This window comes from Lygodium microphyllum, chromosome 10, assembly GCF_053477565.2.
Source record: "Lygodium microphyllum isolate KBCC chromosome 10, Lygodium_microphyllum_v1.1.10, whole genome shotgun sequence".
NCBI classification, from domain to species: Eukaryota; Viridiplantae; Streptophyta; class Polypodiopsida; order Schizaeales; family Lygodiaceae; genus Lygodium; species Lygodium microphyllum.
The window spans coordinates 61,372,478-61,444,566 of NC_141144.1; the positions used below are offsets into that span (position 1 = coordinate 61,372,478).

The 72,089-nt window shown below is 39.4% G+C and overlaps 1 protein-coding gene across 2 annotated transcripts; it reads left to right on the forward strand.

Moving 5' to 3' along the window:
• The first annotated feature begins 26,262 nt into the window (after positions 1–26,262).
• Positions 26,263–50,294, forward strand: LOC148030069 (uncharacterized). Of its 2 annotated transcripts, none has more exons than XM_087686347.1 (3): positions 26,263–26,764; positions 27,758–27,897; positions 48,761–50,288. In XM_087686347.1, the coding sequence occupies exons 1-3, from the start codon at positions 26,636–26,638 to the stop codon at positions 49,551–49,553; spliced, it is 1,062 nt and encodes a 353-aa protein (XP_087542473.1). In that variant the 5' UTR covers positions 26,263–26,635; the 3' UTR covers positions 49,554–50,288. The 2 variants fall into 2 exon arrangements, with proteins under 2 accessions (XP_087542473.1, XP_087542474.1); XM_087686348.1 differs by lacking the exon at positions 26,263–26,764 and adding an exon at positions 26,858–27,322 and having other exon boundaries at positions 48,761–50,294.
• Positions 50,295–72,089: the final 21,795 nt, after the last annotated feature.

The following is a 72,089-nucleotide window of genomic DNA, read 5'->3' on the forward strand; positions in this document are numbered from 1 at the left end:
TACAAACCCCTTTGCTATAGGAACAAAACACGTATATATATAAATTTCATACAAGATAAAGTAGTCCTCATAAATCCAAAATATCATATATAAGCGCAATATCATCCCTCTAAAACATCACAAAACCTTTCCTTAATCTTTAGCAACATACATCCAAGAAGACCATGTAATTGTCATAGATTCTTTAACATGGTAGTCCTATCCTAAGCTTGGTTATAGCTTTTTTCCACCATAATTTTCATATTAAAACTCTAAATAGTGTCATTTAGATACTTAAATCAAAGTGAACAAACTTGATTGACAAGTCAACATGGGCAAAATTACAAAAATCCTCTGAGAATACTCTTAAATGCTTCTTTTCTATAAACACATCACTTTTTCATATTTTTTGGATTGGATGGCATACTGTCAAGATTGTGGGAGAGAAGGAAGGAGTCTCGCTTGAAGCTTTCTTGCTTGCACAATGGGGGAAGACACACAAGGGTGGAGGCTGAAAAACAGTTTTCCTCTTCTTAGTTGTGTAAGCCAAAAAGAACTCTCTTACAAAGAAATAGAAGAACCCTGTATATATGGGTCTCAAACCAAACTCAACTAACTAAGGTGGCATACTAACTGAGCCACAAACTAGAGTAGATAAGGATAGCTATCGTGTAGCTATTATTCAGGGGCGGTGTACCAACCGCGTCTGCAACTAACACGTCGGTGACATAAATGCACAACGGTCACCCTGGCGTATCACGAGTGGAGCTCGATATGTCAACACTCCCCCTCGAGCTCAATCCCAATTCCTGCACACCAAGCAGGTCTCTGAACTTGCGCAGCTTCTCTGCACCCAATGCCTTCGTAAATATGTCAGCTACCTGATCTTCTGTGCTGACATAAACTAGATCAATAAGACCTAGTAAAACCCTCTCTTGCACATAGTGATAATGCACCTCAATGTGCTTTGTTCTAGCATGATAGACTGGGTTATTTGCCAAGTGTATACTACTCATGTTGTCACAATAAATGACAACTGGCCCATCTGTAGACTGATGCATATCATAAAGTAGCTTATGCAACCAAGCTACCTCACATGCAGCCATTGCTGCACCCCTGTACTCAGCCTCTGTGCTCGACAAGGCAACTGTAGGCTGTTTCTTGCTGCTCCAAGTGACTGCAGCACTCCCAAAAGAGAACACATATCCACTGGTAGATCGTCTATCAGAAATACTACCAGCCCAATCAGCATCGGTGTATCCATGCAGCTGTATCTGAACCCCAGTCTCATAAAATAGTCCATACTGCAATGTGGACTTCACATACCTAAGTATGCGTCTAGCCGCATCCAAATGTGGTTTCCTTGGAGCCTGCATAAACTGACTTACCAATCCAACAGCATAGCTCAAATCTGGCCTGGTAATAGTCATATAAATCAAGCTTCCTACTATGCATCTGTACATAGTAGGGTCTTCTAGAAGCTCACCTGCATCTGCGCTCAGCTTCACATTCTGCTCCAAAGGAACTGAAATAGGCTTACAGCCTGTCATCCCATATTTGGACAGCATGTCCAATCCATACTGCCTCTGCAAGAGCTGTATCCCACTTGGTGACCTAATCACCTCAATGCCCAAGAAATAACGCAGCTCTCCCAAATCCTTCATCTCAAACTTCTGCTTCAATAGCATTTTCACATGAAGGATATCTTCATCACTGTCACCTGTCATAATCAAATCATCAACATAAATGACAAGTAGCATAATACCTTTCTCTGTTTTTCTCACATAAAGTGAGAAATCTGCCTTGGAAATCTGAAAGCCAATAGTGACAAGATACTGTCCTATCTTGTCAGACCATGCTCTAGGTGCTTGCTTCAAGCCATACAAAGCTTTCTTCAACTTGCAAACAAACTCGGGATGAACAGCATGCACATAACCTGGTGGCTGCTCCATATAGACCTCTTCTTGCAAATCACCATGCAAGAAGGCATTCTTTACATCCATCTGATGTAAAGACCATCCCTTTGATGCAGCCATAGCAATGACTGCTCTTACGGTTGCCATCTTTGCAACCGGACTAAATGTTTCTTCATAGTCAATGCCATATGTTTGTGCATACCCCTTGACTACTAATCTTGCCTTGTATCTGTTCACAGAACCATCAGCATTGTGCTTCACCTTATAAACCCACTTACAGCCAATTGCATTCTTACCTTTAGGCAAAGGTACTAACTCCCATGTAGCATTTGCTTCCAAGGCATCCATTTCTTCATCCATGGCTTTCTCCCATTTTTCTTTTCCCATGGCTTGCTCAAAAGATGTGGGTTCTGGTTCCTGTATCACTTTGACCATATATGCATAGTGAATGGCTGTAAATCCATCATATTTCAGCCTATCCACAGGATACCTAGCTCTTGTAGACCTGCGCAAAGTAGGTTCACTCCCAGGTGCTCTCAAAACATCCCTGGTCTTCCTTACTCCAGGTGTAACAATAGAAGGAATACCCAACTCATCATCAATGCTCTGTTCTGAGCCACTGGATTCACCATCCACATAAGAGTGACCTGCATTCACATCAAACATGGGCTGATCAACCTTCTCTTTTCCTTTTCGTGATACCTGCATACCACTATCTGCATTGCTTTGAGAAGATTCTCCTGATCTCAATCTGCCTGTCCATGGCGAAGAATGTGAACCACTGCTAGAGGACGCTCCAGGTCCACTAATATTTTGTGACTGCTGCTGTGAATTCTGTGTAGCATTACCATTTTGTGCATCTTCATCATCAATCACATTTACTGGTCTATACCAGCTACTCATCTCATCAAAAACAACATCTCTGCTCACTGTAAACTTACGAGTAGAAGGGTTATAGCATCTATACCCTTTTTGCTGCAGAGAGTAACCAATAAAGATGCACTTCTCAGCTTTTGGATCCAACTTGGATTTTCAAATGAGAAATATCTGGTTTCCTACCAGTATACCTCTCCTCTGGAGTCATTCCATGTATTGCTGCAGTGGGAGTCCTGTTCATTATGTAGACTGCTGTAGCAACTGCTTCAGCCCAATAAAAATCTGGCAAGTCTTTTTCATTGAGCATGGCACGAGATACCTCTCCAATATGCCTGTTTTTCCTTTCTGCAATTCCATTTTGTTGTGGGGTATAACTGCATGAATATTGTTGCTTTATGCCATGCTCCTGCAAGAACTTTGCAAACTCATTTGAGAGGTACTCTCCCCCTCCATCTGACCTTAGGCATTTTATCTGCAAGCCTGTTTCTTTTTCAACCATAGCTTTAAGAGTTTTGAAATGCCCAAAAACTTCACTTTTCTTTTTCATAAAATACACCCAAACTTTTCTGCTATAGTCATCAATAAAACTGACAAAATAATGACAGCCTCCAAGAGATGCAGCTTTAGTTGTCCACACATCAGAGTGAATTAATTCCAATGGCTTCTCACTCTCTTGAACATGTCTAGGAAATGGTTTCCTTGCCTGTTTTCCAAACTGACAGGCTTCACATACCTTATGCATTTCTGCAACCTTGAATTTGGGCAATCCTGCAACAATATTTTGGGCCTGCATTGATTTAAGTCGCTGTACATTAACATGACCAATGCGTTTATGCCAGATATCAATATCTGCAACTACACCGGTCCCATGTGCAAACATTGCTGCACTCAATTCAGACATGTCTGCATCCAATGTAAACATTCTGCCCTTCTTCTTTCCTTTTGCTATCAAGCGACCTTTATTTTTCATATCCTCAACAAAGCATCCATGAGGATTAAATCTGACCTGCAAGCCCTGTTCAACCATTTGACCCACTGAAACCAGATTCTTGGTAATATTCGGGACATGAAATACATCGGACAGGTATTTCTTTTTCCCACCCTGCATAGACAAGGGAATTTTTCCAATCTGCACAATAGGATGTGCAGTATCATCACCAGTCTCCACAAATCCTGGTTTTTCCATTTTCCTTGCATCCTCCATCCATTCTGCATGACCTGTCATGTGGTTTGATGCACCTGAGTCAACATACCATACATCATTGCTTTCTTCTGCACTTGTCATAGAATTGTTCATGTGCTGCACCATGAACAAATGCTCATTTCTGTCATCACCCTGTCTACTAGAAGATGCATAATTCCCTTGTTGCAGTTTTCCATTCATGATGTCATTCTGCTTTTTATAGCAGTCTTTAGCCATATGACCCATTTTACCACAATAGTAGCATTCAACATTACTGTTTGCATTTTGGCCTCTTTGCCATCCACCACGACCTCTTTGGCTCCCCCTGCCTCTAGAGTTACCACGTCCTCCTCCATAGGACTGGTTTTCTTGAGTTTGCTGCATATTCTGATTTCTGCCACGGCCTCCAAATCGGCCTCCTCTACCTCTGCCTCTACCTCTTCCAGCATTTGAGTAGAAGACAGCTTCTTTTGAAGTTCCTCCTGAAGAAGATGCACCACCATTTCTCTGTTCCTCAGAAATTAGAAGAGCAATCAACTCCTCAAAATCAGGAAATCTTTCACGAACTGAAATGGATGTCCGAAACTGTGCATAATCCTTTCCTAGACCATTCAAGGTCACGGAAACTAAATCATCATCTTCCACTGGCGACCCAATGGAAGCAAGTGCATCTGCAATCTTCTTCACCTTCATGTGGTAGTCGTTGATGCTCATACTTTCTCTTTGCACATTATGCAACTCTTGCTTGAGCTGCATTTTCCTGGCTTGCGTATTTGTGCTATACATTTTTGACAAAGTATCCCATGCCTCCTTTGGCGTACTTGCATCCTGAATATGCACAATCATAGAGTCTGAAATACTGATAGACAGCCAATACATAACTTTCCTGGCTCTCTCATGCCATGTTTTAAATGCCTGCATTTGTTGTTGATTGGGAACATCAGGAAGAACTGGTTCTTCTTCATTTCCTGCAACAAATTCCCAATATCCTTTTCCCATAAGGAAATTCGTCATTCTAAACTTCCATGCCTGGAAGTTGTTCTTGTCAAGCTTTTCAGTGACAATCTGTGAAAGAGAATCAGACGCCATTACAGAATACTGCAAGAAATTCTGTCACTGCAAAAAACACAGCTTCACCCTCACAAGGGCAAATCTGCAAAACTGGCGAAAGTGGTATTTGACCACACAGTCACTTCCTAGTGACGATTTTGCATAAACAGGAACCAAGGATGATTCTGAAACTCCCAATGTCTCTGCGCACAAGCATACGATGCAATTTCTACAGTAACTTTTCACCGACCTGTAGAACAGTGGTCGCACAGCATAAAACTGAGCCTTTTCTTGAGTGCGTGCAGAAAACTTCCGTCTGCAAATCAGGCCCCGAAATGGCCTCAAATCAAAAAAACAAGGTCGCCGAGGGCTAAAGCCCTCACCCGCAGCATATACTGCCCTCTTGCTTCACCGCGAAGGGCGTCTCAACCTGAGACAATGCACTCCTGCAATTTCCGGCTGTGCTACCTGCAGAGATCTGCTCCCAAAACAGAAAATGAAAGCAACACTGCTCCTCTTACCAGACCACCACGAGCTTGGCTTGCTTTCTTGAGCTCCTTACCACGAACAAGGCTCTGATACCATGTCAAGATTGTGGGAGAGAAGGAAGGAGTCTCGCTTGAAGCTTTCTTGCTTGCACAATGGGGGAAGACACACAAGGGTGGAGGCTGAAAAACAGTTTTCCTCTTCTTAGTTGTGTAAGCCAAAAAGAACTCTCTTACAAAGAAATAGAAGAACCCTGTATATATGGGTCTCAAACCAAACTCAACTAACTAAGGTGGCATACTAACTGAGCCACAAACTAGAGTAGATAAGGATAGCTATCGTGTAGCTATTATTCAGGGGCGGTGTACCAACCGCGTCTGCAACTAACACGTCGGTGACATAAATGCACAACGGTCACCCTGGCGTATCACGAGTGGAGCTCGATATGTCAACACATACCACTTAGGATAAGTCATTTCATGTATTTAAATCCACCCAAATATCTCATTGAGTCATTAAAAGTTAATGTTGGGTACTCAAACTATCTCAAAGAGCAGTTATGTTTCTAGAAAACCTTGTAAATACTCTTGCCATGTATCTTTGTATAAATAGTTTTTCATATGTTTTTCCTTCACTAAACCTATAACCACATGACATCCACACCCTCTAAACTTGCACACCCTCTAGCACGTGCCACATATCTTTATTCTTCCACATGTTCAAGGTCTTCTTTTTCATCCACAAAATCATCCTCTTCATCTTCTCCAATGTTGTCCTATGTGTTTTCAACTTCATGATCCAATTCTTCATATGTGTCAAATTTCCTTCTCTTGAATAATTTGATCCATTTTCTAGTTATGGGTATCTTCAACGCAATCCCACCCAACTCAAAAAGAGATTATGTGGTATTGTCATAAGCATGCAACACAATATACAAACCAAGTGGCTATACTAAGATGTAGCTGAAATGTAAAAGCCTTGCCATACCTAGATAACATCTCCTCAAAGCATTGCTTCTCTATAGGCAAAAGAAACTCATCACAACCAATTTTCAACTCTTTGAGTGTTTTTGGAATAAATTTATGACCATATTCTTTGGATCCCTCAATTTTGGCTATCAAGAAGCCAACTCGGTTGTTTTCTCACTATATGGGGACAATGGCACTGCAATCAATTTTTATTTCTTATCTAAAATCAAATATGGACAAAATATTTGAAACTTTATTTGAGCTAAATGCCACTATTCTTGAGGTGTTGAGAGCGAAAGCTAATATGCCTCCCTACAATGGTTCAAGGATATTAAAGCTAAAGCTTATCTCTCTGAGCTTAGCTTGCACTTGATCTAAGGATGGAGTGACATAAGTGTCACATACTTATTTAGATAAGATTCAATTTGGAATTATGTCAACTTCTTGCTAATAGCTTTAACTAGAACAGAAGATGTTAAATAACACTCGTTGTATTTCCCATTATTAAGAGATCTTTCCTACACCAAATGCCATGCCACAATATTATGATGCCACAAAGAGGGTATTGCATAGGTTAGGCTTGGATTACAACTCAATCCATGCTTGTTCCACAATTATTGTGTCCTACTCAAGAATGAGCTTCAAGACATGGATAAGTACCCACAATGTGGTGCCAATCAATATTGTAAGAACTTCTAAGGAGACACAATGGTTGTGAGTGTGCTTTGAAAATTTCTACTTCTACCATGCTTCTAACACATGTTCAAGTGTAAAATCGTGGAACTCCAAGATTCATTCCACAAATGGTGTGCTATACATACTTATTGATGGCAATGCATGTAAGCATTTTAAGAGTATATGGCCAAAGCTAAGAAAAAGTGAAGAAACTTACACTTGGGTTTTACATGGATGGGGTAAATCCTTTTGCTTAATCACATATAGTGCAAGATTGGTGGACTTGGAGACTTACAATATCCTCCATGGCTCTCCAAAAATAAGGTCATCCACTTGTTAGCCTACCCTTGCCTAGAAAATACAAATTTTAGAATATGTATATTTATTTGTAACCTCTTGTTGATGAAAACAAGGTCTTATTGCCTAAAATTGAGGTTAAGACATGGACAAGTGTGCAGGTAGGAGAGTTACTCAAATCAAGGAGATTTTGATGTGGACAATCCATGAATTTCCTAAGTATGAAGAGTGATCATGTACAAATGCATTTCATACAAGGTTTATGGATTGAGTCTGATTTGTTCATGCTAGCATGTGTAATAAGTCAGATTTCTTGTACAATCTTGTGACAAAGTGGTTACCAAGGTTCTTAGTTTACAAGCCAATATTCAAGACACACAATTCAAAGTCTTTGAAGAGATTATATATTAAGGTCATTAGATCTTCCTTCAAGAGGGACACAACTTGGAAGAAGGCTTCTCAGGTGGACCACCAAAACACATGACTATAGCCACTTGGAGACTCTTTGGTCACAATGTAATGACACTTTGCAAAATGGTATGAAAAGGTTCTCCAACTTCTACAACCTACCAAATTGGTAACATCTCTTGAAAAATCACCTTCTTGACCCAATGCACATCTTAAAGAATGTGGGGACTCTCTTATGGGAGCACCTTAGTTTCTTTGATGGTATTAATTTTTGCATGCAAGGACCTCATTGAGGACAATGTCATGGGCCCATATAAGCCATAGGTTCAAGATGATGGGACAATGATGTTACACAAAGCCATGGCAAATAGAAGATAATGGATGAAACCCTCCCCAATGAGATTAATCAATTTTGTACTACACCAACTAACAATGGAGAAGTGGCTTTAGGGATGCCCATAGACATCGGCATGTGCAATATTTAGATGAGCTAGAAGCATCACCGAAATTCATTATGCTTTGATGGTTGCATGATGCATTAACAAGGATAAGGTAAGAGAGAAGGGTTACAACTAAAGAGGAGTGGAAACCTGAAGTGGGTGTAATCAAAAGGTGAGGTGTAATGACCCCTTGTTGCTACTAAACTAAAAATGCCGATGCATTTAGTACAAGACATTTACATCCTTGTGGCGTTGCAATCAACATTTCCACATAGAGCATGTGGATGACAGGTACCAAGCTTTTAGTTGTGGAGTAATGGAAAATTTTTGAATAAGAGAGTCATCGTAGGGCTATAGATCCAAATGTGGTTGTCTCCTTAATGGATTGTTTTAGCAAGGTATAGGATATTTTGAGGATAGATTTATCATGTTTATGATTCAAGGTGATCATGGAGGACCCACATGCAATTGTTTGAAGAAACATGTCTTACTTTGTAGAGGTTGACTCCAATAGGCTGTGGACAAACATAACACTTCCATGGTTCTTGAGCACTGAGAGCAAGTATGGATGTTAGTACAACTTGAGTGTCTACTCTTCATGAGACTTTGCTAAACACCACTTACACTTATCAAGTTATTTTTCACTCCAATCCTTTGGATGAAAGATGGTTGTACATCATTCAAGATGCTCCTCACATACATAAGATCTATTAGCACAATCAACTTGAGGAAGATTGTGATGGGTTTTGAAAAGTATACAAAGATTCCAATGACTCCAAATTGTTGGATGAGCTTAACATAGTCAACAGAGAAGATGAGTAGGTTAAATGGAGCCTAGAGATGAAGGGCCTCTCAAAAAGAGGACTTTGACCTTTGTCTGAGTAGGAACTAAATAGGGAGCTTCACCTAGATCTAGAAGTCTATGTTGATATTTACTTCTATATGTGCTGATATTTGTTGATATTTAAGTATTTCTCTCTCAAAATATTTGCATTGAATTCTAGCTTGTAAAATCACCTTGTTTTTGTTTTCATTCAATAATTTGAGAAGTATTGTGATGAGTCTACGAAGAGAAAGAGACAAAGAAAGAAAAAGAGATTATATTAGATTGATGGATAGATAGAGAAAGAAAGAGACAGAGTGAGAGAGGGAAAGAGAAATCTACAACATGTGTCAAATTGTCAAGTAGCAGCTACACTTGGATCATGAAAGATGAGAAGATTGATGAGTTATTTTTAGGACTGTCATCTATCACAAGAGTTTTTTGCATCAAACGAGTAGGTGCATCCCTCTCCCCTCATATATCACATTCAAAGTCAAAATGGTTGACACAATCATCAAGACATATTCACTTGTCTCATTAGTGGCAAAGTCATGGTTGGGTGGTAGTGTGCTATGGGAGTAGCAATGACATATCTCCTCCACCTTGTCTAGTTTCCCACTCTTCTGCACCTTGCTCTCCATCCTCAGGGTCACCTCAGCTAGCCTATAGCTTGGCACCTCATCCCCATGGGTGGAGGGTTTGGACAATAAACAAGGAGAGTCCTTTACATGACCTAGTTTATATCCATGCCCCTTAGATCCACAACATAACCAATACAATGATACTAGCACCTAGTAGTTCCCTAGTTCAAACACATATTGTACCCAGGATTTTGTTCACATCAAGGCACCTACACTATAGAGAGAGTGTCTCAACGTCCACCTTATGTTATGGGCCCTACGAGTATGGTCAATCTCCTCTAGAGTCCAAAATCCTTAGATTTACCTGATTCCATAAGTCCTACATAGACCAACCCCTTGTAGAGCTAGCACAAACCATCCCTACCGAGTCTGCATAAACAAACACTTCTATTAGTCCACATAGGTCCCATGTTACTTGTACTCTATTATCCACTCATACTTGATGGATAGGGACATAGGTAAGATAGTAATGAACAATCAAGGGAAGGATGTAATACTATGCATGCATCAATTGGTTGGCTAGGTGTGAAAGCAATTGTGGCTAGTGAAGTGGAAATAGTAAGACAGGAAAGTGAAGGGTTAATATGTCATTAGGACCCCAGACAAGGAGTAACCACAAACCATACAAGATGTGCAAGTTTTAAAGGACTATATGAAAGAAAGAATTGAAGTGCACCTATTACGTCACTACTTAATGAGATAGGAGCATGTAGGGCCAAGGCAAGCAAGCCATTATGATTGAGTAGAACTAGCTAAAGAGGGAGATGAGGAGACACCAGATAAGTGGAAATAATAGATGTCACATGAGTGTGAGTGGGGGCAAGTTGAATGTCACAATTACAAAGCAGTCAATTAGGGTCCTTTATGGCCAACTTCATAAGTGTAGTGTAGTATATTATATGTTGTTTTGCTTTTGATTTATTGATTACTCCATAAGTAAGTTACAATGATTTAATCCCACAAAGAGCACATTGAATAAGGGCCCAATCGCTGCAGAGAATAATTGATATGGGAAGGAGATATATGTTAATCACACTTGTAGGGAAGTTATGGGCTTGTGGGAGTGAAGTATATCATTATATAATTCTCATATACTTTTAATAGATTAAGATTTGTTAATAATTAGAAGCTATGAATATGACTTGCTTTGTATGTTTGTTATGACGTAGGATGTAGCTAGGGAGCCATTATTGAAGCATAAAATTTTAGATTAGGAACTCATGTTGGCTACCTATATGACAACATTGTCTCTTTAGCATGGTGTGCTTGGCATTTTTGTACTTCTTGCATTGGTACAATTAAGGCCTAAGACACTCTAGTCAATATATCTAGATAGGAGGTAGAATTTAAGTGTCATGGGACATTAATACCATGGATCTCCCAAGATGTACCTATAAAGAGAGAGCACAATGAAGGATTAGAGATGATGACACAATCTAATTCTTTCCATCCTATTGATTCGATAATATGTTTTGTGATTTCCTATTCTGAAATGAGTAGTGGATTTGATTGTGTATATTTTCTTATTTGCTAATCAATGTCTTTGTTTAGGCTAGTTAGTTCAAGCCTTGCATATCAAGTTTACTATTCAAGTTAGCACATGTGACATGTGCTTTGATACTACATTCAATTTCCATGCCAAGTACACTTGGTGATCATGCATGCTTCTTTGCAACATAGTGCAAGATTAATGACATTTCTTGGATTTGGGCATAGTGTTGTTTGTTCTAGGCAATAAATGTAGATGGCTATGGATGTTATCTCTATGGCAAAAGGTACCGAGTGTGATGTGCATGTCAAGGAATTCGATTTGCTACAATTTGATGGCCTGTTACAAATTCAAGGTGGTTTTCAATATTCTTGCAATTTGTACATTTTTGCAAATGGAGGTAATTTCCAATAGATCTTGGAGTTTCTTTTCTGTGTGGATCTTGGATGTTTCAAAAAAAACCTCACAATGTCACATATAATTGTCATGTAAGAAAACATAACTCTCATGTTTTTTTTTTTTGAGTGCTTGAATAGTAACAATGTCTTGTAGGACAAAATGTTTAGGTAGCATCCAAAGAGTTCAAGTAGCAATTCAGGTAAATTAGTTGTCACATAGCCAAGGACAAGTAGCAATTTAGGCAATTTCTTGTAATCCAACAATTCAAATAATTTTTCATAATGAACATAGTTCGTGTAATTTCATTAAAAAAACAATTGTTAAAAGCAATTATTATATTTAGGGAGCTTTCAAGCAATTTTGTGCATTTAAGTTGCAAAGTGTGGTTTTTCATGCTTTAACTTTTATTGAATGGCTAATGAGAAGAATAAGAATTATGGCATATGTTATGAGTCTAGGATAGCGCAAAAGATTATTCCTATGTTCATGAACCTTGTGAAAGAGGCAAGTCTTGCAAATATTTTTGCATGGTTTATTTGTGTAAAGAGCTTGATGGCATTTCGAAAGAAGATAATCAAAGAATGGATCAATTTCCAAAATGGATAAATCATGGGATAAATTGGTCTCCTCTGAGCAGTTATTGGATGGAGCTTGTAAACGACATGTTGTTTGGGATGGTGAAGATTTTTGGACTTGCTCAAGCTTGAAGGACACAAAAAGGTTTGAAATAGTGATTGCTAGCTTGACAAACAAGTATGAAGATGAGTTGGATTCTACTTCTAGTTCAAGTGGAGAAGATAAAGATGTGCATTGGTGCTTTCCTACTATCAATTCACCAATGATTGAGGCTATGGGGGTGATAGAGGAAGAGAGGATAGAAAGCCAACATTCCTCAAGTGCTCTTAACCCAACAAAGGAACTTACTGATGGGAGAGTTGAACTTCACACACCTTGCATTGACAAATTCAATGTATCTTCTAATAAGTAATCATACTTGACCTCCAATCAACCTTAATCAAGAAGAAAGCAATTAAGAAGAGATAGGCAAGAAAGTTGATTAGTTAGGTGATCAACTAGATAAGATATGAATACAATGAGAAAATGTTTTAACACATACAAGTTTGAGAATCACGGTTATATGAATGAGAATATTATTGTGGATGAATTCCTTTGTTTTGTTATTGATTTCGGAAAGGGGACTTGTGCTTCAACTCCCATTTGGATTGAACTTGCATCTTTGTCTATCCAACTTTCCATATCCTTACAATCTTCTTATGATGATTTCATTTTCCTTTTTTATTGTATATCAAGTTGGATTTCAATGAAGAGGCTTTGGAAGATCATGAACTCTTGATACCCATAGTGAAAGATGAAACACCACTAGCTATGTTTTTTCAAGAAACTCGTGTTTTTAGCATACCAATGAGAATGTAGATTATTGGACTATTTAGCTTGAAGTAATTCAACAAGTTTAAGATGTTATAAACATTCATATTTGTTTTCTAGATGGGGATTTTCTAGGACAACAATTTTTTGGATATTAGATTATTAGTTTCTAACAATGTCCAAATTTGTAGAAGTTGGTTCAAAGTTAGGAATTGAAAAGGAATAAATTAGTTTAGATGGTTTTCCTAAAGATCCAATGTATGGGAATGCACTGCACTACTCTGATATCAAGTAAAACATTGCATTACCAAATATTTATGAAATATAATTCAAGAGAATTTGCAAAAGAAAACAATGCAAAATTGCATTTACATGTGCATGATAATCTTGCACAACTTCAATCTACATCGCAAAAATAATGTCTTGACATAGAACATGAGAAAATTTAACTTTGTCAAGAGCATTGCTGACCTCGAGCAAGTGAGAAACTTACAAATCCCTTGCATCCCTAGCTTGAGAAACTTCCCTTTGCAACAATACTTTATCTTCATGATGTTGATTAATTACAATTGAAGCTTCAATTGCTACAATTTTTACTGCATTCCCTTTTCAACCTTAGAAGAAAGCCAATGAATCATCTCAATTGGACATTGAGACTGATGGGACATACCACATTTGCAGATGTTGGAGCATCATCAACATAGGTTTTTATTGATATTTCCACTTAATGTCAGTGGAGCAATGGTTTACTTAGTTTGTCATGGTTCTATGTCTTTATTATCTATGATATTTTATGGATATCATTGTATGTAATGGGTTTCCATCCCTTGCAAGTTACCTTGAAATGACTGAATTGTATCTAACTTTGTATCAAGGGGTATGTGGATTCAAGCTAGGCTATCGAGAAGCCATCCATCAAGCTATGCTAGATTTTAAGGCCTAAAACATCCTTAGTCAATGTATCTAGGCGGGAAGTAGCCTTTACATTGTCATGGTATATTATTACCCATTGGATCTCCCAAGCTATAATTAGGAAAAGAGATCATAATGAAGGAATAGAGATCATGGCATAGTGTGACTATGTCCATTCTATTGATTCTATATTTTATTATATGATGCTCTTTTATGAAACGACAAACATATCTGATTATGTTTATTTGAATATTATCAATTAATATCTTTATTTAACTTAGTTAGTTCGATACTCACATATTAGGTTTACTGTTTTGACTAATGCCACAACAACAAAACATTGGTATAGACACACACTATAGATGCACTTTTACATGCATGTCTATAAGTGTCTCTAATAGCACATTTAAATAAATGTCTAGTCAGAAACTTTGGTGCCCTATTGTAGATGTGCAAACATGGATATGATTTTCAAATCTGCCAATAATTCGTTTCATTTTTTAAGATGTCCTACTAAGAGAAAGAAGGGTGGAAGAAGAGCTCAATGGATGGGACACAAGAGCTATCATGTGAAGAGACAATTTTCATTATTAGTATCATTATTCTTCTCAGGAGTTGCCACATTTTCTCTTTGTTCTTCGTCTTAAGAATAAACTATATTTTCCATTTATTCTTTTTCCCAAGAATAATATGCATTTTCTTATTCTTATTCTTTGAAAAAAATAATTCACGTAAGATTTATATTACTAGCAACTATTTACATAAAAAAGGACAGACATGCATAAGCCAAAAACTTAGGCATTCTTGGAAAGCTTGAGATAGGCCACTTTGAAAATGAGTCCCCCTCTTCCTAATACTCTTGAGCAAGGCTAATACTTCTTCTTTGCATAGAGAGACTACACTACTCCTAGGGATAACACCCTCTTTTTTCATAATAACCCTATTCCTATTGCACCAAATGTGTTTCAAAATGACTATTTTGATTATGTCCCAAATCTTGAAAGTTTCTTCATCCATACAACCCTTGTAATCTAACAAGGTAGATCTCATTTCATACTCTTGCAAATCAATTTGGCTTCTCAGCAATGCCAAAAAAGGTGGTTGGATGTCTTCATGTGCATGGCACAAAACCTACAAGTTGTGTTGCATCCAGTGTACTTAATAACCTTGTCCTTAGTGGGTAGCTTTCTAGCCACCACCTTTGATAGATGCAAATTTAATCTTCTACTAGGTGTGGCTTTCCATGCTCTGATCAGACACGTGTGCCACACCCTGATTGTAGTTTGTAGGCATTTTGCCTTCCATTCTCTAGCCACTTTGCCTACAAACTCACTTCAGTGCTTGCTGAAGTCCCTACCCCTATTGAGTTTGCATGTTAGTTTGCCCTTGCGTTTAACTAGGCATTGGAGGGCTCTAACAAGACCAACCTTAGTATGCTTTAGCCACTTTTCATCTATATTCTATAGAATCTCTTTTAGCAATACCGATTCTTGGTCTTCCAACCCAAACTTATCCTTTGGCCTTTTCAACCCCTACCACCTTAAGGTTGTTGTTGTCCCCCAGAGGTCTATCCATTTCAACAAACCCTTCGCTACTACACTCTTGCAAAGTTTCAAATTGGAGGATATTGGGGCTTTCTTGCCCAGAAATGCAAAGGGGGAGGTCCAAAGGGACTGTTGCAATGCTAAATCCCCCTTCTTAGGGTTACCTCCTCCCCATTGTAGCTCCTTGAGTCTACTTCTCCATATTGTTACCAGTCTCCTTATAGTAGTATGTCCCTTAATCTAAATTTGGGAGTCAATATCTCACCTTCCCAATTGATTTCCTCCCAATGGCAACCTTCCACATGTGCTTGATTCATGGCCGATTTGGTAATCAAGGCCGAAGGTTCTTCTGAATCTAATTTGGAGAGCAATTCACAGGTGTGCCTTTTAGCCTTCTCATGAGTAAGCTCCAATCCCATTCCATCGTCTGCTATATCTATTGTGATCATCATCTAGGATATGTTATGCCACCTCTACATCCCCCCATAGCTCCATAGGTAGGTGTGCAAGATCTTCTCCACCTTCTTCACTGGGACCTTGCAAAGGGGGTCACTACAGCAACAAACATAATTGCAGACAATAGTATATTATCTAATGCCACTAGCTTGCCACCAAAGCTTATGGGAACATGGGTTATCTTTCTAGTTTTTGTTGGACCTTGGTAATTATCCATTGCAATTTGGCTAATGTAGATGAGCCTAGACTCATCACCAGAGCCCCAAATGTCCTCAACCTAATGCACCTTATGAGTCAGCTCCTTTTTTGTAGAGGATATGGCCCCATCCTTGAGACCATGGTTGCATGCAAAATGGCTTGTTTGATGGCAAGTATAACATGAATTCAGGAAGCGGCTAAAGTTGACCTCGATGCATAACTCTAGGACTCGAGGGTCAAAGACTTTGAGGAAATCTGATGCTTCTTTCTTGGAATTCCAAAGGATGTAAGTTTTGTTTTCCACCTTGAGCTTGCCATCTTAGGAGCTAGGAATATAGAGAACTATGCCCAATATCTCTACTAGCACCGCAGCTTCCTTGTCCAACTAGTTTGGCATGCCTAGGAAGGTAGCCCAAATTGGACATTCATGGAGGAGAGAGTCATTAGGGCTGAAGTCAAGGGTGGCATATACATAACCGCCTATGAAGCCGACTGTAGATGCAACAGTTCAATCTCTCTCTTGCTTGGAACTAACAATAGCAAAGTAAAAACCATGCCAACAAACTTATATTGGCTAATCATAGCCCTATTGTGGCACATTTGGATGAATGATTTGTAGAAACTCCTCCTTAGTAGGGATTGGCATCCCAAGGAGTAGAAGTAGAGTTCATAGGATGAGAAATTAGCATACCTCTATTTGATTTGTTGCAATGCAACTAGTGTCTTGAGTATGTTGGCATTATTCTTTGCAACTTCTTGCTTTCTTTGCTCTCATTGAACAACTTGAGCCCTTCATTGACATCCTTTTCCACCTTGATTGTATCAACCTTGCCCTGCTTTGTGGTGATGAGATAGTCAAGCTCCATCATTTCTTCATTGATCGGACACTACCTTCTTAGCTCATCTACATTTGCATCACCTACATGGCACTTCTCCCTCCTTCTTCTTCTCGAGAACAAGCCAAATTTTTTGTCTTATTCTTTATAGTTTAAGAGAGGAGCAAGTGAAGGACCATTGAGTGTGCTATGCAAGCAAGATTGAAGAAGACACGAGGTGCTCTCAAAAAAATAAGGAAAAATATACATTTTATTTGTATTATCATTATTATTCTCCTTCTCATCATTCTCAAAAACAAGCAAAGCTATTCTTTTCTTCTTTGTCATAGTTCAAGAGAGGGGCAAGTGAAGGACTATTGGATGATATGAGAAAGCAAGATTGAAGAAGAAGAATATATTTTCCTTTCCCCTCTTTTTCTTACTAAATTTGGCTTTCTTAAAAAGTATGGTTGTGCACTTTTTTTCACTTCTTGCTTCATATATTGCTATTTGCTATTTTTAAAAATTGTATAAACACCCTATTTAAAGTATTACTTGCGGAAAAATATGTTTAACTAATAGTCAAACATGATGTTAGATGCACCTATAAACACTTCTAACAATAAAATGTATAGATAGAAACAATGTGACAATTAATTCACATAGATAGGTATTTTGTATAGCTTGAAACAAAGTGATTGGTTGCTTATATAAGCAAACAAGCTAGGTGCTTAAAATAATTTTGGACCCTATGTATAAATTAGATGTCTTGTTTTATACATAGATAAATCAGCATATACTTGTAACATTTTGTTGTGGAAGTAGTTGTCATTTATGGTGGTACTGTGTGTATGCTCAATAGGCCTCTATAAGGATAGGTGGAGGGCATCACACAAACTAGCAACTTTAATAAGAGTAGGTTACCTTAACACCACACACTATGCAAACTTCATCACAAGGAGATCCTCATGATCCTCCATGACAATGCCCTTCTTGGAAAGCAAGCCCCACATGCACCAACGAGGCATGTGTATTCAAATGCATCTTCTATAACACATGTTATTTGTATGTATCCTAGATTATAAACTGTGTAAGTAGAGGATGTGCTTATCTATTATTCAAATGTAGCCTCTCTCTTTTTTGTAATCAAACCCAAATTTGGCTTACAAATCTATGTGCATTTACACTTACTAATGAAAATCTACAAGTATATAATTTAATAACAATATTTAGGATAAGATTCTTTTTGTTATACAATCTTATAATGGTATATTTTCATATTTCATTGTTAGTGGGTGAGTTGTAAATATTTGGAGGACTGATCAAAATCAAGGAGCTATTGGTATTATAGCTCAAAGGGAGCTTCAATTATGCAACAAATAAGTCCTTCATTTTTTAAATATTAGAAAATGGTGCATCTATTAGTGCATTTATTTGCACATCCACACTATAGCTTTGACACATGTATAAACATGAGTCTTTAGATGTGCTTTTAAACATGATTATAGATGCACCCATGAGTTTTTTATTAGTTAAAAAATGCATCTATTTGCATGTTAGCCAGCCTATTTCTTTGTAGGGTGCATGTAACATGTGCTTTGGTGTAGTATTCAATTCATGTGCAAGTACATGTACAAACATTTCATGTAGTATGAACTTTTGAAGCAAGACAAGTGTCTTGCTTATTACAATGTAAAATACATCCCATTTCTTGTATTATGTACGTTATTAATTGATCCAATGTATCTTGAGGCCACACCCATGTTAGATGAGTGGCAACATGTGTCTAGAGGGGGTAGTTCCATGCCCTTGCATAAAAAATTTCATTTGCAGACACATTGCTATGAAAGTCAAAATTCTACTAATAAACAATCAACCAAACTCTTAGAAATTTACCAATTTTTAGAATTGCTACATGAGTTGCTAGTAGCAACACATGCGGTGACACAAATACCTATGTGTTTCTTGTAGCAATACTAACAATGACACATTTCTCAATGGTCAGAGTTGAATAATTTGGCTCATGCCTATGTGTATTGATGTCATGATAGTTGTTGGTATTTGCCCTATAGTAGTGCTATGAAAGAAGCACACAATAGCATCATCATTCTACCTATCTTGTTGCTACTCTCTCTTATGTCTCTTTTTGAAAGAGAGCATGAGAAGATGAAGAAATCAAACACCTCAAGACAATAAGTTCACCCTAGCCATTGATACTTTGAAGAGAATAAATAATGTAGAGACTTTTGATCATCTATAAAATATGGAATTCCACAAACATGACCATCTTAGCAAGTCAATTGTGTGAGAAAAGAAATCAATGATGCCACCTTGTCTATAGTAGATTTATTTTGTGGGCAATGCTGTGTTTACCACATATAATCATTGTGGACCCAATGAGATCAAAATGTCGGAATCATCAACATCTTCAAAAGTCAAACCAAGCCAAACATTCTCACCATATAATCATTGTGGACCCAATGAGATCATGATGTAGGAATCATCTACATCTTCAAAAGTCAAAACCAAGCCAAACATTCTCACCATATAGCAATAATAAGCACTAGAGCAATTAACCAAAGCTCCATGGATGATGGCATTTCCTATTTGAATTTACAACATTTGATAATGTAGCCATATGAACAAATCATAGTGCCAATAAGAGAAGCATTGAGGTAGTCACCTTGACTTCAAAAACTCAACCCATCGTATGGATTATGTTACTAGAACAAGGGGAAGAGAAGATATAGACAAGGAGGTAAGAGTCACAACATTAGCAAAAATAAGTGTTTCCCTAATGGTAACAACAAGAAAATAGAATAGAAACCTTGAGTCAACATGCAAAGGCAAAAGGTAGTTATTTCAAAATGTGTTAACAATGGAAAACTTGTAATACACAAAATGTCAACAACAAGAATGACTCAAGCACAGCTAAGGATAGATAAGGAAGAAGGGCATGGTACCCCCTCTCAAGTGCCACAAACATAAAATGAAAAAATTGCAACCACCAAAATCAAACATGAGTACTTTTTCTTGGTCAATATTAACATGCAGCCATGTTGTCAAGGGTGGATCAAGATTTTTGATGGTGACATTCAACCAACATGCTAATTGTGTCACTAACAAAGGTTTGTAACCACCAAAACATCACATGGCACACAACAACTATGTTATCCATTTCCAAAGCTCATGTAAAGATATAGGTGATAGGTCACAAGCCTTCCATAGGAACTTGGAATGGGTGTTCAAATTTGTCAAAAGTTTGCGCTTCCCTTACAAAGAGCCTAGATCTAGCAAGGGTACCTATCCTCGAAGTAGGGTCCTTACACTGGCATGAACACAAATTGGGTTGAAAAACTCATGGAAAATGCAACCATTGATATATTACTTCTATATAAGGCAATATGCCTACTAAGATTGTGTCATTAACAAAAGCTACATGTCTAATAACATGTTAAAGTAATATAATGCAAAAATGAAGGAAGGTAAAACTCCTCCAAAACTCTAGGGAGTGACTTCACCATTAAAAAAAACAAAGAGTGGCCAAGAAAGTGTTGACTATTTATAACATGTACATGTATCATGTGCAAAAATATCATCTAACACATTCTTCTTGTTTTTCTTTTGCAAGATGAGGGCCTTTAAGAGAATTAAACAATGTATAATTAAATGTCTCAAAACCATAGCTATGAATAACATTGGTCCCATGGATGTTAATTGAATGAGGGTGTCTTTTATTATTCACCATTAACTTTGTTATTTGATGATTGATGTTGAGGACGGCTTGACCATTGTATAAATTTCACAAGGTTGTGTCATAGGAGGGCTAGGTGTAATTCTTGTTTGAGAATAGTCATCAAATATAATATTTGATGGGCTTAGAGATACACTTATCAATTTTATGTAGGTGTGGCAGCATGAACTTGAAATATGAGTATGTGAACATTGGACAATGTTGTAGTCAAAATTCCCCCTTCCTTGCTAAATACATGGGTTTCACACACTTAAATCTACTCAATGAAGAATAGTTCACCATTTGGCAACACTTGGAGTTCTTAAAGTTTTCTAAAACCTTTAAAGTTACAACCAAAATTATGAGAGAGAGAGAGAGAGAGAGAGAGAGAGAGAGAGAGAGAGAGAGAGAGAGAGAGAGAGAGAGAGAGAGAGAGAGAGAGAGAGAGAGAGAGAGAGAGAGAGAGAGAGAGAGAGAGAGAGAGAGAGAGAGAGAGAGAGAGAGAGAGAGAGAGAGAGAGAGAGAGAGAGAGAGAGAGAGAGAGAGAGAGAGAGAGAGAGAGAGAGAGTGAGTGAGTGAGTGAGTGAGTGAGTGTGTGTGTGTGTGTTGGGTGAGTGGTTGGATGGTGGCTTTTTATTTGGGGGGTTATTATACTTTCATCATTCTCTTTATGGATAACCACACGATAAGAAAGCCTAGTTTACACTTTATATTGTTCGACTTGAGTTGATTTCATGGAAATCTTTGTAAGGAATAGCAAGTGAAGGATAAATTATTATACGAGTGCTAATTCATAACCTTTTCATTTAGCTTGAGGGATATGAGCAATATACTTTTACTATAATTAATCATTGGGAAAAGAATATTGTTTAAAAAAATTGAAAAGAAAATGTAGGCTAGTTCTTTGTTTCACAAATAAAAGCTCTACAAATTTTGTTTGAATCTATTATAAGTGCCCAAAATCCTCTAAAAACAGTTACAAAAGCACTTTTCCTTTCATAATGCCATGTTTTACATCATTCATCGCAAAGCACGAAAGTCCAATTGATTTTCACAAGTGAACACTCTCTATTGGTTGGACCTTTAAATGTTGCTTTCTTGAATCGTTAAAAAAAGGCTATGGAAACTTTCCCAAATGTAGGTTGGTATACAATTGGAATGAAATTGAGTGGTTGTTCTGGACCTTTGGAGTCCACACAATATGGCAATAAGACATAGAATAACATCCAATAAGCTCAATTTAGAAACACAATATGGCAATCCATTCAAAGGAATGAAAAATGTAGAGTTGGGAAGTAGTTAATTCTTAGATAAATCCCCTTTTAGAATAATTGGAATCTTTGCTGCTTGCTTGCAAATACAAAATGCTCTCAATCATTTACCAGTCATGCTTTTTCTTTCAACCACTTGAAAGAGAGATGCTCCCAGTCATGAAATGACTACGTGAATCCATTCATTGTTTATTTAGAATGAATGCTTCAATTTTGCTATTAGAAGCTCCGACATTGTTTATCCCAATAAAATCGAATGTGCTTTGGTACAAACACTCATTGTTTACTTTTTATATGCACATGTTGCTTCCTCTACAAATTTTTTGTTTACTTTTGATTCTCACATGTTGCTTCATCTACAAAAAAGATCAAGTATTGTCTCGAGAGATTAAACTTCACGCCTAATTTTTATATGCAAAAGGACAACATTAATGCTCACATGCCATCTTCTCAATGATTTTTGTTACAATGAGAACTTCTTCCACATTCCCTTTAAATCATAGTTAGTCATTTGTGCAACAAAATATGAACAATTCATTCCAAACCACCCATTAAATAGACTCTAATAAGTGTGACATGTAAGCAATGAGTGAATGAAGAGTGCAACAATTTAAGAGGGAAAAAGGCACATCAATTTTTGCTAGCCTATTCTCTCTACTAGTGTGAATACATATGCAAGGGTGTGACATGTAAGCAATGAGTGAATGAAGAGTGCAATAATTTAAGAGGGAAAAAGGCACGTCAATTTTTGCTAGCATATTCTCTCTACTAGTGTGAATGCATATGCAAGGGTTTGATGAAAGTAAGTGAGCTCTATACAGTAGATGTTCACAACTTAACTTCCTTTACAGATCCTCAAGAATACGAAGGAGTTTGAACCGTGGAAAATATTGCTTTTGATAGTATGGCGATAATGGGCCATGGATTTCTAAGAGCCTTTTGTGATTATACTTCTAAGGCTCTATAAAGATATTATGATGATACTTGATGTGGTAACATTTGGATATTGGAAGGAAGAATTCCTGATGGTCGAGAGGCTTATTGCACATGCTTAAATCTTGTCTTTCAAAAGAGCCTTATATGCCCTTTTAGTCCTAACACCTTGTTGTTCCTACACAATGTCTTTAGACATGAACATCTTACTACTATCTTATTTTGGTTGTAGGTTTGGAAAGCCTTGAATCTCTAGATGGCTTCCCAAACAACCTACCCCTTTTCCAAATCCCCCTTTTATATATTTAACCCCCCTCCCCTCCGCTCTCTTTCACTTATAATCTCTCCTTTTCTCTTCCCCCTCCCTTTTTAAAATTAAAAGCCTTCCCCCCCCCCCCCCCTCTCTCTCTCTCTCTCTCTCTCTCTCTCATTAAAACCCTGTCACCTCTCTCTCACATAGAATCTCTCCCTTTCTCTTCCCCTTCCCTTTTTAATTAAATTCCTCCCTCCGCCTCCCTCCTTCTCTCTCATGTGTAGGGCCTAGGTTTTCTCTTTCTCTCTCCTTTAATTAAATCAAAAGTTTCACTCACTCTCCATTAGATTAAATTTTTAATTTAATTAAATATTTTTAAAAGTTATTTAATTTAAAAGGTTTTTGAACATAGTTTTTCACACACTTTGAAAGGGAGATAGAAGAAGAAGAAAGAAAAGACAAAGAGAGGGGGAGGAAAGAGAAAAATATTTTTAAAATTAAACATTTTTTGATATAGATTTTAACTTAGAGAGAGAAATAGTGAGGAAATATATAATTTGAAAGAGAGAGAAAATAGGGGGAGAGAAAAGGGAAGAGAGGAAAGAGAAAAATAGAGAGAGAGAAAAGAGAGCAACATTGAAAAACTTGAAAGAGAAAGAGAGAGGAAAATAAAAATAAGGAGAGAGAGAGAGAGAGAGAGAGAGAGAGAGAGAGAGAGAGAGAGCGCAAAAATGAAGAGGAGAGAGGGAGAATAGAGAGAGAAAATTATGGAGAGAGAAAACATAGATAATTATATAGAGAGAAAATGTAAAATTTAAGGGATAAAGAGAGAGAAGAAAAGAAAAAAGGAAAAGAGAGGAGAGAGGGAGAGAAGAAAAGGGGGGAGAGAGACAAAGAGAAGAAAATGAGAGAGAGTAAAGAAGGAGGAGAAGAGAGAACTACAAAGAGAGAATATAAAATATAAAAGAAAGAGAAAAAAATTTTAAAGAGAGAATGAAGAGAGAGAGAGAAGAAGAAAAAAAGGAAAAAAGAGGAGAGAGAGAGAGAGAGAGGGCGGGAATGTGGAGAGAGATTCATAGAGTGAGGAAATATAAAATTTAAAAAGAGAGAATAAAAAATAGAGGAGAGAGAGAAGGAAAAGAGAGGAGTGAGAGAGAGGGAGAAAAGAAAAGCTCAAAGAGAAGAAAAGGAGAGAGAGAGAGAGAGAGAGAGAGAGAGAGAGAGAGAGAAGAACAAGAAGAGAGAATATAAACATATAGAGAGAATAATAGAGAGGAGAGAAATAGAAAATAAAAAATTTAAAAAGAGAATGAAGAGAGAGGAGGAAGAAAAAAAAGGAAAAAAGAGGAGAGGGAGAGAGAAGGAAAAGGGAGGAGAGAGGGGGGATAATGAGAGAGAGAGAGAGAGAGAGAGAGAGAGAGAGAGAGAGAGGGTGAAAAAAAATAGAAACAAATAGGGAAAAGAGGAGAAATGGATTGTTAAGTGAAGTTGCTATGTGATAGCATGGCAACTTCACTTGCCACTTTGGGGCAATGAAGCTGCCGCGAAGTGGCCTAGTATTCCATGCACGTGAAGCATGCGTAGAACACTAGTATATTTTATTATGCTTTGGGGCATGTGGGCTTAGGGCTTGAACTCATGCACCCATATAACTCAACCCACACTCAAAACCCTACACCATGACCTTGTTGGTTCCTATGCAACATCTTTGTATAAGTACCTATTTATTTAGATAACCCCATGGTCATTTTGATCAAGTTGATCAAATGATGAGGGTGCAAACTGGAAGGTGGAGAAAGTCAAGATTTTAGAGGATCCTCAATTTGGTCATTTCATGCACATTAATATAGGGACATGCTATTTTGTAGCTGCTTCTACTTTACCCTAAAGTTGTTGCAAGTGAAGCCATGCTATCTACCATCAATATATTTTTGCAATGGAAAAAACAATTTGGATCCAATTGGACTAAATAAAAGAAGAAAGTATGATAAAGTTGGATTACTAGATAGAGAAACCATTCAATTGAGAAAGCCATTTGACAACACAAAGACCACACTTAGTTGGAGTGTATACATAAAAAATACTTACATATGCATCACATGTTTCCAAAATAGTGTGCAACCATAAGATTTTAGAATCGCAGAGGTAAAAATATGATTCGTCAACAATATTGAGATAAATAACAATGCTACAAGTTACACACATAACTTGCTATGGGAGCAGGGAAATAAAAGTTCTAGTCATCTCCTTTTAAATACATCTACAAAATAAATGGAATAGGGGATTAACAAATGGGTCACACTCAAATTATAGAGATGAATAATAATGTTTAGGAACTCCATCGAGTATTCACAATAATTGTTTAGAGACGAGAGGCTAGGTTAACATGGAAACTAATGTTGAGGGGACACAAGAAATACTTATTTGAGGATTAGTAGATCAAAATGTAACATTGGTACATGCTGAGCCTATTAGACTTAAAGCTCTACAATTGGTTTCTTGCATCCAAAGAAGCCATTGTTGTTTGTAGGGAACATAAATTTAAGCATATTAATAGCAAGCCTTGGGGTTTCACAAGGATGGTAGCCTTTTTCGTAAAATTTAGGTGTGCTTCTATATCTTGTTTCGCTTTGAGGACACCTCTTTTCTACTAGGAGACCAACCAGACAATGTCTTAACTTTCCATACATAATATCACATGGTGTCGACAAATATTTAAGGTCATGCAAGTCTCAAAGGAATAGGTGGATTGATCATGATAGTAGGGGGACATGATGTTATTTTGCCATTACTTACTATTGATGTAAATTAGATGCTTCTACCCAAATCAATTATGATGACATTGCTTCTTTATTGCAAACAAAACCTTAACCAACTACATGTTCTACAAGGAAACATTGAAAGAAGGAATGAATTAAATAAGCTGCTGCATCCTATCCTAATGGGGGTGAATTGCGACTAAACCCAAGGTTCCACAGTGTGACCATGCAACGCTGCATGTGTAAAGAGTCCTAGAAAAAATTGCAAAACCGCGTGACCCACATCATTGACTTGTGCCTCGCTTCACCTACCACTCGTATGAATGTGCCCTTGCACTGAATCAATCAAGCTTCTCTCTCTCTCTCTCTCTCTCTCTCTCTCTCTCATATTCTTGTTAAATGCAAAGTTCCCATTTTCCTGATCGATTCCCCCAAATTCAATACTACCATGAGATCTGACCAGTTGGGCTGTCAGCCCCTCTGACAAAAGGCACCTTAGACAGAGAAGTGCTCGCCTCACAGAAGAGCAGCGGAAACTCTGATAGCAAGGGCTGTCCATTGGATCTCAGGGGAAGGAAGAGCTTGCCTCTCACAGAGCTATCGGGAACCCAATAGCAAGGGCTGTCCATTGGATCCAAGGGGAGATTTGGGTTCCCGACATTTGGTTGCTTATTGCTTTTGATTCCACCGGTTTACGTTTATCAATATGGCTCTGTAGCTTAAACCCATCCCTTATTTGCCCAGTATGGTCAGGGAAAGGCCGCCCCTGGGCATCACCACCTCGCAGGCAGATTTTGCCGCAGAAGGGTTCATCCTGCACCATGTGTCTAAGCTTGATACTCTGGCTGGAGTTGCCATCAAATATGGGGTGGAGGTCCGTTTTCTGATCAGTTCTTTTGGCATATACAGCTGGAACATGCTGTTCAGTAGGTAGTAGTGATCATGAGTATATCCTGAATCCAACGCTGAGTTATTATCGCATTTCATTTTTATCGAGTAGTATCTTCAATGGGAAAGGGGATTGCGTAATCAACTAACCATACCATTTCTTTTGGCTTATAGCTGCAAAATTCTGTTTAATGTGTATAAGCTGTTAAGTTCTTTTGGCATATAGCTGGAAATATGCTGTTCAATATGTAGTAGTGATCTTGATTGTATCCTTGATTCAATGCTGAGCTATTAGCCCATTTCAAGTATGTGTAGTAAGACCTTCAATGGGGAAGGGAGATGTGTAATCACCTAACTATACCATTATAGCTGGAAGATTCTGTTTTTAATGCGTATATCCAGTACCATTACAGTTGCATAGAGCTACTAACAATTTCAATGTGAAGAGAAATGGTGATATCACCCTTAATCAAGATTCAACATGGAATTTCTAACCCATTCAACAATCTAATTTGCCTGATGCAAGAAGATCTACATTCGTAAGGTATAGTTGCATTGCCGAAGCATTTCACACATGAGTCAATGTTTTCTGGGAGATAGTTTGTGGCATATAGCTGAAATGTGTGTGAATGTATAGGAGTGTTACTATGCAATGTTACCATGTGCCCTTGATTGTGCCTGTGTTCTTAAATGCACATTGATTTTATTTCATTTTGGAGGGAACTGTTTTTCCATCCGCAGTAGTTTCCCATCAATTTGATGTTCTTGGTGCAAGAAAAATAGGGAGACAAAAAAACCTGTATGCATTCACTGAAAATTTTCAAGAGAGCATGCTTATCAGCGAAGTCTTGCGAATCTCAGCACCAAAAGAAAGTTTTCTCTCTCATATGTTTTATTTTTTTAAGTTTTAAATTTCACGTGTTTTATTTTTTAGTATTCTATTTCATGTGTTTTATCTTTTCTTTCTCACTCTGACTAGGTTGCGGATGTAAAACGAGCCAATGGATTGGTTACAGATTTTCAAATGTTTGCCCATAACACAATCAGGATTCCTTGTCACTCAAGGCCTCTGCCTTCAACTTCATCAGCTGATTTGGACACTCTGCGGTACAATAGCAAGTATGATTCTTCCTTGCAACATAAGAAAAATGTGGTTTGTTGATTGGAGGTGGAAAATTTTGCAGATGCATCTTTGTTTTATTTTTACCAAAAGTTAACAGCCTCTCAAGTTATTGGGCTTCTTTTCTTTAGAAACTTAGTAATGTGGGAATGTAAGTTTTGTATCATAGAGAAAAAGTGGGAAGGTCTGTGTAACTCCTTGCGAACCCTCATATACTTTCTATAATGGGCTATCGTCATTGTTCTGTAATTAGACTGGGAACACAGTGCTTAGCATTCTAAGGAGGTGATGAAAAGCATCCTAAGATTTTGTCAACAGCCACAAGATTCAGTTTAAAGCAAGAATTTGCTAGATCGAAAACATAAAGTGAAAATTGAGGGGCTGTGTTATTTTGTCAACAGCCACAAGATTCAGTTTAAAGCAAGGGTTTGCTAGATCAAAAACAAAAAGTGAAAATTGAGGGGCTGTGTTAACCAAATATACTGTTCTTGGCATACAAACATATATAGTGCAATAAATGGGATGCCCAATCTAGTATCCAAGTCAATCTCCTAAAGCTTGCTGGTAAGGCTACAATTTTCCTATAGGGCTCACTAAAAGTATTGGCTTCAGTATCTTTATTCTCTACGACCAAGTTAAAAATCAACTTTTGTGTGATTTGTTTGTAAGCTCCGATTCCCTATTTGAGCCAACCACTCATGCACTAGAAACCAGGTATTGGTGTTTGGATGCAACTGGAGGAACACAGCCTCTTATCAAGCAATGTCTGTCAATTTGAGGACATTTTCCTGCTATGAACCAAAGCAGCCAGCCTTAAAAAGTACCAACTATCTTGTTAGTGTCAGAAGTGGGTGCAGCAATGGAAGCATGAGAATCTGCTGTAAGAGGCTGCATAACACAAGAAAGAAGAGAGAGACTGCAAAATAAATATAAACACTGTAAAAGAACTCAATGAAATTAGGTGGATAAACTTGACATTCAAAGTACAAGTTAGGGCCTTATCTAGACCAAACTATATACCCATACACTTGGCCCTCATTTACTATAGGTAGGTTTAAGGGTCATTCACTTCAATGTTGTTCTTGAACCTAGATTGTCAGTTACATAAGGTGAAAAAGTGTACCAATGATGCATAGTCCTTGGTTTGATTTACCATCTCCATTGCATATGGCTTGTGTATGTCAATAATATGCACCACTTCTTTCAAGGTTGACAAGAGAAGTAGAAGACAACAATGCTCCATATTACTATCTTGTAACATGTTATGAAGTAGGGTAGAGGAGTTGTGTGAGACATTTAGCATTGTATCAGGTTAATCAAGGAAGGAAGAAAGCAAGAAGTAACATAATGAGGTACTAGTCTCAAGGTCGGCCTCAATTGACTAGAGCAGTTAACAGCCCCGAAGGTTGCTGCTCTAGGGCAGTTACCTACCCCAAGGACAACTAATCAGAGCAATTTAATAGCCTGCCAAGGAAGGAAGCAGCCAACTGCCACACAAGGTGTTAATGCAACCAATATAGGTGAAAGGTGAGAAGGATTGAGCAAGAGAGCTCAGAGGTGAGAGCTATGGCGGATGGAGTAAGAGCAAGAAAGAGAGAGACTTCAAATGTGGGAACTCCAATAGTTACAATGTGTGACCGGCCTTTTCTTTATTCGAATGTCGCCGAAAGAATAAAGAATGAAGTGATAGTGATGGGTGCCCGCCGCTTGCAGTGTGCAGGTGTGGGTATTGTTAGTGTAGTAATACACAGGCGGCTAGGCAGAGGCGCCTTTACCCCCAACAATCTCCCACTTAAAGGCGAAACTGTCTCAGTGAGGAGTGAGAAGAAAAAAGAAAAAAATATAGTACAACATGTATATAGATACAAGAGGATGAGGAAAGAGGTCATCTCATCCAACGCCCATCAATTTCCTAAGGAAGGCAAAGCGCTTTGTAGAGAGGCTTTTCGTGAGAAAGTCTGTAAGATTCTGGCCAGTTGAGATCTTGACAAGGTCAACAAACTTGCCCTCAATGATCCCATGAATAAAGTGATACCTCATCTCAATGTGTTTTGTTATCGCATGGAAGATCGGATTCTTGGCTAACTGGATAGCACTCAAAATCTGAATGCAGTGTAGAGATAGTATCTGCAATACCAAGGTGAGCAACCAAACGACCCAATCAAATGGCCTCCTTGCAAGCCTTAGTGGCTGCAATATACTCGGTCTCTGTAGTAGAAAGGGCCGTGCATTTCTGCACCTTGGACATTCATGAAACAACACCTCCAGCAAAAGTGAACACATAGCCAGAGGTGGATTTCCTACTATCTGCATGTCTTGCATAGTCAGAGTTAGTGTATCCCACGACTCTTGTATCCTGGCTGCCATAACATATGCACATATTAGCAATGCCCTTCAGGTACCTCATGATACCCTTCATGGCATCCTAATGCCTCTTGCCAATTGTAGCCGTATAACGTGCCACAACACCAACTGCAAAAGCAATATTTTGATGGGTGCTATCATTGCATACATAAGATTGCCCACTGCGGATGCATAGGGAATCTTGGCCATCTCGGCCCTCTACTCATTTGTCTGCGGACAATCGGCTTGTGATACCTTCACATGAGAAGTCAATGGACAACCAATAGGCTTTACATCTTGTATATGGAAGCACTCAAGGACTTTATGAATGTACTCTCTCTGTGATAGATGGAGTAGTCCTTGATGCTATCACACATAATGTGCATACCAAGAATATGAGAGGCCTATCCCAGTTCTTTAATCTCAAAGCTCTTCTTGAGCTGGGGCTTAAGAGCATCTAGCTCATCATGAGCTTTTGCTGCCAAAAGCATATCATCCACATAGAGTACCAAAATCAATAAAAATCCATTACGGGCTTTCTTCGTGTACAAGCACGGATCCATAGCACTACGATTGTAGCCTTGTGATTGCATAAATGCATTGAACTTATGATACCATTCCCTAGGTGCCTACTTCAAGCCATAAAGACTTTTCTCAATCTGCACACTAGGTGTTCCCTGCCAGGCTTTGCAAAGCCCTTAGGTTGCTCCATGTAAATCTCATCATATAAGTCCCCGTGGAAGAAAGCTGTTTTGACATTCTATTGATATAAGTCCAAGTCAAGCTGTGTAGCCAAAGCCAAGACTAAGCGTTGGGTGGTCATCTTAACCACAGGAGAGAAGATCTCATTAAAGTCAACACTATGGTCCTGCTTAAAATCCTTTGCTACCAATTTGGCCTGGGGTGTCCAAGGGTACTTTTCAACTTGTACACCCACTTGCAAGGCAAAGTCCTCTTGCCACTAGGTAAGGAAACCAAATCCCACGTACGATTTTTATACAACAAGTTAATCTCAGATTGCATAGCCCTCTCCCGGGATTGACTGTCACCCCTGCGCATAGCCTCATCATAGGTGAGAGGCTTTCCTGCATCTGTAACCAAGATATAATTTATGGAGGGCTCATAGCAGTCAGGAGGTTGTCTATCTCTAGTAAAACGCCTCAATGCAGACTGTAATGCCTGTCCAATATCCTGTCTAACATCCTGTGTAACACCTTGTTTAACATTCTGTCTTACATCCTACCATAAGGATTAGCTAGTGCAGGTTGTCTCGCTAGCTGTGTGGGAGCAGGGGACTCCTCTTGAAAGATAACCTTGCGTATCTCAACAACTTTCTCAGGTTGCATATGCATTTTGTCCTCATGGAACACAAGATCATGGCTGCGAATCACTTTCCATGCTTGCGGATCCCAAAGACAATATTCCATCTTACTTGCATCTCCATAGCCAAGGAAAATGTATTTCACACTTTTAGGATCCAGCTTATTGTGTTTATCCTTGGGTACACGGCAAAAGGCCTCACATCCAAAGACATGCAAATGAGCAAATGAAGGAGGCTTTCTTGTCCATACCTCCTCTGCAACTTGAAAGTCAATACCATTGTAGGGTGACTTGTTAATGAGATGCATGGCAGTAGAGATTGCCTTAGCCCAAAAATGCTGTGGTAAGCCTGCTTGGCTAAGCATATTGCGGACCCTCTCCTAGATAGTCCTATTCATATGCTCAACCATACCATTCTGGGGAGGGGTGTAAGGGGCGGTCAACTGATGCTTAATATCCCACTCTTCACAAAATTGCTCAAAGACACTTGAGACGTACTCACCCCTGTTATTGGTCCTTGGGTATTTCTCCAGACCGATTCTCTGCTAAAGCAAGCCAATGTTGAAAGACGGCCAAGACATCAAATTTCTACTTTATGGGATAAGTCCAAACCTTACGTGAATAATTGTTAATAAATGTGACAAAGTACTTCACATCCCCTAATGATTGATAGGGCATGGATCCACATACATCTGAATGCACAAGAGCCAAAGGCTCACCCGTGCGTGGAATACCAGGCTTTTTATGCGAATTTCTAGTCTGTCTGCTATATAAACAATGATCACACGACTCAAAATGCGAGTAGTTAAAAGGCGAAAGATATTGCAAAGCACTAAGCATTTTCATTCCCTTAAGTGACATATGCCTGAGACTAGCATACCAGAGAGATACATGTGGGATAGAATCCACTGACAAAACATGGTCAATAGTACAAGATACAACCAAGGGGTAGAGGCTGCCAGACTCGGCACCTCTTGCAAGAACAAGCTTTCCACGAGTTATCTTCCATATAGAATTATCAAAGCATATATGATAATCTGCATCATCAAGCTGCCCAACAGACATAAGGCTTTTAGTTAGTGCGAATACATGACGTACATTATGTAGAATAAAAGTGCTACCAGAGGGAAATTGTAGAGTGACATCACCAATGCCAACAATAGCAAGAGACCGATCGTCACCTAAGTGCACAGTACCAAATACACTGCGATCGGTATGAAACCACTCACGGTAGGGGGTCACATGAAAAGACGCATCCAAATTGAAGAGCCTGCGCATGAATAGACTGAGCCTCAGTCAGCTGAGAGGCATCACATGAAGAGGCTCCTAAGATGTAGTCATTATCACACTTCTCAGGCTACATGTCATTTATCTCCTCAATCTTTTTGCTGGACTTTGCAGGTATAATGTTGCGATCATTAGATTTCTCCTGCACTTTTTCTTTTTCCTTTTCTTTGCGCTTGTCATGGTGCATCTTATGGCACTGTAGTTGTATATGTCTTGCTTTCCCACAGTAATGGCATGTAAGATTAGACTTACGTCCACGGGACTTGCTGCGTCCACGTGACTTTTAGACCGGGACTTTTGAGAGTCTTTCCCATGACGATCTTTATCTTTCTTGCCACTTCTGTCACCTCTAATGGATAAAGCATGTAAACTGTGGGAAGCATCATTGTTTTTCCTGTTAATTTCTTTAGTCAAAAGAGCACTCTTTACATCTTGCAATTTTAGCCCATCAAGTCTGTTGGTACAGATCGCAGTGCGAAATACATCCCAAGACTTAGGTAAAGTGCCAAGCAGAAACAAAGGATGTAGATTATCCTGAAACTCAATATCCTGTTGAAGTAGATTCTTCATGATAGAATGAAATTGGCTAAAGTGAGCAGATAATGGGGCCCCCTCCTTCATGCGGAGATCCATCAACTGTTTAATCTAATACATTTGTGAAGTAGGGCTTTGCTTTGATAAAGTTTGCGAATCTTTTCCCATAGATTCCGTGCACTTTGATCTTCATCTTCAACAACATTATTATGGACCTCTTCAAAGAGTGATAAAATGATAGTGGACTTTGTTTCTTAGTGGCTTAATTTGCAATTTTAATACCAAAACCTGCTATATTTGAGATTTCCAGTAGCCATAGTTGGTGCCATCCAACTTGGCAATGTTAAACAAAGCCATATCTTTGAGATGACCAGCCATAATGAGTCAAACAGAGGCGGACTATGCAAAAAACAACTTGCTGTAATTAGCAGTAAACAAGCCAAAACCACTGCCAAAACAAGTTGAAAACAAGAGAAACTGCTAGAATGACCAGTTATCCACCATATAGTTCCAAAAGTACATCAAAAGGACATGATTAAGTTTAGTAAATACATCACAATCCGCATAAAACAGCTTGCTGTAATAAATGACAGCAGTGAGTAAATGAGAGAAAATAGTGAGCTAATAGAGATCCAATGACAACAGTGATTGCCAAGTCCAATCCTGCATCAATCGGGCATAACAAGGACACTATGACAGCCAATGAACATGAGCCAAACACCCAAATGTGTCAAGAGAGTCCGTCAGTACAACCGATACATCCCCTGAGTAATAAGCAAGATGTACATACCACTGGCAAGACCTGACAAAGGTCGGTGTATGCTCAATGAAGACGGATCAAATCAGCTCATAAGCATCCAAGAGCAGACATGGAAGCATCTACCAAGCAAATATCATAGTCAAGGACGTGTAAGAGATCCCAATCTCAAATCTCAAATAATAGCTCAAATGCATAACTTGCAAGCTTTGGGTAAATCCAAGACCATAAGCATAAAGCTCCCACTGGCACAAAATTCGATGGCAAATGATTAACCAATCTCAGAGATAGCATGTAAATGCATAAGACATCTCATTGCCAAGACCATACATCATGAGAGCACCAAGAGCATGTAAGCGGTCAAGCATTTGATAGCATCCAAGTACATCATGTATGAACCCAAGTCAATCTCTGACAAGCCAAGAAACATCCAAAAGAGGTTCCAAAGTATCCGAGTACAAGCCCAACTGAAGCTCCAAGTGGAAAGGAAGCTCAAACAATGTAGGTAGCATGCATCACTGACATATGCTTCAAAGCATGTACCAACGGGTCATGCATAGACCACAGATATAATCTCTGTCACAAAGCATGCCAATGTAGACCAATGCCAAGTAAGTGCCAACCAATACGGAGCTTGAATGAGGCTCAAAATACATTCCCGAACCATCCAAATAGTCATAATAAGCATTTGGAAAGCACCCCGGACCAATAGGCATAACATAACCCGAGTTAAATAGCTTCAGCCCTGCTCTATTACAGTAGTAAATTCATTGTCAAACTGAGCATTAACAGGGCCAAAATTAACACCAAATCAATGGCATATCATATGCATAGTTTCCCATAACATCCAGGCATGATTCGGGTAACATATGGCATCAATAGCTAGTACCAAGCAAGAATAAGCATTAAATACTAATGTAACGCTGTTTGGGGCTGCCTATGGACTGTTATGATAGTCCTGGACTGAAGTATATCAAACCCCAATGTCAATGTCAAGCTCAAGCCTTCAATGCCATGGTTGAAGCATGCTCCTATGCCTTAAATGAGACCTTTGTGTAGTGCCAATGGCTTGAAGAGGTGTTGGAGATGAAGGCCACGTTTTTGACAGGTTGAGAAAATGAGGCAACCTGCTGAAATCACGTTTTTGATGTTGCTGAGGGAGTTGGGCACTACTTGATGGTTAGGGAGCCTCTATAGCTCCCAAAGAAGCTTCCCAAGAGGCCTCAATAGGCATAGAAGAGAGAGAGCTCAGTTCCAAGCCTTCATGGGTTGAGCCATGGCTGCCTAGTTCTTCAAACCGTGTGGACTGAAATAAAGAGTGGAATGAGAGCTCCAATGCTTGTAGATGAATGCCCTGAGGTTGCCCAAGAAGGCCTAATGCTTGTCGGAGAAGGATGAGACTGACCGGAAGCTCAAAAGGTGTGGCTATGGTTGCCAAGAGTGAAGAGAAGAGTGTAGGTATTCGAATGAATGCTGGAGGAGTGCTAGACCATGTTCAAGACCTCGAAGAGCCAAGCTCTGATACCAGTGTTGGGAATAAAGGGCCATCGTGCCTTTTATATGTGCACGGGTGTGAACACACCCTTAGCACATTGTACTTTCATACATATATCTATCTAAAAACCTAAAGTGGTACACTCGTCATTGTACCGAAAAACGTGTTCACTCTCTACTTTGCTCTCTCGCACTCTCTTTGTCTCTCTCATTCACAATGACTGTCTGTCTCGATCTCCGTACCTAATCGATTCCTACAAACTGGTATTAGAGCTGCGGTTGAGGCGTTCGTGCCTCTCGGAGTTCGAACAAGACAGACAAGCAAGTCGTGAGCTGCAGGCATGGTGGGTAGTCAAAGGCGAGCAGGAAAGTCAACGGACAGGTCACGACAGGCAGCATTTGACGTGAGCGACAGTCGTCAAGCCTTGCAGCAGTCGCCAGTCCATGCAATAGTTGACGAGCAGTAGCAGGTGTCAGACAGGCAACAACGGGGCTCACGGAGGGGGCCAGTGGGCAGCGACCAGAACAAGGACAAGCGTGGTAATGTGGCAGTGTTGACGACAGACGCTGCACGGTTTAGAGGGCGACGAGCGACCTGTACACGACGATTGCAGTTGCTGACGGTGATTGCAGTGGACTAGATGGAACCAGCGGGCGGGTGCTGATGAGCACGACCAGCCGGCGGGGTTCCAGACTCACGGCGACGCCTGGCGGGTCAACGGACCCGTCAGAATTTTTCAAAAAAATCATTTTTTTTTGAAATTGCTTTTACCCACCACTAACAGGGTTTCGCGCGTGTAAGCACAAAATCTCAAATTTCTGCAATTTTGGCCTAGAAAGTTGGGGCTTTACCAAATTGAGCACTGTTTGTGAAAAATTGAGGCATCTGCGTTGGAATTGCACACATTGTGCGCATTTGAATTGGGGATTTCGCCAAAATTGTTGAAATTTTGCTCATTTGAGTGAAATTTCTCAACATTTGGCCCAAAAATTTGGGGCTTTTCCCAGATTTGTGAAATTTGATTCAGGACAAGCAAATTTGCCTCAAAAATTGTAGGAATTTGTGACATTTTGTCCCCGACATTCGGGGCTTTTCATGTACATGCATAAATTGGGCTGAAATTAACCCAATTTCTCAACATTGAGGCACATTGGACCCCGTGCAATTTGGGGCTTTTGCGATTTGGGCAAAATTTGTGCAGCATTTGGTCATTTTATGTACATGCAGGTTGAATTCTGCGCAATCTGGACATCAACACTTGGTAAAATTTGGGGGTTTTGCTGAAATTGCTTTATTTTGGCAAAATTGGACAGTCCTATGCATGACAGAGGAAATGTAGGTGTGTGTGACGCTTTTGAGCACAAAATTTTGGGGCTTTTGACTGTTCGTGTCAAATTTTATGCCCGTGGGTACATGTACAACAGAAATTGCAGCTGAAATTTTGGGATTTCTCATGTTATGTGATGCACATGCCCTTGGAACAGTTGTAATCAGTTGGATAATGCTGTAGCACTTGGTTTGGCACTTCTGAAAATTTAATTACGGATCTGAAATCTGTACTTCTGCATGGTCATTTATTGCTGATTGGTACTTGTTTGTACCTTGGTCACTTGGGTGACAGTTTGGGCCTGCATTTGCTAGTTTTTTGGTCACATTTGGGCTGAAAATCATGGCTGGCAGCAATGACAGCAGTAATCTGATGCACATAAAGAAGCTTGAAGGCGCACACAATTTTGCAGTTTGGCAAAAGCAGTGCTACAATATCCTGTTACAAAAGAAGCAGGCAAAGCCGATCAAAACCAAAGGGGCAAAGCCCGCGGACATGGATCATGATGATTGGGATGAGTTGAATGAGCTTGCACGCTCAACCATAGAGTTATCAATTTCTGATGCCTTGCTGTTCAACATTGAAGGTTTGGATTCTGCATATGCTATATGGACCAGATTGGAAGAACTGTATGCACAAAAGAGTGTTGCAAGCAAAGTGTATTGGCTAAAAAAGCTTATGGATTTGCGTATGAAAGAAGGTCAGCAATGTCTACTCACTTGAGTGAGTTTAACTCCATTTTCAGCCAGCTGGTTGCCTTGAAGTTCATGATTGATGAGGAATTTAAGGCTACTTTCTTGCTTTGCACTCTAGCAGAGAGTTGGGATACATTCAGGACTGCTATGAGCAATTCTAATGTAATTCTTTTGTATGCTGATGTAGAGAGTGCTCTACTTATGGAAGAGTTGAATCAGCAGAACAATGTATCCAGTAAGTCTTCCAGTGCTTTGCATACTAGGAGCAGATCACAGCAAAAGGGCAAATATGATGGCAAGGGACGCAGTAAATCATGTGGCAAAGATGTTGAATGCCATCATTGTGGAAAGAAGGGTCACTTTAAACGTGACTGCTACAAATGGAAGAAAGAGAAAGGAAAAGGCAAGAAGACAGATGATAGGAAGGAAGAGAAGAAGGACAGTCAGCCTAAGAAGAGCAGTGTAAAAATTGAAGAGGTGAATGTAGTCACTCATGACAGTGATAGTGGGAGTGATGTACTCTTTGTCTCTTCACACTTTGGTGCACATGCTTTACTTGTAGATACAGATGATGACATGCATACCTGGATTCTTAATTCAGGTGCTTCCTTTCATGTCACCCCTCATCGAGTGGTTTTTTGCCTATATAGGGGGTCGATATGGTGTTGTCGATCTTGGGGACAACTATGCATGTGAGATTGTAGGTATTGGCAGTGTGTAGTTACAGTTTCAGCATGGCTTTGTCTTTACACTTTAGCATGTACGGCATGTACCTCAGCTCAAAAGAGCTTAATTAGCACAGGGCAGCTAGATGATGATGGTTTTCATACCACCTTTGGTGATGGAAAATGGAAGATCTGTAATGGATCTAGGGTTATTGCCAGAGGTTTCAAGAGTGATACTTTGTATCCACTTCAAGTATCTAGTGTGCTTGACCATGTTGTTGTCGTGACCGAGCAGCCAAGCTTTTCTTTGTGGTATGGCCGGTTGGGACACATGAGTCAAATAGGAATGAAAGTGCTCTCTCGTTTGGGTTACTTGCCTTGTCTTCATTATGCTGATTTTGAGCATTGTGATCATTGCATTTATGGCAAACATGCATAGACGTCACATAAAAAGTCTCTTTCTTTGAAATACTCTCCTCTAGAGTTAGTGCATTTGGATGTATATCAAATGCCAGGATTATCTTTAGGGGGAAAGGAATATTTTGTCACCTTTGTCGATGATGCTACACGGAAAGTATAGGTTTACCCTATTTGTAGCAAGGATGAAGTGCTTGACAAGTTTAAAAAATTCTTGGCATTGGCTGAAAATTAGACAGATAAGACACTTAAGTGTCTTCGCTCCGACAATGGTGGGGAATATGTGTCCAAGGCCTTTCAGGCATTTTGTGACAGCAAAGGGATAAAGAGGGAGCTCATTGCCCCTCATAATCCACCCCAAAATGGAGTTGCAGAGCGTATGAATCGGACCATATAGGATAAGGTCTGTACGATGCTGTCTCATGCTGCATTACCCCATGGTTTTTGGGCAGAGGCTGTTATGACAGCCGTACATTTGTAAAGAAAAACACAGCAAACTTGAGCCAAAGTCCTGTAAATGCATTTTCTTAGGATATGGTGACAAGGGTGAAATGGGGTATAAATTGTGAGATCTCGAGAAAAGGAAAGTAGTACGCAGCAATGACGTTATCTTTCGGGAATGCACAAATAGCCCGAAAAGACTGAGGAGGTCCGTAGGGTTGTATTCCGAGAAGAAATACCTTTTGGATAGCAAAATGTGCCCGCTGTACAGCAGCAAATACCTGCTGTAAATGAACCTGTGAATGCATGAAATGATGTTGGAAATGATCAGCCAGCTATTGCCCATGAAAATGAGCCATTACATGTGCAGGAACAGCCAGGACAGCAAGCTGTTAATGCTGATTTGCAGGCTGAAATGCCAGGAGTATGTTGAAAATGAAAATTTGCAGGAACAGCTAGCAAACAATGACCATTGGGTTAGGAGATCGTCTAGGGCTACTAGGCAACCTGACAGATTTGTTCCTGGTGCAATTAATGTGGCTGATTATGTCATGTTGAGAGACTGTGGTGAACTGTCTTGCTTCAAGGAAGGAATGGACAAACAGGACAGCAAGAAATGGTATAAAGCCATGCTGTCAGAGATAGAATCTCTTGAAAAAAATGACACTTGGGACTTGGTGCAATTGCCTAAAGGGCAGAAAACCCTTCCATGCAAATGGGTTTACAAGATGGTCACTTCTGGTTTCTCACCAAAGTACAAAGCAAGATTGGTTGCAAAGGGGTACAAGCAGGAGCATGGAATTGATTTTGATGAGATTTTCTCTCCTGTAGTTGAGATGACAACATTGAGAACCATTTTGGGCTTGGTTGCAGTTGAGGATATGGAGCTCGTACAGATGGATGTAAAGACTGCATTTTTACATGGTGATTTGCATGAAGACATATATATGCAGCAGCGTGAAGGGTTTGTTGAACAAGGGAAGGAAAAAATGGTATGTAAACTTAAAAGGAGTTTGTATGGGCTGAAACAAGCACCAAGAGAATGATATCATAAGTTTGATACATTCATGCAATCCCAAGGCTTTCATAGAAGTCAAGTGGATCACTGCTTATACACCAAGAAGGCAGCAGATAACAACCTGATTATCTTGGTTTTGTATGTTGATGACATGTTGATTGCTGGCAGGGATACTCATGCCTTGGATTCATTGAAGCAAAGTCTTCATGGCAGCTTTGACATGAAGGATCTGGGTGATGCAAATCACATTCTTGGCATGCGAATACTCAGAGATAGATCTAAAGGCTTACTCTATCTATCTCAGCAGGAGTATATCTTCAAAGTTTCGCAGTGTTTCAATATGGAGGGCCTTGTTGGGAACTACATCACGAGTCTGCTTCCCACAAGTGCATGATACGCAAGGCTGTAGGCTCACCACAATATCCGACAAACCTCGAACAAGCTATCCCTTGGGTTTCTGAAGGTAATCATAATTGAGGTGGCCAAACCAAGCATGCCAAAGCTCGGACTGAGTTTGTGAGGTAAGGAGAAGAGAAGTCAAGGCAGAAGAAGACCCCAACTTGTAGACTCTATTCTCCTCATAACCTGAAGAAAAAACTTGTCTCGATCCATGATCAAGAATTCGAAAAGAATCCACATCAAATTCAACCAAGAGGCAGAGGGCACAAATCTTGTGCATCAAAAGTAGATGGTACCCTAGGGTCGGCACATAAAGCACCTCGGATGTATGGGCAATACCTCGTCCATCTGGAATAAGATGCATGTCACCTCGTCCATCTCGAATAAGATACATGTTACCTCGTCTCTATATTGAAATAGACGAACCGTCATTGATGAGAATCTGGCCATGTGAAGGCCACAAATGAGCAACACCTGCTCAAGGAGTCGTGTGCCGTGAGGCACCATTGTCAACAATCCACTCCTGAGTGTATGAGGCCGGCAATGCGGCATCAGAAGCCGTCATGGTCGAATCCTCAACCACCTCCAAGTGGAGGAAAGCCACTAATGAGAGTAGCTAATGAGGGAGCAACCACCGCTCCAGAATCCTTTGAAGATTTCTCCTTCTCCTTCTCCTTCTTTTCCTTGTTGAGGCAATCCTTCTTCCAGTGATCTGTTTTGCCACAAATGTGACAAGTAGACTCCTTTTCTTTATCCTTCTTAGATTTGTCCTCCTCCTTTAATCCATTCTCTTCTTCTCAGAGGACTGACCAACCAAGGCCTCAGATTTAGAAGCATTGGTTCCTTTTAATTACTCCTCTTAGTCCGTGACCATAGGAACCAACTCTTTCCATCGAAGAGTCTCAGACCGCCTTGAAGCAAGCTTCGAGATGGTCTTCAACATCCTTGGAGCTTGTTTCTACTGATCTTTGTGCATTGATGAGAACGGAGTCCCTTTGAGGGAGCTTGTATTCCATGCTATCTGTGGATGATTACAACAGGATGACATGGGCTTACTTCTTGACATTGAAGTTGGAGGCTTTCTCCAAGTTTAAGGATTGGTTGCTCTTTGAGGAGAATCAATCAGGTTGGAAGTTGTAGACCTTACGATTGGATAAGGGTGGAGAATTTGTTTCTAATGAGCTTGCTCGTTTTCGTGCAAATCATGATTGTCACCAAGAGTTTGCCAATGCAAACACCCCTCTGGAGAATGGCATCTTGGAGCGGAAGAATCGCAGTGTGATCGAGATGGCCCATACTATGATGGAGCATTGTTAGACACCTTAGTATCTATGGTTTGAGGCTGTGGCTACCATAGTTCACATCCTTAATCGCTCTCTTACTTCCGTTGTTGTTGGTGTGACTCCATATGAGGCATACTTTGGGTCTAAGCCAGACGTTTCTTATTTTCGGGTTTTTGGGTGTGATGCCTATGTTCACATCCCGAAGACACAACATGACAAATTTGAAGTGGCTACCAAACGACAAGTGTTTGTGGGCTATAGCTCGTAGTCTTAAGGCTACCGATTGTATGATCTTGTTAAGCAAGATGTCTACATGAGCGGTGATGTTTGGTTCATGGAAGTTCCAGCCTCAGCGGGGGGTAAGGAACACCTTGTTCTTGGAGATCCCGATGACAGCTGGGCGCTAGCAATTGTTCCTTTGGAGCGTATGCCTCTTGAGGACTCTTCTTCGGATGAGGAGATTAGACTGCCGGATTCACTGATTGCTCCCTTGCCGTTGATGGATCTTCTTGAAACTTTAGCAGATGGAGAGCGATGAGGCGAGATTCGGCCTCCTCCTCGTTGGGCTCGTGACACTCTTCGTGATGTAAGGATTGAGGGGATGTTTGAGGAGTGGCAGCTGCAGGATGCCCTGCGGCGTTCTCGGAGGAACCAAGCACACCACACTGATCTTGTTTTACTAGTTATTGTTTGATGACTTGTATTATGCAGGATCGGGAGCCCACTTTCATCAAGGAGGCTCTAGAACATGATCATTGGCGGAAAGTGATGGAGCAAGAGCTGGCGTAGATTGAGAGGAATGGCACTTCGTATCTCGTGCCAAAGCCTTCTCATAAGAAGATCATTGGAGTCAAATGGGTCTTCAAGACCAAGTATTGCAGTGATGGCACGTTGGACAAGTACAAGGCGTGCCTTGTTGCTAAAGGTTTTGCATAGTGCCCAGGCATTGATTTCCATGATATTTTTGCCCCTACAGCTTCTTGCCATGGGCGATGGCCGGTCTATGAGTTGGATGTGAAGTCTTTTTTCTTGAATCGGGAGTTGAAGGAGGAGATCTATGTTGAGGAGCCTCTAGGCTTTGGTTCTTCTGATGGTAAGGTGTACATGTTGTAGAAGGTTCTCTATGGCCTTAAGCAGGCTCCTCGTGCTTGGAATGAGAAGATTGACTTGTTCCTCCAGGAGAAATTAGGGTATTGGCGTTCCAAAGCTGACCCCTAGTTGTATGTACACACCTTGTGTGGAGGTCGTGTCTTGTTTTGCCTTTATGTGGACGACTTGATTGTGACAAGTGACCATACTTAGATGGTTGAGTAGACGAAGGCAGCACTTCATGAGAAGTTTGAGATGACGGATATGGGACTTCTTCACTTCTTTCTAGGTCATGAGATCTATCAGACTTTGATGGGGATTTTTATTCCCGAGAAGTGGTATGTGCAGGAGCTCTTGACTATGTTTGAGATGGAGGGATGTAAGTCTCTCTCAACTCCTATGGATCGGAATTGAAAGGCTACAACTCAAATCTGATTCTCCTTTGGCGGATGCTATCCGATATAGGCAGTTGGTTGGCTCCTTGATTTGGCTTCTTAATACCCGTGTTGACTTATGTTATGCTGTAGGTGTGCTTGCCGGGTTTATGAGTGAATCCAATATGGTGCATTGGCAGGCTACTGAGAGGATTTTGCGGTTTCTACGGGGGACTCCTGAGCATCGGTGGTCCATGACAAGTTATTACTTTACCTTGGGTTGCTGTCCATATCTTTTGGCTGTAGCACAATAGGTTGCTGCTCATTTTCAGCATCAAAAGGAACATAATCTTCAGCTAATAGTTGCTGAATGGCTGGCTGGTCATGCTGAAATTTGACCTTTTTGTCAAGATCACTATGTGTAGCATTTTTCAGCAACTTTGCCTCATTAAATACTACGTCTCGGCTGCGTACTATCTTACTGTCTTGAGGAAGCCAAACTCTATAACCCATATCTCCCTCATCTCCATATCCCATGGAGATGCCCTTCATGGATTTCATGTCTAGTTTTGTCCTGTGATTTACAGGAACATACGCAAAGGCATTACAACCAAAGACACGCAAATGGTCATATGAAGTAGGTTTGCCAGACCAAACCTCCTCGGGAATGCAATTTTCTAGTGTACGATTGGAAGAGTGATTGTATATATGAATTGCAATTTTAAGAGCCTCTCCCTAGAATTGTTGCAGGAGATTAGCTATAGACAACATGCATCTAACTCATTTTCAGCATCAAAAGGAACAAAATCTTTTGCTAATGGTTGTTGAATGGCTGGCTGGTCATGGTGAAATTTGATCTTTTTGTCAAGATCACTATGTGTAGCATTTTTCAGAAACTTTGCCTCATTAAATACTACATCTCGATTGTGTACTATCTTCCTGTCTTGAGGAAGCCAAAATCTATAACCCATCTCTCCCTCATCTCCATATCCCATGGAGATGCCCTTCATGGGTTTCATGTCTATCCTCTGATTTACATGAACATACTCAAAGGCATTACATCCAAAGACACGCAAATGGTCATATGAAGCAGGTTTGCCAGACCAGACCTCCTCAGGAATGCCATTTTCCAATGCACGATTGGAAGAGTGATTGCATATATGAATTACAATTTTAAGAGTCTCTCGCCAGAACTATTGTAAGAGATTAGCTGTGAACAATATACATCTGACTCTCTTACAAAGTATGCGATTTTATCTTTTAGCCACGCCATTTGATGCAGGATTATAAGGGGTTGTTAACTCCCTCTTAATGCCATGCATCTCACAGAACTTTTTGAACTCATTAGAGACATACTTGCCCCCATTATCTGTTTTAATAGCTTTTAACTTAAGCCCTTTCTGTGTGGTAACAAAAGCATAAAACCTTTTTAAAGGTATCCAACACTTCCTTTTTACTCTTTAGCACATACACCATGACTTTCTACTGAAATCATCAATAAAAGTAACAAAGTATCGTGCACCCCCATATGAAATAATAGGCATAGGGCACACATTAGAGTGTACTAAATCAAGTGCATTGGACTTCTTAACGGCACCAGAGTAATAAGGAGACTTCACATGTTTTCCATATATTCAATCATTACAATAGTCGAGACCAAAGCCTTTTACATCAAATCTCCCTAAAGAGGAGAGAACTTGAAGGCCTTTCTAGCTCATATGGCCAAGTCTTTTGTGCCAAAGTTCCATGCCATAGCCAAAAACTTGCCAAGTAATGCTTTACAATGCAAATAGTACAAAGTCCCCTTTTTGCTGCCTTTAACAATCAGCATAGAGCCCTTGTGGACCTTCCAAGATCCACCACCAAAGATAGTAAAATATCCTCTTGCATCAAGTTGCCCAATTGACAATAGGCTTTTCTTTATGTTAGGTACATATTTGACATCCTGTAAAATCAGCTCTTGGCCGTTTTCGAGGGCCAAGTGAATGGTACTTGCACCCTCTATCTCACATGCATAGTTGTTGCGTAAGTAAACCTTGTGTAGGCAATCTGCAACCTATTTTGAAAATGACTCCAAAGGGGGAGTAACATGAAAAGAGACACTGTTGTCCACTATCAATTATTGGGACAGCCCGTCATGAGCTGTAAGTAAGGCATCAATCTCCTTTTTTTTGTTGATGTGCATATCACCTGCTGCTGCCATAACATCTACATCATTGCATGAGGTTGCAACAAGTATCTCTCCAGTGTCAGAGAGCTCTTCAATGACCACACTAGATACAACATTTGCCTTTGCAACTTCTTTTGAGGGAGAGTTGTCATCATCTTTCTTGTCATTCTTCTTTTTGTTTCCTTGTTGTTTCTTTCTTTCCTGCTCTTTCTTGTAGTATCTACAATCGGGCTTTTTATGCCCTTTATGTACATAATGATAGCAAGTAATATCCTGCTGTTTGCCCTTGCTTTTACTTCCGCTTTTGCCTTTATTTCTTGCATTACTCCTCTTTTTTGACATGTGTCTGAGATGATAGGCTGAACCATTGTTTCTCCATTGGACTTTCTGTTGATCTTCTCATTGAGAATAGAGCCCCTAACACCATCAAAGGTTAAAATGTGGCGAAAGGTAGTCATTGACCTGCCACGAGTAGTCGCCTGTTGTTGCGTGGTCTTTAGGTTGTCACTTGCCTGCGATTGATTGCCGCAAGCCTAAAAAGTTGTCACCTGCTCAACCTGACCTATTGCCTGGTCCGCCTGGTCATGCTTGGTCCACCTGGTCAAAACTGACCTATTGTCTATTGTCGCTTGGTCGGCTCGGTTAAAACTAACCTGTGATTGCCTTGCTTGGTACACGTGTTTGAAAGATGACAACCTGACCTGTGCAAGCAGAAAAAGAGCCTGAAACATTGTTGACAGATCGTCACCCGCCTTGGGAAGTGTGCACACCTTGTCGTAGCTCTGATACCAATTTGTCGGGATGAGTGCACAATGGAATGGGAGACACAAATGGAGCAGTAGCAGTGTTGAGAGTGAGAGAGAGGATCTAAAGATGAGTGTACCAACAATCAGAGTACACAAGAAATAAAATGTATTTATTTGTTAGGGCACAAATAAGGGCGTGTTCACACTTGTATAAGTTTATACACATGGAGATTAAGGGACTTCACACCCAACACAAGAAATAAAATGTATTTATATGTTAGGGCACAAATAAGGGCGTGTTCACACTTGTATAAGTTTATACACATGGAGATTAAGGGACTTCACACCCAACATAAGGGATAGATATGCTTGGGTAGATATGACTCGAAACAATCTAGAATGTATCATTCCATCACATCAAATAACATGAACAGCATATTCTTAAAGTTGAAAGAATTGTTGTAAGGTAGAGGCTACCAGGAAATCAGTTCGTAGTTTCAAGAATCAATTACTTGGATTTAATGCTGAGGACAACAGTGGTCTAGAAAAGGGGGGAAGTTTGAGATCCTAACGTCTAGGTATCTATTGAGGCTAGTAGTTGGGTGAGAGTAGTGTAAAAATTGAGGAGGTTAACATCAGTAGGTCAGGTTGAGGAGGGTAACATGAGGAGGTTAAAGAGGCATGTAGAAAAGACCCTTGGGGTTTGGTTGCAAGAGAGGGCGAGAGTAGTGTAAAAATTGAGGAGGTTAACATCAGTAGGTTAGGTTGAGGAGGGTAACATGAGGAGGTTAAAGAGGCATGTAGAAAAGACACTTGGGGTTTGGTTGCAAGAGAGGACTCGTCACCCTTGGACTCCAGCTGTGGGATACCTCTTGAGACTTGGAAGCTGATCTCAGAGCTGAGATGGCTCTATGGTTGTTGGCTCAGTCTGATGCAGCTCCTCTAGAGAGCTGGGCGTCTCCACTACTAACACTTGTGCTAAATTACACCTGAAGAGCCAAGAATTGTGATCTAGCAGGGATGCCTCCAGTCTCTAGGAATTAAAGAAGTTTCACAGGTGAGGCCTAGCTATAAATACAACTGGAGGTCTGCTCACCACATGATTGAAATATTTGCCTAGAACTGGTTCCAACTCTCATGCATGGGATCATTAGGAAGAAGGAAGAAGGAACAAGCCAACATCAGAGTAACGACCACCTACAGCTAGAAGCACTCGGGGGCAAGTCTGTATCTTGCAAACCATCATTGGTTAGCCATGTTAAGCCACATTTTGGCTAAATTTCTCGGCTCTTGGACATATTCAAAACACATTTAAAATCATTTGTTTAGAAAAGAGGAGACTTTTTGGAGGGACAAAAGGCTCATTAAGCTCTGTAAGGGGTTTTGTATGTGACCACCCCTTCCATCCCTTCACCCATGGCCATCATGGTGTTTACAACCAGCCTGCCATCACCAACTTTATGCCATACTGATCGTTGTTATTGCTGGTACTTTTGTCATCCTGCTACCCCAGCATCATCAGTGACTGCTTTTCATCTGCGACAACCCTTGTAGTTATGGGCAACAAGCCTAGCTGCAGCAAATAGCATCGTTTAACCACAGGTATCTTGCAGTGAACGCACAACTGCTAGTGCAGCAGATATGGCCATGTATCAAACAGTAGGTACACCACTTGTGTAGCCACATGCAAATGCCTAGAGCAGCTCATCATTATTTGTCAGTGCTGTTATTAGTCTGCCAACTGAACCAAGGACAGAGAACAAGTAGCTAGTGCTCACTCGAAGTGCACCAACTCCCTTGATACTGCCTCTGTTCAACCCTATGAATCCACCCCTAGACTGCTGGATGAGTCACATGTAAATGGGCTAGGATTCAGGGGCTGCTCTTTCGGCAAAGTTTCTATTAGGGATAGAAGGGTTGATTGGGTGGGAAAAAGCACTAAAATTGATGTGACCTATATCTGAGGTTTATTGAGGTATCAGCATTTACATAGTAGCCATAGGATCAATTTCTCATCTGATTCTTTTTCATTACAACTATGCAAAACAAAGAGATAATTTTAACATGTCTAAATCTGACATGAATCAGGATAAGTACATTCTTCAAGGTTTTTAAAAATAGCCTTGAAAGTTGACTGCTTTTGCATGAGTAGGCAGTAGTATGCTTTGAAAGTTGGTGGTGGTTGTGTGAATAGGTAGTTGTGAGCCTGGAAACTTACTTGCTGTTATTCTGAATTGGCATTCTAATCAGTAGCGATGAAAATGGTTTATCTTGGGTCAGGATTTCTATATGAACTTGGATTCAGATGAATAACCAACTAAAGAAACCTGAACTAGAGAGCGTTCTTCATTGATGTATGCTAAAGTGCACCTATCAGGATGGAATCTCGTGTCTGATACTGCAAGGCAGTCATGGGGATGTTCAAATTGTACTATGATTGTCATGATAATGCCTCAATTCAGGGCTGTTCTTCTAACTGGTCTTTAATTTTAATTTTCCCAGCTTATCAGCTGAGGAGGTGCCCAATCTGAAATCCAGGTCGGGCATAAGAGATATCACAGAACCCATATGGAGGAAAAAGAGGCCACCTTCATCATCAATGGATCTTTTGAGGGGTTATTATGGGCTACATTCCTCATCAGCACAGCAAACAGTCCATGGCAATGAGCAGACAATAATGGCATCAGCAGATTCAGATTGTGAAGACCATTCAGATTATGAACCTTTCTCTCCACCAACAAAACCAGTCGTGCTTTTGAAGAATGATACTGGCGATTTTGGGAGTGTACTGTCAAATACTAATCCTCGGGAAGCTAAGGCAAGGTCAAGATTGAGCAATACCAGTGTTGCAAAAGAGGAGGTAGTTCTGGAGGAACTTGATAAGGGTAATGAAAATTCTGTTAGAAGGCGGTCCAGGGCTGAGGCAAACAACTTGCCATATGGCTTCCAAGAAGCCAAGCAGAAGCAGGATCCAGGCATTCTGGATGGAGTGCTACCAAGCTTCGGCTTTTCATCAAATACAGACGGTTCTGATGGCATGTTCATTGGGTTACTGAAGATTTTGGACGGGGCACTATTTGGTGGAAAGCCCAAGGAGTTCACGACAGGGAAGGAAACAACTCCATGCAACACCTTAACCTCACTGGGGCAAAAAATTCCATTGCTTAATACTGGGGCCTATACATATGGCAGCAACGGAAAACCTGTAAATCATGTGAGCTCAAATCCAGCTAGTTTTAGACCCTTGCTGGAGGGCATCTCCAAACCTATTCGTGATAAGGCAGCTTTAGATTGATAAATTTCGCCTGCTCATCAAATATCATCCACATCTACCGTCCGCGCTCATTTATTTGTAGATATGCTAAAATATGATCCCAACTGGGTCATTGTTTTAGGAGACTTCCAACCATTATGTGGGAGATAACTTGTCATCTACAAGGAATCATGTACAATGTTGTTGCTTCAGGTTGTGACTGCTTTCAATGCTAGTGACAACAATTGAGCTCATGGATACAGCAAAAGGCGAACCTTACAAATCTGGTGGTATGGAGCTCGTGCAGTTATAAATCTGAACCCAATGATTTGGCAGGCAAGTGGTTGATGGTTTACTTACACATCATTTGTGTACAGTATAGGAGTAATAAGTGTCCTCCATAAAGGGACTGGAGATTTAGTTTATTTATGTGTAAATCAGTAGCAATCCTATAACGTTTGTCATTCCTATACTGCTTCTATTTATTAATTCAGAAGGAGCAAGGTCTTACAACTGCATTTGTTCTCAATTTATAAGGAAATCCAGGATCCTTGTCTGATAATTTTGTCAGTATGCAAGATGCTATCTGATACTAGTGAAGATCATTGCATAAATCATTCATTTTAGATCTGCATCAGAAGAAACTGATAGTACGTTGCAACTCTCTGAGTCTCAAGACTACTGAAGATTGGTTTATTGACATTCCCCAGAAGAGGTACCAGCTCCTTAAAGACAAGAGGTCCAGAAATCTAAAGGCTCACTGAGAAGCGAGCTGATGTAAACTGTTCTCAATGCTTCAATGGATCAATTATATTGCATGGATCTGTGCATATGACCTAACTCTGAGTCTTTAGTTCTGATGCCTTCTTAAAACTATAAAGTCGTTCAGAATCTTATGTGTCCCTTCCTACCTTCATCAGTACTTACGAGGCCTAGTGGAGATTGAGGTTCTGCTATGTGCACATGCGTTCTGCATACATATTTGATGATATATAAGCCATCACATGCATGAAAAGAAGGTAGATTATGCCAATACAAATTCTGTATGTAAGCCAGCTAAACAGAGGGGTTTGTCCCTTTTATAGGAATTTAAGTCCTATCTGTAAAGGGATGAAAGCCCTTTACCATAGCCTACATTGGTCATCATTATTTCCTCTAATAACATATAGAAAACATGCTCATGCTCCTACAAGGTGTAAAGTGTTTGATTTCAGATTTTTCTTTCTTAACAAAGGAAAAAGTGAATGTGAACCCTTTGTGTTTTGAGTATAGAGACACCAAATATGTTTGTTTTTGGATTGGGCAAGACGAATTGTTCCTTTGTTGGACCAGGTTAGTGGACTGATTCAGCCTCTTATTTTTCACACTTTCTTCAAGCATCACCACCTTTGCTCCATAAACTTATTTCACACCGGCAAAAAATTGTTTAGTGCCTTTTCACCTTTTAGATCCATCCAAAATATTGAGCCTTCTTGTCTATTCTGACATCAAGCTACGAATATCTTAACTATCAAACTGTTGGCCCCTTGTATCTATATGTGCATGCTTCATTCAATGGTGCCCTGCTTGCTACTTGCTTGCTAATCAACCATTCTTTCCATACGTACATGCCCATTAAAACTTATGGTTTGTGGCTGCCTATGAGCGAAGAATGATGTGCTTCAAAGGCTCACATCAACTTGGGAGGCAAATTGTTGAATCTCATGTTCCAAGGAATGAGCCCACTTGAACCCCTTCATTCTTATAGATTGGCATCACCTTACAATTCTCAAGGTTTCCCATTCTTCCCTCAAGTGTGATTTTGTCAGGCATTTAGTTGGCTTTAGATTGTTCAGTAAAATAATGGCGTTTGATTATAGTTGTTTCTTTCTTTAATTTGGTTGCACTCTAGACATATGGATAACAATTTTTCTTTCTTTAATTTGGTTGCACTCAAGACACATGGCACTTCGAGGTGACCTTGGATCATGATGCCATGTGAATTTCATTTAGCTAGTTTTAGCCTAATTTTTAGTTCCTCTTGAAAACTTCAGTTTGGCTTTACTCTCATGAGAATATTGAGTTAACCTGGGCTACCTTGATTCTAGGTTAACATCAACGTTGTGTTAGATTTCTTATTTCAAACTCGTTGAAAGTTAACATTGTGTCACAATAGGGATTTACCAAACTCACTTGAGATCTTGCAAGCAAAGTAGAACTCATGTGGCTCCTTTATTTTTCATTACTTTTGTAAATCCCAAGGCTCACTATATTCAATTAAGTTGAGTAAGTTCCAACATGGCACTTTTCTTACTAAATTTGCCCACTTATCAAACAAGGGTCACTTGGGAGGTTAGTTGCACTAAACATAGCTCGACAACGTGACCCTACACTTATTGAATTTGGCCACTTGTTAAACAAGGTTCACTTGGGAGATTACTTGCATTAAACACATCTCAATTAGCTAAGTTTTTGACCTTTCAAAAGCTTTATTTATTACTTAAGTGGTCTTACCCACTACTAGAAGGGTATTAAGACTCAATGGAGAAGAGATGGAGGAGAGATAAAAAAATAACTTTTGGATGAGAGAGAGGATATAGAGATGAGAGATGTGTCTTTTTAAAAATTATTGATAAGAGAAAAGAGAGAGAAATGTAAAAAGTAGTTTGGATAGAGGTATATTTTTCAAATCAATGTAGGAGAAGCCTAAAAGTAGTATTGTAATATTATAGGAGTGCTAGCAATTTTTGAAGCAAAAAAAAGGGGTGCACTCTCTCCTATAATACTACTACCTTAGATCCTCTCCTACATTAATAACCTTGGATCTTTATACACACACACACACACACACTCACTCACTCACTCACTCACTCACGCACGCACGCACGCACGCACACACACACACACACACACTCTCTCTCTCCCTATATATATATATATATATATATATATATATATATATATATATATATATATATATATATATATATATATATATATATATATGCTACAATATTATCTTTGGGCATTTCTTACACATTAATAGCTTTGATTTTTTTTTCAAACACGCACACACACACACACACACACACACACACACACACACACTCTCTCTCTCTCTCTCTCTCTCTCAAAACAATTCTAGCAACTCTCTCCTATAATACTACAGTACTACCTTTGGGCTTCTCTTCTTACATTAATAACTTTGGACCTCTCTCTCTCTCTCTCTCTCTCTCTCTCTCCAACTTGAGATCAAATTACTCTATTTAAAAGTTTTTGGCTCAAGTACAATCACACTAAAAAGGCACATTTTGATTATAATTTCAATAGTATAAAACTTTTTTTGAATTTACATTTTCATTGTGCATGTGCCTATTGAATTTAGCTATCATTGAATTCATTGCACTTGTTAGAGTGCAACAAGACATTGATTGACCATACAAAGATGCAAGAAGTAGACGAGATAGGGTACCTCATACTCAATGGCATGCAAGGAGTTAACTCCCATTGGAGAACTAGGGACATAACAAGTGGCAAAATTTGCATTCTCTCCATTGTGTTTTTTCCACACTAGCTTTGAGTTTGACTATCAAAACTTAAATTGCCATGTGGTAGTGGGGCTTACATAAACAATGTATTTCAAGGACACATGGAGAATGCCTCCCATGCACCCACATGGCATCCAATGACTTGTTAGCAATGTGCATTTGAATAGTCATATTTATTGGCCTTATACATCTACCCTAATATATTGTTGGAATGTAATTTTCTAATTATGCCATAACGAAGAGCCCTATCGGAGCTATGAGGGAAGTCAAGTATGCAACAAGCATTAGTTTGGTGTGTTTCATCAACATGGGTGGATGCAACAAGAACAAAGGTGGGAATAGAGATGACTAAGAGGAAATCTTCATGGCCAAAGCAGACCTCCCCATGAGAGGAGGAAGAAGGATATGCAACTGAATTGAATAATTAAGCTGCAAAAATACCTCAGAGTGAGGAAGTACAAAAAATCAACCCAGACCCCATGGAGGCCATGCGACGGGAGATGGTAAAAGAAATGTTGGCTACTATGATAAGTAAGGCTATAGGAAAAGCTCAAGCTGCTGAGATTGACAATGAAGGTGATCACATAAGAAGAAGAAAGGATAGAAAGAATCTGGATGGATCTTCATTTGAGAAATACAAGCCCAAAGCACACAAAAAATACGAAGGAAAAGAGAATCTGTGAGTTTGAATAGATGGATATGTGAAGTCGATGGCTAATGAAGCTACTCAAGGTATCAAGTAAAGGAAAGGATTAGTTGCTCAAGGGTGATGCATCAAATGGTTAATGTATGAAGAGGAATAGTATGGCCAAAAGCTATCTTAGGACGAGTTGCAAATAAACATGAAGGATTACTTTGTGCCCAAGAAGGTGCCATACAAAGTTAGAGATGAATGGAGAAACTTAAGGAAAAGTTTGGAAAAAATGAGAGAATATGTACAAAAATATCAAGCCCTAATGCTACTATTAAGCTACATGGTTTTCTTTTTGAAATTCAACCTTGGCCTCGAAGGCAAGTGGAAAAACAAGAGCCTAAAAGTATATTAGAGGCCAGGACTATGGAAACATGGCCTACTAACTATGAAAGAAGGTAGACTAGGGCAAGTTGAGGTACTCCTAAGGGAACTCCATAGCCCTAGTTAACTCATTATGGGGAAACATGAAAAATTAGGGAACTTATCAAAGCAATGTGTTTGGAGATAGTAGATGAAATAATAGACATTCCCTTATGATTGGAGTATAATGATGGAACTTGATCTAATGCAACATTGGTGAATAGCTTTGCTAGTTCCAGAACGGTGAGCTCTAGTGCAGGCCGAGAGAATAATGTAACTAGAGGAGGCTATGGATAGGGAAACGGATACAATCGGGCAAAGGAGGACCTTTGACTTGCAATTTATGTGGGAGACATCACGTTGCACAAGTGTGTCCAAAGGGAGCAATTTCAACAACAAGTGGATCTAGGTTTTGCTTACGCTCAGGTAGAACCCAAGGTACCCAAGTCAATAATGTAGATCACAAAGATAAAAGAGGATGATAAAAAATGGGATGGTAAGGTAAAGGTGGGGGTTGTAGGTGCAAAACATTCACCATTAGTGCCAACTTTCATCCCAAGCATCTCCAATATGTTTGTGCAAACCAAGATTGAAGGTTAACAACAAGGGCAAACCAATATGTACAGTTTCTTGTCCCCACAGGTAGCAACTCGTCTGGGTGTAAGACTAATGAAAGCAAATGGATTGGAAGTGTTGTTTGTATAAGGAAAATATAGGTGTTGTGCAATAGCACGTGAAGTGTTCGTTTAGATTGGACACTAGCAATGTGACATGCCTGAGTGAGAAGCCCTCAATGGTACAGTTTTACTGGCCCATCAAGAGATAATCCTAAGTGACGTCACCCAATACTCCTTAGAATAATATGGGATTTATCACCTAGGTTCACTTGAGTTCACTTCATGATGGAAGGTTGAAGGATTGACCTAAATTTAGGTTCCTAGAGTAGACTAAGGTCACCTATTGGTTCTCTAGCATCAGTCTTCAAGCCACCGCATTTGCAAGTTAGCTCAAATAGAAGCACATCAATGCCACACTTGGTAAGGGGGAGTAATAGTCGTCAACCCCTCTACCCATAGGGTATAATCTTGACTCCGATTCCCTAAAATGACAATGATCGGGGTCTAAGAAGACACACTAAGTAGTCAAGTATTCTATTTTTCCTAATTCTAGTACCTTGAAGGAAAACTCTCAGCTCAAGGAGTCCACCTTGCCTTAGGATGGACCTTCCTGCTTCCCTTGATGGTATGTTTTAGCTATTTAATTACCTATTATGCTTATGTTTCAACATGTAAAGGTAGCTTTTTCCTAATTCTAGCACCTTGAAGGAAAACTCTAAGCTCAACGAGACCATTTGCCTTAGGATGGACCTTCCTGCTTCTGGTATGTTTTAGTTATTTAATTACCTACTATGCTTATGGTGTGTTCCTTCATGTAAATTAATCCACAACACAAAAATAGTATCAAATACTCTTTTGAAAAAAATTGCAAAACAAGAATAATTATCCCCACATTCTCCAAGCTACAATGCCAACCTAGGATTCTGTCCCTTAATTTGGGACTCTATCCAAATCTCATGGCACATGATCCACTAATCTACCATTATCTAGCATTAAGGCCTTCCAAGAAGTCCATCCTAGGCCCGTAGGGGTTAGGCCTATCCTCAATAGACCCAAGGGATTTATGGCCATATCTCCCCTAACACCCTTGTCACTCCTAGCCTAATATTCTCCCTATGAAGAGACCTCTTACACATGGGACCGGTCCTAGCCTCCAGCACAATCAAATTAGTCCCTTAGTGAAGGGTCCTACAACTAATTTTCAGGGAGGTTTAGTGTGTTACCATAAATCCACCCATGAGGGCACAAGAACTTGTGTACAAATACATAACCAAGGCAATCAACCTATCATGAACAACTAGGAAAACATGCATTTTTCATAACATCAAGCAAGCAATCACTTGAATATCCCATAAGATTCAACCAACTTAACTTGACTAGGAAGGCCATCTATTTTCTAAATTAATAAGTCTTATCTTAAAAAGACAAATTCAGCAACCCAAGCATTTTCCTTGAATACTTTGCAAAGGAAGATATAATCCATAGCAACTTATTCTTATTGGAGTGTAATCACAAGGTGGTACATGCCGATCACAAATAACCATCTCTAATCTTTTCTTTACATCATAAGCTTTTCACTTCTCCATTTTGACCCAAGTATGTCATGCATAAGGTGTATATCATATTCCAATGATAAGCTCCCAAATGAAAGTACAATGTCCTAGTCATTCTACTTAGTTAAATTAACTTAAGGTCCCCTAGGATTTCCCCCTGCTTATGATAACCTATTTTTTACATAAACCATCAAGCTTTAGATTACAAGGGTTTCATAATTAAGAAATAGACGAACCTTAGTGATTTGTAATGCAAATGGTGTATTTACTATCGTAGTCACATTTCCTTGACTTCAGGATTTCCTCTTTGGTGCCATCTAGTCCTTTGTTCTTCTAATCCTTATTTGTTTCTTAGCACATCACAAGTGAGCTTCTTTTGAATGGTGTTCCTTCCCTTTTTCTTCTAGTGAATTTTGACCTCGTAAGCTCTAGATGCTCCTAGTTACAATTTTGATAGCAACTCATGGTAGATAGAAATAGAGATGAGATGGATTAAAATTAAAGTATTGGGGTGATGTGTAGCTTGGAAGAGGATATATTTATCACTCTATCTCTATCTCTCTCCTTCTTTATCTCTATCTCTCTCTCTTCCTCTCTATCTTCTCTCCCCCTCTCTCTCTCTCTCTCTCTCTCTCATATGAATAGAGTCATGACATCAAATCAATCCCCCCCAAAGCCTTATTGATTGAGGCTTTATATAGCCTTAATAGGGGGGTACCCCTCTCTCCCTCTCTCGATTCAAACCCTCTTTCTCTTCATGTCAAGATTGGTGTGTATGGTAGGGAGGAGATTGAATTGCAATTGCTAGGTAGTAGGACTATGCTAACTAAGGCAAGTGGATTGATAGCTTGATGGAATGATCTACATGGTAGTTTGATGGCGGCACGATGGGAGAGACTGGAGGTGACTTAGTGATAGTTGGCAAGTCTTATTTTTCCTTTTAACTTTTTTTTAAAAAAACTGAAGGTTATAACATTTGTCAATCCCCCCTCTTTAAGCCCTTCATGCACAAGGAGGGGCCGAGACATTACACCATGTCCCCCTTAGAGGAATCGAGATGTCCTCTTCTTGAATTGAGGGAGTGAGTAAGATTATAGGACTTGTGGGTTAGGACCCATCAAGCTTCTACTGTGCTACTCTTGGCTATATATGGCTATCTATAAGTACTCAGACTACAAAGCAATATACTAATTACACAGACAAGGTACATTAGCCATTGCAAGGTAGTTTTATACAAGGATAAAGCTTATTACATCTTGAAAAGATGTTTTTAGGGTTTCTAATCATCTTCTTGGAGTTTGATGGGCTCTAGGACTTCATCATTATTTGATTCTTAAAGATAACTGAATATTGAGCTTGTGCAGATTTTCTTTGTTTCCAGTTCCTCCTCTTCTTGATCCAATTTAGGGAAATTTCCTTGGATATATCCTAGCTCAATGCGAAGGAAGCATCAGCGATTGGGGCATCTCTTTCGGATGTGCCCTATCTCACCACACATGACACTTCTTTCCATGGTCCTTTTGATCATCATAGTCTACTTTGTTGTTCTCTAATAAGTAGTTATCTTCAAGCAGTTGATCTCAATTAGGCCTATTTGACTTGTATAAAAGTATCTTGCAAGTCCTTAGCCTTAGGGGCTCTAGATGAGTGTCAAATGGTTGATTCAATCCATGACAAAATTTGGCCATCCATTGCATGATATCCATGGGAGGTGCATATTTTTGAAGTGTCACAAACCAAGAATAATAGGCCTCCAATCTTAATCCTAGCTGGTGCAAGGGAAAGAACTCATTCATCTTGATGTTAGGATAGGAAGGCGGTAAGTATCTCTGTCTTATAGCCCTTTTGATATCTTTCTAGATTACTAGGGTTTTGGTGGTAATGTTTTCTCAACACCATTGCTTCTACCATAAGCATGCCTCATCCATTAGCTTTATCTTAGCAATCATAGCCTTATTAGTTTTGCTTATCCTTGCCACATGAAAAATAATTTTCAAGGGTTCCGATCTAGACTTTAGCATGAGTCTCAACATTGGATACTTTTTCTATGAACTCATGTGGCTTGATTTGCTTTAAAAGGAACTTATTTTCTTGAAGATTAGCATTCATATTTATAGAAGGTACCTGGTAATTAAAATCATGTCATTTAGGCCATTTGCTTTCAACTCTTTCGCTCCTGAATCTACAAGTCAAAATGTTAAGGAAACACAAGCATTAGTTATTACTAATGTATTCATTTTGTTTCGCTCTAATACCACATATGAGATGCTCGACTAAGAAGCCCTCAGTTGCATAATTTTAGTGGGCCATCAAGAGATAATCCTAAGTGATGTGGCCCAATACTTCTTAGAATAATATAGGGTTTATCACATAGGTTTTCTTGAGTCCACTTCATAACAAAAGCTTTTGGTCGTAACCCACAAGGATTGACCTAGATTCATATTCCTAGAGTAGATTAAGGCCACCTATTGGTTCTCCAACATCAATCCTTGAGCCAATGCATTCGCAAGTTAGCCTGTACCAAAGCACATCAATGCCGCACTTGGTTCATAGTGAGTAAGAAATGAGGGGGAGAGATACATGTCAACTCCTCTACCCATAGGGTATAGTCTTGACTTTGGTTCCCCAAATTAGCATTGATTGGGGTCCAAGATGACACACTCACTCAAGCATTCAACTTTTTACGAATTCTAGAACCTTAAAGGGAAACTCTCAGCTCATTGAGACCACCCTATCTTAAGATGAACCCATCGGGGGTTTTGCGCTTTTGCTTCCCTCAATGGTATGATTTAGTTATTTAATTACATGTCCACGCTTATGTTTCAACACATAAAGGCAACTTCTTTAATTGAACTTTTGAGGGCACTTTATTCCTTCATGTAAATTAATCCACAACACAAAGAAAGTATCAAATATTCTTTTGAAAATAGTTGCAAAACAAGAATATTTATCCACATCTTCTCCAAGAGGTATAATGCCAACTTGGCATTTCATCCCTTAATTTGAGACTCGTGTCCAAATCTCACGGCACATAACCCACCAATCCACCCTTATCTAGCATCATGGACTTCTAAGAACTCCATCTTAGGCTCATAGGGGTTGGGCTGATTCTCAACAAAAACCCAAGGGATTTATGGTCAGAGTCCCCTTGGCATCCTTGTTGCCTCCTAGCCTAATGTCCTCCCTACAAAGAGACCTCTCGCATCTAGGGCTGGTCCAAGCTTCTAGCATGGTCAAACTAGCCCCTTGGTAAAGGGCTTTGCCACTAACCTTGGGGGAGGTTTAGTATGGTATCAAAAATCTATCCATGAGAGCATAAGAACCTTTGTACAAATACACGACCAAGGCAATCATCCTATCATCAACAACTAGGAAAACATTCATTTTCCATAACATCAATTAAGCAACCACTTGAATATCCCATAAGATTGAACTAACTTATCTTGGCCAGAGGAAGACCATCTCTTTCTTGAATTAATAAGTTTTATATTAAAAAGACCAATTCAACAACCAAAACATTGTTCTTGAATACTTTGCAAGGAACAATCCACAACAATTTATTCATCCTAGAGTGCAAGGTGTATATGCCGATCACAAATAACCATCTCTAGGTTTTTCTTTACATCACAAGCTGTTCTCTTAATGATTCAATGCTTTATCATGCACAATTGATGCATAATTTTCTTCATTCTAACCCAAGAATGTCATGCATAAGATGTATATCATATTCAAATGATGATCTTCCAAACGAAAGTACAATGTCCTAGCCATTCTACTTAGTTAAATACCCTAAGCTCCGTTAGGATTTCCCCCAACTTATGATAACCTACTTTTTTAAGATTCCAGAATTATTTCTCTCTTTCAAAATGCATGTAAAACATCAAACTTTAGATTACAAGGGTTTCATAAGAAATAGAAGAACATTAGAGATTTGTAATACAAAGGGTGTATTTACATCATTCATGGTCACATTTCCACGAGTTGAGGTTTGTAATACAAAGGGTGTATTTACAATATTCGTGGTCACATTTCCACAAGTCGAGGTTTTTATCTTGGGTGCCATCTCATCCTTCGTTCTTCCAACCCTTATTTGTTTCTCAACACATCAAGTGAGCTTCTTTTGAATGGTATTCCTTCACTTTTTCTTCTAGTGACTTTAACCTTGTAAGCTCTAGATGCTCCTCATTACGACTTTGGTAGCAACTCATGTGGTAGATAGAAATAGAGACGAGATGGATCAAAATTAAAGTGTTGGGATGATGTATGGATTAGGAAAGGATATCTTTATCACTCTATCTCTCTTCTTCTCTATCTCGACCTCTCTATCTTCTTTCTCTCCCTCTCCCTCTCTATCTTTATCTCTCTCTTTCTACCTCTTTCTTTCTCTATCTCTCTCTTGCCCTCTATCGCTATCTTTATCACACACACACACACACACACACACACACACTCTCTCTCTCTCTCTCTCTCCACACACACACACACACACACACACACACACACACACACACACACACACACACACACACACACACACACACACACACACACACACACACACACACACACACACACACACACACACACACACACACACACACACACACACACACACACACACACACACACACACACACACACACACACACACACACACACAAGCAATGCCTCGACATTAGATCAATTCCCCCAAAGCCTTACCAATCACCATTACAGCTTTATATAGCCTTAATAGGGGGTGTACCCCTCTCTCATTTTCTTGATTTGAACTCTCATTCTATTTGTGTTGAGGTCGATGTGTATGATGGGGAGGAGATTGAACTATAATTGTTGGGTAAGGATTGCGCTAATGAGGGGAGGTGGAGTCCCAGCTTGACAGGCTGATCTGCATGGTGATTTGATGGCAACAGGACGAGAGAGGCTGGCGGCAGCTCAACAATGATTGGCAAGTCTTTCTTTTTCCTTTTAACTTTTTGAAACCCCCCCCCCCCCCCCCCCCCGGGTTGTGTGCCCCCCTTAAGACCTCTTCATGTGCAGGGAGGGGCCAAAACATTTCAAGCAAGCCAAGTTAAATTTCATAGTGGTTCTAATGGATGATTTGGAATGCTATGGATTGGATGGGTAATCATGTGATTCACATAATGGGCTTGAGACAAAAAAAGATCTACCTACAAACCCCACAGGTAGTGGTGTGGGTGCCATACTTTCATAGTAGAAATAAGGTGAGCAACATTGCATTGGCCACTACTAATGTCGTAGGAGCCAAGCCAATGGCTAAGAAAGGTGGAAAAATAATATCACCTCTGACAAAGAGCACAATGCAAGTATGGGTACCAAAGTGTACAATAGAAAGCAAAAAGAATGAGGCCTAGGCCAAGGGCTCGAGAGGAATGCATGAGAAAAAGGCTTAATATGAGAGAATGACAAAGGAAGCTTTAGGGAATGATGAGAAGGCAAGAAACCAACATCAAGAAGGACACACCCCCGTGAAAATCAATGCTAAATAATTGAAGAAAGAGTTGAAACATGGGGGGGAGAGTTTAGGCTATGCATGATGTAGGTGATAGAAGAAGAACCCATGATCCAACAAATAATCTGGATAGTGGGAGATGAAAGAGTGAGAGAGATACTAAATAAATATCAAGATGTCATGCCAGATAGGTTGCTCCTGGGTTTATCACCATGTAGGAGTGTAGATCACAATATTATCCTTCTATTGAGTGTTCAACCTCTATCTCACCCCATATATAAGATGATAGGTACTGAGCTGGTTGAGCTCAAGAGACAACTTGGGGAGATGGAGGCATCAATACACATTATTCGACCTAGTAGGTCATTATTTGGCGCACCAATGTTCTTTGTAAAGAGAAAGGATGGGACTCTCAGGGTATATATAGATTACCGAGCTCTCAATAAAGCTGCAATGTATAATAGATATTTAGTAAAACTTCTAGATAGGTTACAAGGTGCCAAATACTTTAGCCGAATTGATATGAGGTCTATAGATATCACCAAATCGGGATTGCCAAAGGGATAAAAAAAAGATAGCATTTAGGGGTTGCTATGGAAGTTATGAATGGTTACTCATGCTAGAAGGGCTTATTAATGCCCCAACCACCTTTTGTGAGCTCATGAACAAGTGTTTATTGACTATTTGAATGACTTTGTGATTATCTACATAGATGATATACTGATATACAACAAAACTTTGGAAAAGCATTTGGAACATCTAGAGAAGGTCATTGCCAAGCTCTAGAGAATTTCTATATGTGAAGCCAGAGAAATGTTAGTTTTTAGTGAAGGGAATTGGACTCCTAAGCTACTTGGTCAAGGAAAATGGAATTGCAATTGATCCCAAGAAGGTAGAGGCTGTTAAGAAATGGTTAGCTCCTTGTAAAGTGGGAAAAGTTGGGAAATTTCTTGGTTTTATAGTATTTTGTCATAGATTCAGATAGGGATATAGCAAAATCACGACCCATTCATAAATTTAATGGGGAGCAATGCTAATTTTCACTGGATGGATAGAGAGTAGCAAGCCTTTGAGTAGTTGAAGAGCAAGATGTTACAGTCTCTAGTACTAAAGATGGTAGATTCTTTCAAAGCTTTTGAGGTATCCAGTGTGTTATGAGTTAAAGAAATTGGATCCAATAAAGTGGAGATGGGAAACTCACAAGAAAGATATGTACGTTGTGGTGTATTGCCTAAGGAAGTGGAGATATACGATAAGCATACTAAGGTGTATATAGATAACATCTCCTTGAAGAATTTCCTAATTCAATCTAAATTTTCTCTCGAGTAAGCTAGATGGAAGGATTTTCTTGCTAAATTTGACATAGAGATTCCACATAAGTTGGTTTCAACCAACAAGATTCAATCAATAAGATGCTTGATGCCTTGAGTAGGTAGGCAAAGCTCTACTCTATCAGTGTGACTGAGAGTAGATTTGGAGTCCAAGTATAGGATAAGATGGTGCAAGATGAGGAAGCACAACTTTTGGAGGATATGGAGACAGGTAACACTCCTTGGGGAATGCATGAATTGAGGAATGGTCTTATTTATTGTCAGGGAGCTCCATATATCCCTAAGGATGATGAGATTGGAAAACAAGTGCTTTGGGAATGCCATGACAATCTAATAGGTGTCATTTTGGTCAAGTCCATACTTTTGACAGCCTCAAAAGATTTTCTACTAGCCCAAAATGTGGGAGGATGTTATTATGTACATACTTGCCCCACCTGTTAGATGGTCAAGGCATAACAAATGAAGCCAATAGGGGAGTTGTAATATATGCTCATTCCATCACACCCATGGGATGTAGTCAGCATGAACTTCATCACAGATTTGTCCAAGTCTCATGGATGCACTATGATTTTTGTATGGTGGATTATTTTTCAAAGCAAACATACTCATAGCGAGAGAACCCCTCGTAACATCACAGAAAAGTGACCAAAACGTTCTTTTCAAGGGTGTTCAAGTACCATGGTCTTTCATTGGCCATCATTTCAAACAAGGACCCCGAGTTCCTCACAATAATATGTGGTGTGAACTCTTTAAGCTCATGGATATCTAGCTCCGATTCTCTTTAGTGTTTATTTGCTAGACAAATGGGTGGACAGAGAGATTGAATCACAGAATTGAGGATTATATTTGTAGCTACATTAAGGTATATTAAAAAGATTGGGCATAGTACCTAGACATCCTGGAGTTTCACTACAATGCTACTCTAGATGTTTTACTCCATTTGAAGTAGCTATAGGAGGAAGAGAAGTCATCACTCCAATGGCCTTGGCATTGGGCAAGCAATATGTGGAGCATCTAAATGTAGAAGAATTCCTCTCCAATTAGAAGTAGTGGATCCAGGTTGAGTGGGAGAGTCTAAAAAATAACAAGATCTTAATTACAAAAATGTACAATGCCAAGCATAGAAAGCGTGTGGAAAATTTTCCCGACAACTTGGTATTGGTCAATTCCCAAAACATAGAATTGCCCAAACATCTTACCCCAAAATTTAACAATAGGTATTATGATCCTTACAAGGTGGTCACCATGCTCAATGATGTTACATACAAGATTCAATTGTTGCCCAACATATTAAGTCACAATGCTTTTCATCTTTAACTTCTACTCCATGCAGATACAAGATTCGACAGGCAAAGGCCACCCCCAACCCAATTAGCTTAGCGCCCATTTGAGTTAGAACTCATCATGGACACATGCTTCATTTTGTGAAGTATCGTGAGTTTTGGCTCAAGTGAAAGGATTATCCAATCAAAGAAGCTTCTTAGATGGCCAAACCAGTGATCATTGAACATGCTTGGGATCTTTTATTCCAATTCTACAATGAGCAGGAAAATCCAAAGCCTATCCAATGAGTGATAATTTGCTTCACGAGTTGTAAGTGGATAGTGGGCAGACTAGTTGTTGTCTTTTCACATGTCTGCTTCACAAGTTGTACGTGAATAGTGGGCACACTAGTTGTTGTAATTTCCATAGGTCCTTGCATCCACATATGTAATTGAGTCAGCGGGCAAGGCATCTACTTTCAGTTAATGATTGTAGTTTTAATAAAAGCCCTTGCCTCACATTTGTCATCAAGTCAGTGTGGGCAAGGCCAGGTCCTAGGACATTGAAGTATATTTAGTAGGTAGCCATTGATCAATTCTCTAGTTGAGTTGATTAAGACCCCCAAGTTTAAGAGTCTACTAGTCCCACTCATGCTCAATGAGGACATTGAGCTTCCTCGTAGTTGGGGAGTGTACAAAGGAGGTCAAGCGTGCAATAAGCATTGTAAAAAGCAATCATCTTGCAATCGCTCGAGTGTTTATCCATCCACTCATGCCTTGTGCCTTCATAATATAACTATTCTCTTTTGCTCTCAAAACTCTATGCAAGCTATTCTCATTTTAGCAAAGCGCCTACTTGTCAACTAAGGTGGCTAGATTGCCTATAAGGGATCAAGGTGCTAACTTGTGGGTGTAGCACGAAAAGTTGGGGAAAGTACTTTGAGTGCATCACATGAGTAGACTAGCCTTGGGGGTTCCTAAGGTTTAAAAAAAAAGGGATACCATTAATGCGAGTTATTGGATACCCCACAGTGCCCTATATAGGTAGAGCTACAAATCCACCTAGCTATCTTTGGGAATTGAATTTGGCTTCTTATGCTACACAGACAGATACTTTAAGGGCTGCTCTGAACGTGTGGGGTGCTCCTAGGGTTTGGACCCAAGTCACTATGTACAACTTCCAAGAGGGCACAAATATCACATATCCTTCAGATATCTGTTTTAAGAAACATAAGAGGGAACAGGAGATATCAGATAGTCCAGGTTGAGCAGATTAGGGTTTCTGTTTGGCCCCCCCCGCCCCCCCACCCTCCCCCCCGCTCTCTCTCTCTCTCTCTCTCTCTCTCTCTCTCTCTCTCTCTCTCTCTCTCTCTCTCTGTCGTGTGTCTGCCTCGCTGTCTGTGTGTCTGTCTTGCGGAGGAGCCGCACAACCCTATTCCGCCCGCCTTTTATCCATGGCTGGACAGGAAATCGGCGCTCCTCCTGAGATCGAGAGAGCAATGGTGGTGCTTAAAGCTTCTTTGTGGCTGCATTCCAGTTACAGCAAAGGGGTTACGCGCGCCACTACAGGATCATCTCACGCTTCTTTTACCTCTCTTGACCGTAGTCGCCTACCAACCCGAGTGATTGATTGGTTCGACGGTCCAGCAATTTTCCTGCCTCTGTTGGAGCAGATCCATGGTGAAGAAAATGCTGCTTCTGATTTAATCTCTGTGTACGCAGTTAAGATGTAATCAATGTGTGAAAGGGTATTTTTAGGGGGTTAAGGCAAGCATAGAGATGGACAGATTGGCTACAGCCCTTACTTCAGGAAATTGCCCCGGCTATGTGTCAAGATCATGCAATCATAGTGTGGCTAGGTTGCAGCGCAACACATTGGGAAGATGCTAGTTCTTAAAGCTACGATCTCCATGTCATTGGCATGCAGCGGGCCTTGTGGATCAACAGAGAAGATTCTTCTGAGCAGACAGCAAACTTTTGCAGGAATGTCTCAGGCCTGAGGGCAGTCGGTGCGCTCCTTACTGGGCGTTGACAGTGCTAGTAGATGAGATGCAGCCTCCATGTTGTAGAGGGCCTTCATTCTGATTATATGTTTTGATGTCATGTTTAATTGTGTTTATTTCATGATTACATGTGTGTAGCCTCTGTGGATCCATCTTGTTATTCACTTTAGGTTGCAGTCAATGCTGGCTCTTGCATATCAATTGTACTTAATCCCACTTATGAAACATTATAGAGATGCCCCTTTGGACAGGTAGTTTTGGTGTGGGCATCCTCTTGAAAAGGCTTTGGACACTAGTCGTAAAGTTCCTAGCAAATTTCTCATCCCTTTACTCCACATTTTTATATGCTTGACTAAGAGATTATTTGTATAGTCCCCTTGGAGAACTATGTGATATGCAGTTCTTGGAGGTTAAAAATGCCAGATCTTTTTGTCAATCCAAACTAGTTGTCCAAGTCACACCCTTCTCTCCTAAGCACTAATTGAAGGCTCGTGCTTTCATTGTCACCTAATGTTAGGCCATTGTCACCCAATTGAAGTCTATGTTTTTTTGGCCATGCCATGTGGAGAAGGGATTTGATGTTCAACGAGGCAATGAGACAAGGATTAATGTACAATGTAAAATGTCTTGAGGGATTAAATTTGCTTTCAAATATTTGATTGAGATTGATGTGCAAGGAGCCAAATGAGACAAGTATTGTTATACAAGATAAAATAGCTCAAGGAAGTAAGGTTGCTTCAAAATACTAGATTGAGGTTTAAGTGGAGTCTAGTGGATCCATGACACTCTCCCTTGGAAACAAGGGTGACAAAAGTAGTTGGTTTAGCTTTCTTTGCAAAAGCCAAAAAGAGTGATCTTAGTTGAATGGAGAGATACTAAGCCATCTAAAAGCTCAATTGGATGTTTCTTAGAAGATGGAAGAGAGCTTGTAATGGATTATGAAATTTGAATATTCTTTATAGAATGCTTATTGGTTTAAGCACTTTCAGCAACATAGCTATGGTTATTTTTGATAACCACACATATAACATAGTGAACTCAATGATTTATCATTTGCTCGTAGTTTATCCACAAAAGCTTATTGTTGTCTCCATGGACAATAAGAGCTTCATTTGCAATAGTTGCTTGCTCTCACTTATTTTTCACATCTCTAAGTGTTGTCATAATATTCAAGTAGAGAAATTGGCAACATTAACCATTGTGTTATCCTTCAAGACTTTGGTCTCCACCCACTTAGTACAATAGTTTGTACACCAATATGTCTAGTCTTGCTTTGATGAGTTGATTTTATGAGGCCCACAAAATCTATATTCTATTTTTGTAATTACTCTAGGAGTAGAATTGGATAATCTTGCATCCTATGCCTAGCTTGGTGATTGACCTTCTTGGATACATACTATACATCCTTTTGCATATTGATGGGCATTCCTAAGCACCTATGTCTCCATAGACCTACTTGAAGAATCTTCTTGCCCATAATTTCACTTGAAGTGTCTTGATGAGCGAACATAATTTCATGCAAATAGTAGGCTATTCATCCATAGGAATATATCTTTGAAGCACTTGATCAATGCTTGTTCTATTGAAAATACCCATAATATCTTGAAAATGTCTAGTGTGTAATGCTAATCTTTTCCTTTAATCCCCCTTGTTAAATTTACCAACATCATCCCATTAAGCAAGAAATTAGTCAACTTATCATAGTAAGAGACAATTTAGTGTACTTATACTATGAACAAATCACCATTAAGAAGTTAATTTACTCCTTGTGTGGGATTTGTAGAGTCAAATCTACTTTAAAGCACGATCCTTGTTGGGAGGATATACTATCTTACAATCAAATTCCTCTAGTAGAAACATCCATTGAGCTAACCTTGTCAATTGTGGTTTGTTAATCAAATATAGCAAATCCTAGTGGCCAACATGAAATACCATTGGATTTACCAATAAATAGTGATGGAACTTTTGTAGTGCAAAAATCATACCCAAGGCTTTCTCTTTTTGTTATGATATGATTATTCTTTGTTGTTATCAAACTAGCATAATAGACATAAAAAAAACACGAAATGGAAGATCTTATTGAAGGGATTGCAAGATTGGAGCTACAACCAACATATTCTTTAATGCATCAAATACCTTGCTTGATCATGTAAGAAGAGTACAAATATGTGTTCCACTTAACTTGACCCACAAACATCATAACTTCTTGCATTATCATAAGTATGGGCTACATATATTAGGAACTTGTAGTGCCATGTAGTTTGATCCACAAACCTCTTAGCTTCTTGCGCTGTCATAGATAATGTAGCCTTATGAAATGATTGGAAATTTCAAGTGTTAATTTCCATCACATCTCAAATTATTTGTCCTAGGGAGACTTGTAGCATAAAATGCCAACTTGAGAGGATTTAATGACATCCCAAACTTTGGCATCTTTCAAAGCATAACCTTAAATGTTGCAAGTGAATCCACCTTCTTTCTAAAGATTCAAAAATCATCAATGAACACTTATGAATATCGAAAGATATGTATCAAATGTCTTATGGCATGTTCCCTAGAATTTAGGTGGACCATTTTGTAACCCAAAGTTCATTATTCTACTTATATAGAGGTTCCCATTTGGTAATGATTGTTGTCTTATCCATATCACTAGGGTGGTGCGTTGTTATTAGATTATGTCTAAAGAAACCATCAAGAAAGCTATGAATTTCACGACATGGAACATCATCTAGCAAAGAATTTATGAACGGGAGTGGGAAGGGATCAATGCTGGCGGTTGCATTAAACTTTCTTAAATCTACACAATGTTAGTCTTTCTAGTCTTTTTTGTGATAGCTACTAGTGGTGATAGCCATATGACTTCATTCACTCGAATGAAAAAACCCACTCTCTTATCAAATTTCTCCTTAACTTGCTTGGCATAGTTAGGGTTCAAAAAGTACACTTTTTGCACAATGGACTTGGCATTCACTTTTAGCTTGATCATGTGTTGACATACTTGTAGATCAAAGCCTTTCATGCATGTGTGCTTTTATGCAAATCTATTTTAAAACACCTTACATGATTTTACTAACTACTACTTGAAGTCCTTGACATAAATACTCATTTTGATTGGCTTAACTTCATGTACATCATCTTCTAAAACCCTTGTTGATTTGCTCATATTGTGCTCAAAATTTCAATTTCATGTCGATTATTGCTTGTTGACTAGTTTTCTTTAGATCATCTTCAATCTTTGTTTATTTCTTATTCTACACTTTTTGAATTCCATCATTGTCATGACTTTTCGCATCAATTCATTACTTTTCTATTATAATTTACTCTTTCTTGCATAGCAAATTTGTAGTTTCTTGCTATAGGTTCCTAGTTTCCTATAGTGGAGTTTTGGTTTCTTGCAATGGGATTGTGGTCTCTTGTAGTGGGGTTGGAGTTTCTTACAACAGATTGCAATTTCTTGTTGTGGGGTTACAAATAATACATTGTATTTAGTTAAGATCTACTCCATATTAACTTCAAACATTGGGATAATAATAGCATTAGCTTGCAAGAGCAACTCCTCGTCATCATCCCCACTTATCTTAGGTGCCACATTCATGGTTTGAGCCACCAAATGCCTAAATTTAGGTATTAAATAACTTGGTTAGTCATAGAACAATTTATGCCTTTACCACCAGGGATAATAATTGTGTATGCTTTTGAATCTTGCTTTAACTTAGATAGGTGGAACCATGGCCTTACCAATAGCATATGATAAGAACCTCCTAACCCTTCCATTTAATAGCATATGATAAGAACCTCCTAACCCTTACATTTGAAGTACAACAAATCTAACCTTAGATTTCAAACTTGCAACTCTTGTAAGTTGGTTCTTTAGAACTCTTAGAGGTTGAAGCCTCATCTAGTCTCCCATTTTCACTTGAAAGCATGTAGACACTAGCCCTTGTAACTTATAAGAAAGATACAACTCTTCAAGAACTATGTTCACTTTCAATCGTGCATCCAATAAGACATCATCAAGATTGATATCCAAGTATTCCACTTGGATAGTTAGCATTTTATAATCCAATACCTTTGACTAGGTAGGAATCACCGCTTGACAATCTATTAGGCTCTCTTGGCTTTTTGCATATTGCTTTCAAACTCTCCCTTCATTTGTCACCACAATATTTGATAATAGCTTCTCCTTAAATCTTGGAATCAAATCAAGAATTTTCTTGAGTTAGTAGCAAGGGAGACATATCTAGTGCTTTGAACAATTTGTGTGAGCCTGGATAGTGCTCATAAGAATCCAAACTTTCTTCCAAGCTACTATGTTGTTGCAATTTCTACTGCGAAACTTGTTGCTCTTTGTCAAATTCTTAACTCTCTTGCATTTCATGTAGTGGGCGTGTGTGGCTAAATTTACCGACTTATCTTTTTCAAAGGGTTCTGCAAAAAGGGTCAACCACAAAAATAGTGGGTCTTGCATTTCATGTAGTAGGTCTTGCTAGTTGCATCCTTGCATCCCAAGAGTTATTTGATTTTTGTGGTTGACCCTTTTTGCAAAACCCTTTTTGCATTTCATGTAGTGGTCTTGCTAGTTGCATCCTTGCATCCTGAGAGTTATTTGATTTATAGGTGCGATTGCTATTGCTAGTTGCATCCTTGCATTCCTTATAGCTAGATTATAGCAACATTCTTTGGCTTCATGCCCAAGTTTTGAACACATGGTGCAAAGATCTCAAATTCTTTTGGGTATTTACTCCTCCCATCTCCATCGATTGCTTTTTGATATTTTTTCTCCAACCACCTTTCCAAGGTTGTCCTTTTTATTTTTAATTTTCTTCTTATCGTAAAGTATTCTTTGTTCTTCGACTTCTAATACCATATTTGCTTTCTTTTCCCACTTTCATCATTTGAGATACTAGTTCCCTATGAGTGTCTGATTTGGAGGAAGAATCCTCATCATCATTGTTGCCATATGTTAGAATCATCAGATTCGGAGTTAGAAGACTTGTTGCTTGCCTTCTTTTTGGATTTGCTCTCTCCAAGTCTCCTCTTCACCCTTTAAGTAGCATCAACCAAAACTTCTATAGTAGCATTCACATGCAATTCAACAATAGCAATGGCACTTACAATAGTTTTATCCAACCCATTTACAAAGTAAGAACTTTGCAAATCCAAATATGTTTTGTCTACAACATCCAATTTGTTCGGAAAATTCTTGAATTTTTGTGCATAGTCTTTAGCAACATTAACTTCTATTTGATTGGTTTCAACCTCTCTAACACATGTGTGGAAGTTTTGTATTTTCTAAGGCTACTTAAAATACATTTTTGAGTGTATCATAAGTAGCAAAGTGACCAATGCCATATAGCCTTGATCTTAAGAGTCGTAGCAAATTTCTAAAGTTTGAGGTCTCATACATGTTATTGAAGTCATTGCCAATCCATCTTGTCTCAAACTAGTCTAGGTGGCAATGTAGATCTCTATTTTTCTTCCTAGAAAACTTGGAAACCCTAACTTGAGGATTGATTGGTGGATTAAGGTTCATTATGGGATGTCTTCTTGGCCTTCTCAACAAAGGTCAGGGATTGAAAGTTAGAGATCTCCTAGCTATTGCCATAGAAGTTTGCAATAAAATCGCTCTACCCAACATTTAATGTTGCAATCTCAACCACTTCATGAGAAGTAATTTAACTTTGGGTAAGAGGAATTGGGCCCTCACCTTTTGTAGAACTAGCAAGAGAGTGATATAGTGTAGTGGTACTCACAAAAGTTT

Bases quoted from the DNA above. Each gene is read 5' to 3' on its own strand.
- LOC148030069 (XM_087686347.1), top strand. From the start codon at position 26,636: ATGGTCAGGGAAAGGCCGCCCCTGGGCATCACCACCTCGCAGGCAGAT. The intron at 26,765-27,757 runs GTCCGTTTTCTG...CACTCTGACTAG, and splicing joins CCATCAAATATGGGGTGGAG to GTTGCGGATGTAAAACGAGC. The intron at 27,898-48,760 runs GTATGATTCTTC...TAATTTTCCCAG, and splicing joins ACTCTGCGGTACAATAGCAA to CTTATCAGCTGAGGAGGTGC.